This window comes from Ahaetulla prasina, chromosome 2 (assembly GCF_028640845.1).
Source record: "Ahaetulla prasina isolate Xishuangbanna chromosome 2, ASM2864084v1, whole genome shotgun sequence".
Lineage (NCBI taxonomy): Eukaryota > Metazoa > Chordata > Lepidosauria > Squamata > Colubridae > Ahaetulla > Ahaetulla prasina.
Window position 1 is genome coordinate 54,173,873 of NC_080540.1, and position 72,089 is coordinate 54,245,961.

At 39.6% G+C, this 72,089-nt stretch overlaps 1 protein-coding gene and 1 long non-coding RNA gene across 4 annotated transcripts; one reads left to right on the top strand and one right to left on the bottom strand.

Moving 5' to 3' along the window:
• Positions 1 to 18,894: 18,894 nt before the first annotated feature.
• Positions 18,895 to 30,812, bottom strand: LOC131189911 (uncharacterized). Its single transcript, XR_009153160.1, has 2 exons — positions 30,677 to 30,812; positions 18,895 to 19,767 (listed from the first exon to the last, which is right to left on the bottom strand). It is a non-coding gene; the product is annotated as an uncharacterized LOC131189911 (long non-coding RNA).
• LOC131189910 (uncharacterized) lies at positions 30,737 to 36,370 on the top strand. 3 transcript variants are annotated; one of them, XM_058166537.1, is made up of 2 exons: positions 30,737 to 31,156; positions 33,567 to 36,370. In XM_058166537.1, the coding sequence occupies exons 1-2, from the start codon at positions 30,737 to 30,739 to the stop codon at positions 33,960 to 33,962; spliced, it is 816 nt and encodes a 271-aa protein (XP_058022520.1). In that variant the 3' UTR covers positions 33,963 to 36,370. The 3 variants fall into 3 exon arrangements, 1 of the variants encoding a protein (XP_058022520.1); XR_009153159.1 differs by lacking the exon at positions 30,737 to 31,156 and adding an exon at positions 31,216 to 31,350; XR_009153158.1 differs by lacking the exon at positions 30,737 to 31,156 and adding an exon at positions 31,834 to 32,154.
• The last annotated feature ends 35,719 nt before the right edge of the window (positions 36,371 to 72,089 follow it).

Below are 72,089 nucleotides of genomic sequence, written 5' to 3' on the forward strand. Positions count from 1 at the left end.
CAGGTTCAAGCCCGGCCCAAGGTTGACTCAGCCTTCCATCCTTTATAAGGTAGGTAAAATGAGGACCCAGATTGTTGGGGGGGCAATAAGTTGACTTTGTAAAAATATACAAATAGAATGAGACTATTGCCTTATACACTGTAAGCCGCCCTGAGTCTTTGGAGAAGGGCGGGATATAAATGTAAACAAAAAAAAATAATGGTGTGAGAACCTTGTCTAACAACCACAGCCAACAGTATCAGAACTGCAGTCACTAACCAGTGCAGTCATGTGGTGTTTCATCTAATTTCAACTTCATTTAGCAATGGACATTCCAGTCCAATTAAGGTCATTAAGCAAGGATGATCTGAATGTGGAAAGGTAGCCCCACAGCGAGATATGTGACAAATTATTTTAACAAATAAACAAATACACACATACCACATAATACTATGACTGCTATAGAGTTGTTTTGATCTTATTATATTCATTTATTTATGGCATTTATTTGCCACTCATCTGGTATCTAACGATTCTGAGAGGCTACAGCATAAAGATGTTAAATCTTCTATGTGGCATTTCATTTGATTTTTTTTCTTTATAGGCTCTTTTGGTGGAAGGTCATTGGATTCTGAAATTTCCTTTCCCAATGAAATTCCCAAGACATTGTCATTGTCTCAAATCATTCAGCTACTCTGGAACTGAACTGGCTGCAGTTTTTCCCCTACAGCTTAATTACGATTCAACCTAATAACCAGAAATCAGCTTCTGGTTATTGTAGTGCTCTTCCTTCCCCCTTTCTCCTCCTTGATTTCTATCCTACCAGGTTACTCCAGGCGAGAAATAAAGGCACAAACTCCAGTGACAATCTAGGCAGAAGGAGAAAATTACAATACTGAAAGTTTATGCTAATAAAAAGACTGTACCAGCATAGGAAAAAGGGGAGGGAAGCAGCTCTGGAATGATGTCAAAGGCCCACATGGAAGAATCCAAGTCATAGTATTTAAGCTTCTCTGAAGCCAAACACCCCCAGATGATGCTCATCCATAATGGATCATTCTGGATATAAGATTTGTTTATTAATAGAATTTATTTGGCCATCCATCTCAACATCTTGACTCTAAGTGGCAAACAACAGTAAAAACACAAAATAATAGTAACTCCACAATAAATATGTAATCATGGCAGCCAAGGTAAAAACTATCACTACCATCATCTCACAACCTCAGCCACAGGTTCCAAGCCCATGTTCAGTTGCATAGCTTCTTCCATCTCATTTGAAGTTGAGAAGATTCATAGCCTGTAAACAGCTAATACGCAAATTCAGCTGTAAAACCCTACCTATCATCACTTACTAATATGAGGCATTTTTATCCTCTTATGTTAGGAATTAAGACTTATATAATTTGGAAATAAAGGGCTACTGCAATGACTATAAAGGTAGGAAGTTATTTTCTAAACAATTAATTCAATATAGCATGGTAAGACACATGTATATGCAAGTATGAATTTATTATCTCAATTTATATGGCTGCCTATCTCAAATTTATGAGTCTGAGTGACTAGCAAGAATTAAAGCAGATTAAAAAACCAAAGAAATAACAACACACATATGATCCCTATCCAGGGTAAAAACAACTTCACCAATAAACAAATGAACAAGAAGAATGTCCTCCTGTAGCTCACGGCACTATATTATTGTCAGGAAGTTAAGCTGGGATTCCTGACAGGAACAGAAATGCAACTGTGACTTCTATAAATATGTTCCATGAGGCTCAAGCGAACATTTTGCCTTCTCAGCAAAGAACAGAGTCATATCAAATTCGCTAGGGTGTGGGCCTGCATTCTTGAGAATCTCCTATGCCAACTGAAGAATTATATCAGATGCAAGTATATGCCATTCATTAGGAAATAATCTTTGAAGGGTGGGAAATATAATTGGAGCCAAAATTATACTGCTTCCGTTATGTGTGAGAATGTGACAAAGAGCTGTCATCTTCAACACCTTTTTTAAAAAATCAACCAAGCATTGAGCTGACATTCTCCACAAGTTTGATGGATACATTACTGGCCAATCCAAATTCTTATACTATCTTAGCAGATACATATTTGACAACAACTAGCACCAAAACAAGGTATTAGACCACAATTCATAGAAAGAATACTGGCCTGAAGCTGTGCATATACAATTTATACTATTTACCTTTCCCCATCATTTTTGTCACAGCCTTAAGCATACAAATCCCTTTGCTTTATGGCATGGCTAGCTCTAGGTAATAATATGAATCTATGAATATTGAATGAAGGAATAATATGAGTAGACCTACCATCTTTTGGAGTTTTTTTCAACCTTTGCAACTTTAAGGTATGCTGGCTAGGGAAATCTGGGAGTGGAGGTTCACATATATTTACTGTATATGGGATTTGAGATTTATATTAAATTAGTAGGGATTGGTTTATAAATGGGTTTAAACTCATATTTGCAAAGGAAGCAAGTTTCTATCTCATGTATAAATGTTAATATTGTCAAGTGCCTTGCTCTTAAGTAGGTGTCTAATGGATACAACAGTAATACTAAAAATAATTGAAATACTAACCACAGATGACAACCAATTCTTTTTGGTATGTACTGGGAGAGGGGGCGGGAATCTCATACTTCTAGTGCCCCAGAAGCCACTCAAAATATACTCCAAGTTACTTTCCTAAAATAAACTACTTCAGTTATTTAAATTACAATCACAGAATTCTAAAATTTATCATTACGAACTATTTAGCATAACATCTGGATGATCGAATGTTCTTCTTAAAAAAAATGTATCTCCCAATTATTAATTACTTCAAATGCTGTCAGGGCATATGTCTTTTTTAAAAAAAACTATAAAGTTCTCAATTACAATTAAATAATTATTATATAAATAGTTTGACAATCAATATCCTTAGACATCCTTTCCTCTGGATAACTTCATCAACTGATGCCCTGCAGATGTGCTGGAATACTATTCCCTTATGGACTAGAGAGGATGAGCACGATGGCCTTTAGTGATTTCCATTAATGCATGATGGGGCAGCACGTTAGCTACACTCAGATCTTGAAATATATTTGGTGAGTTTGGATACACTTTCAGTTTAACTGTCAGGGCTCATCTTGGTTATGATTGGCAGCATCCCAACATCTTGGAGAATCTTGAAAGCAAAACTTTTCTTCAGCAAACATTTGGGTCCAAGATGAAAAATCTGTATTTAAACATTGAGTTGCAGTATAAAACTATCAGTTTAAACTGTACCTTGTTAGTGCCATTAGTTGAATCATTTCTCCAGAGTCTTTTACTGGAAATAAATGTTTTTCCTAAGTATGTATTTATGTATGTAAATGCCCCACTTTTAATTTTCCAGTTTTTCAATCAACTCCTTAAGGAGTGGTTTACATGCCTGGGGATGCCTAAATCTCTGAATATTGCTATAAAATCATACTAGAAATCAGGCAGAAATGAGGTAGGCATGTATACATTACTATGTATGCTAGTGAAATAATATACTTTAAAATCCTTATACCCATCTCCAGATAAACATGGAAAGAGTGTTTCTTCACTCCCAAGGAGCAGATTCTATTATCAAATAATTTCTCTGTCTTCCAATAAGAGGAATCCATTGTTTCTTTCCCCAACTTCGGTGCCAAATGTGAACAGTGATTTTCCTTTTCTGTAAATAGCTCTCTTTTATCCTCAGCAGGTTGTCTTTTGTTAAACAAATCTGAAAGCAAGGAAGCCAGATAGAAGCTCTGGGAAATGTTTCTCTCTCTTACCCTCATTTCATAGGAAGCATCTACTGGCCTGTTTGAACAACACACTTAATTAGATCATGGGGTTTGAATGTTAGCAAATAGTACACCAGGAAAACTGGGTCGACTGACCAAGCCAATTAATCTTGAGGAACTTACACTGAGTCCCCAATTTGCTCCTCACCAGACATCTCATCTTTGAAGTTTTTCTTATTTTCACACTCACTTACGCCAGCATCCACACAGGAGGTGAAAAGGGGAAGAAAGGGAAATTAATATGCTTTTCCAGACCTGTCTTGATGCTTGCATCCTGATTTTTATTTGAGTATGCCTCCACCCATTTAGGGAAAAAATCAGTGCTGAAATCCAATTATTTTTTTTACTACCGGTTCTGTGGGCGTGGTCTGGCTTGGTAGGTGTGGCTTGGTGGGTGTGGCTTGGTGGGCGTAGCAGGGAAAGAATGCTGCAAAATCTCCATTCCCACCCCACCCCAGGGGAAGACTATTGCAAATTCTCCATTCCCACCCCACTCTGGGGCCAGCCAGAGGTGCTATTTGCCGGTTTTCTGAACTATTCAAAATTTCCGCTACCAGTTCTCCAAACTGTTCAAAATTTCCACTTCCGGTTCTCCAGAACCTGTCAGAACCTGCTGGATTTCACCCATGGAAAAAATGGAAGAGCAGGAAGTTGAAAGGAGTCTAGCCTGTTTCTCCTTCTTATAGCTGAAACTGGCTTGCCCAACGTTACATCACCCAGCTGGCTTTGTGCCTAAGGCAAGACCAGAACTCACAGTCTTCTATTATCTAGTCTGATGCCTTAACCACTACGCTAAATGGTTCTCAGTATTATAGTAAAAGACAAAAAGATTCTTATAAAATATTATTCAATCTTTGCCAAAGTGGTATATATTCTTTCATCCCTTGATTAGTACTGTGTATTACCTTTTCCAATACAGATAAGCTATGTATTAGTTATTTCTTAATATGTGAAATGTCACTTTTGCAATTTCTTAATGTATTTTTAGCCAACACTTATGCACAATACAGCTGTAATTCCTGATAAACGATCAGATTCCAAATTCTTGGACTATAATGCAGCATCGCATAAACATTTAAAGATTTTCCCATAAATCTACCAATATTTAGAATCACACTTTCCAAAATGAAAAATATTAACAGAAGCATGACTATGTAGCTCAGATATAACAAGTGAAAAATAAGAATAGATATTGCTTTGCAAGATTGATCCTTATTGTAAAAGTCTTCAAAATAAATAAAAGTTCATTAGGACATGGGCAGATTATGCCCATTCAAATCTATTCTTGAGTCAAAAGAGATTTCAAGCAACATTTCTACTTCATCTTTTTAAATTATTGAATTTATTTTGCTCTGTATTTGTTCCCACCCTGATTAGAACTGCATATATAGCCACAAATTAGAGATGTTAAGTATACAATAGTTTCCTTTCAGAATTTTAGTATCTAAGCATTATGGAAGAGAAAGGATTAAAATAGCCCAATGAATAAGACTGAGTAAAGCAAAATTGGGAGTAGTTTTGCCATCCCTGTCCCTCAAAAACTAGTAAAACCTGATGAAACGCAGCCAAGTAAAGGCACTCGAAATTAGTTCGGTTTCAATCGTTTTACAGGATTTAGTTCTTTCCAGGATAGCTATTTGGACTGCTTTGGTGAAAATGTTTCTGATCATGACATGCACCCCTTCCAGCCATAATTCACTCTGGACCAATGCACAGCCAGAAAGAGAAAGAAAAGCTTCCCAAAGGTATGAAACGATTCTGTGACCATAGCAACAGTCAGTGTCTTCCTTTTATGCAAACACTGCCAAGTCAACTGAATCATGCAGCAGAGATTGGGTATAATATTAAACGAAGCATGTTAAAAAGCATGGACTTAACAAAATCAGTATAATTTACTGAAAACACCTTCAGGGAGACTGTGTATCTTTCTGTTACGAGATGAGAAAGAAAAACTGTCTATATTCCTTTTGGTTTAATGTTTTTATCTATTTTTAATGTGGAGTGGGAGCGGGTGTCCTACATTCCCAATGGTAAATTCCCCAAATTCACATGGAACAAGCAGGCATACAAGGCTATGATTCAGCATCCTACATCTACAGCATGTTTTTCTGTTCTTTCTCCTCCCCAACAGTAGTGTCAAGCAACCATATTCATTGCCCCAGGTTTGCAACAAACTGATTGTGTCAATGGAGGCAATCATCATCAGACATAAGGAATCAAATGTGTAACTAATCCCACACAAAACTCTGGAAGGGAAATCTGAAATATTGGCCAACATCCGTCCATCTGACTATCATCTGCTACCTAATCCCGTGGACCTTTCCAACTGAGACACAGCGGTTGTTATACAATTACTTGCTTTCCCTTATAATGCACTAAGGCACAAATGAGTTATAAGTCAAATGGCTGCTTGACAGGAAGAGGAGTCGCCCATCTGTTACTGCAACTCCAGGACAAAACTGAATCAAATGCACTGCGGACATTTCTTGGCATCTGCATTGATGTCGCATTCACTCTTTACCAATATTATTTTACAAACTCTCCTTATCTCAAGTCAAGCTGTCCGGAGTTTTAGAGTGGTTTACAGATAAGATAGTGTAGCAGATTTTTCTAAGATGAAGACAAATGTTTTTAACTCTCTTGATAAAATAAGAGCAGGAAGCTCAGCAAGCAAAGGGAGACATTGCTCACTGAATGTCAGCTCTGATATCCGAAATTGAAGAATGATTAGGCAAATTGAAGCAAGAGGCTTAAAAAAAAAACCTTAAGAGCTGCTGCCTTTTAAGGTTAAGTCTAACCTGGTGTCATTGAATCAGTTGCATTGCAATTCAACTAGACAGTGCATAATTGGCAAGGCCACACACTTACAGAACATAGAACACCGTTTTAGGTTACATCAGCTGTTTCAAATAAGGCTGTCTTGTAAGTAAATAATCTGCTGTACACTATGGGGTATCTTATTGTGTGTACATTATATGTACATGGATCAATGCATGCACTGACTACCCCATCCGGAAACTTCAACAAGAACCCAATGAGAAAAATGAGACTTAAAACTGACAACAATGCATATAAATGGACAAGCACAAAATTGAAAAATGCCATTATCTTGCTTCTCATTTGCTCTGTTTGTGTCTCTCTCTTTCCCAGGGTATCATTTCGACAAACAACAATGAACAGTACAACCCTAGATGGGACAGCCTGTTCGGCATAGCAGTAAAGGCATCAGACTAGAAACAGAGAGGCTGTGTATTCTAGACCCACCTTGGGCACAAAACCAGCTCGGTGAATTTGGACCAGTCGCTTTCTCTCAACCCTAGAAAAGAGGCAAGGGCAAACCAGTTCTGGAAAATCCTGACTGGGAAAACTGCTGGGACTTGGCACCAGGAGTCAGCACTGACTCAAACGCATATAGGCACACACAAAAAGGACCAAATTTTACACTGTATGTATGTAGTGAAGTTCAGGGAGTTTTATAAGCAGATAAGTAGACATAACATTGTAGCTTCACTTAGGAAATTGTGATGAGACCCATTGCCAAATAAGGGTGCACAGAAGCAAAGCTTCATCTCTTCTCGTCTCCACCCATCCCCATTTCCTTTTATTGCCTACAAAAACACTGAAAGAAGCCATTTGATAAAAGGAATATCAGTTCGAAGTGTTCTTCAGCAACTGGGAAACTAACATGCATATTTTTTTCCTGCTGCAATTTTGAATGGCACAATGGACAAAAGGAGACCCTTCCGGCGTTACCAGTATCTGGGCCAGCAAAGAACAAATAATAAGGAATGATGGAATATGCGTATCAGATTAAGCCAAAACTAAAAAAATTCTATTGTGGCTGTACAAATTAGATCAGTGTGATAACCTTGGTTTCATTCCTAATGCACACAGCCATGGTGCCATAGAAAGAATAATTCTGAAAGACTGCAGAAGCCACCAGGCTGAATATTAATCATGGATGGAGGCAGGAAGGCTAATCAGATTCTTAACACTGATCAGTTGAGATAAAGAAGCTGAGATTAGATTGTGGGGGTCTTGGTGCTCTCTGAGCTTGGTTGTCTTCTAGCAAATATCTCTGCAAGGAAACAGCCAAGCTCAGAGAGCACCAAGGACCCCACAGTTCAACCCTTAGCTACAAACATTCTCTTCTATGAGATAGTTTAGAGGAAACAAACATGTGATTCTTTTGTGATTCTACTCACAGGAAGACCCTGTTCCAAGATAAACATCAGTAAGACAATTACTAATGAAGTTTAGCTTAGTATATGTGCATACACAAACACTGTGTTGTTCTCTTTCAGAATGAGCAACATTATGTGCAGAAAAGAGAAAGAACAAATATCTAATTAAATCTAGTTTGTCATCAAAATATGATGCCATCTTTCCATCCTTGCAAAATATCCTTGCTTCCCAATAATCCATATTTATTTGTTTATTTTTATTTTGTATTTTTCATCAGGCATGTATTTTATGACAGATACAAATGTAAACAAAATTATAAATACATGTACAGGATATGAATAAAAGAAAACATTAGGACAGGAATGGTAGGCATGCTGGTGCGCTTAATCATGCCCCTTAAAGATATCTTAGGAATGGGGTGAGGTCTACAGTAGACAGTCTAAAGTTAAAGTTTTTGGGGTTTGGGAAAGAAACCACAGAGTCAGATAGTGCATTCCAGGTGTTGACAACTCTATTACTGAAGTCGTATTTTCTGCAGTCTAGTTTGCACTGGTTTACCATGAGTTTGTATCTATTGTATGCTCGTATATTGTTTTGGTTGAAGCTGAAGTATTCATTGGCTGGAAGGACATTGTAGTGGATGATTTTATGTACTATGCTTAGGTCAGACTAAAGACAGCAATGTTCTAAGTTGTCTAAGCCCAAAATTTCAAGTCTGGTGACATAAGGTATTTTATTGTGAGCAGAGGAGTGGAGGACTCTTCTTGTGAAATATCTCTGGGCTTGTTCAATTGTATTAATGTCCGATATGCAGTGCGAGTTCCAGACAGATGAGCTGTATTCAAGAATTGGTCTGGCAAAAGTTTTGTATGCTCTGGTTAGTAGTGCAATATTACCGGAGAAGAAGCTACACAAGATTAGGTTAACAACTCTTAATGCTTTTTAGCAACGCTGTTACAGTGAGCTCTGGCACTTAGATCATTTGAGATGAGTACTCTAAGGTCTTTGACAGAGTGAGGGTTGTCTGTTAGGTCGTATCTGCCTAGCTTGTATTTTGTGTTCTGATTTTTTTTGCCATTGTGTAAGACAGAGCATTTGTTGGTTGAGATTTGGAGTTGCCAATTGTTTGACCATTCTGACACAAAATCAAGGTGATTTTTTGTAGAGTAGCAGCATTGTCAGTGGTGTTTTAGTTTTACATCATCAGCGAAGAGAACACAGTTGCTTATAATATAATCACAAAGGTCATTTATATAAAGTATAAAGAGATATATATTATCTCCTGTATTGCCTTTTGTTTTTTCAAAATATCTCTTCTCTCTTTTCATCATCTCCATCCAATCATGACTTCTACTTCCCCTTCCTCTCAACCCATTCACTCTTCTTTCATCTTCTGGTTTTTGCAATTCAATCGTCATTCATTGTCTTTATATGTCTATATCACCTTAGCCCATTTATTTCATTCATTCGCTTTTGTATTCAATCTACATTGATTTAGTACTACTTAGTGTTGGGGGTGTGGTTTTCTCTTTGGTAGTTTTTACGTTTCTCCAGACATGCCTAATCCTCCCTTCCATAAAATGAAGCGGGCAGAAGGCTGTCCATATACAGAGACATTTTTGCTCTTTTTCACAAGCATTCATTCCTTGCAACAGCCCACATATATGCAATAGACTTTACCTTTGTAACAATACTTATACATCTTAAAATTGCTTCAATTATCTTCTCATGTTTATTAATCACTACCAAATACACAAATTCATCCCCTTCCTCTAGTTTTTTGCAATTTATGCATAATTTACAATTATTCACTCTATTTTTCTTGTCCAGCACGACTGCCTTGACCTTTGATTTATTAATTTTCAAATCAATACTCCTTGTTCCATCATACAAAATATCTTACATGATGTAAATCATTTGGGCCCTCAGCTGACTATTAAAATTAGATTTCACGCTATCAAAAGTAAACAATTTGATTCTGCATCTGGTTATTACTAAAGAAACAGAAGAAACTGTATCTCCTGCTCAAGGGAGAAATATTTTTAGCTCTTTACATAGCATTCCTTTCAATGTCCCTGTTTGACATATCACTGTTATTCTCACACATTTCGCTAAATATTCCTTCCAACATTTCTCTTCAATTTCATCACCAATCACTTCATCACTTTTTAGCTCCATTTCTTCTTCTGCAGGTTTCTTGTGTAGACCTTTTAATATACTTCCACAATTTTTAGTTCCAAAAAGTGAATGAGGCCTTTTGCCTCATTTAATCATTCCTTGTCTGCAATATCTTGTTTCCTCTATAAATAAATAACTCATTTTCTGGAGCAATCATACTCTGTTATATATGGTTCCTCACCCACGGTCTCTTTCACATCATTGTTCCAGTAAGCATCCCTTTTCATACTTCCAAAAAGCATGGTTCTTTGATTTTTCTGTGGCACTCTTAATTCATAATTATTTCACTTATTTCAAGCAAATTTGATATCCTCTTTTCTTAAACCCATTTTCCACTGATTGTGTTAGAAAATTAATTTAAGCTTCTGTAGTTATTCTGCTCTCACTTTTGTTTTTCACTTTTATATATTTCTTCAACGTTTATTTAGTTCAAAAATCCATTCCACTAATGGATTCCACTAATCATGTATCCCAATTCAGAACCTCTCATTTATTTTTCATGTCCTATCTTTCAGTCAACGATCTAATCAATCATGCTTCTTTATTCATTCCTGTTCCATAATATGCATGAATAACTATTCACAGCTGTTGGTGAATGGCAACCTTAAACATTGGATAAATGAGTAAAATATTCTCAGTTTATATTTCATAAGCAACCTTTCTCTTCATAACTAAACCCATAACTTCATTTTCCTGCATGGATTAATTAACTGTAACAGATCAAATCTCTTTCATTCAGAACTACTCCCTCCTTCCCTGTTGTTTTTTGTTATCACTCATTGTATATGTTAACTCTTATATTGTCTACTGGTATACATTCCCTCATCACAACCTTCTTTAAACCATGATTTTCATTAAATGAGCTCATAGACTTGATCTCCACTGCCAAACATGAATTAATGCCTCATTGTCAAACAAAGCAGTTATTTAAAGCTTTTTACTAATAAAAAGTTTGTGTAGACTAATTATCACCTTAAAATGTACTTGTGCCCATATTCAATATTCCCTAATTGTGATGACAGTGCTAGTTAGTTTGGTACATTTTGTCCAGGAAGTTCAAGCACATCCTGGATCTAGTTTAACCGCATGCATACTTATGCTTTTCTATGCAAGCTAGAATGTTTCTCTAGAGGCCACCTGACAATCCCAAGCACTGTTCCTACCTCCTTCCAACTAGGAAGTACTTGAAATATACTGACATATACTCATGGCGAAAATTACATTAAAGTTGTATGCAAATATTCCTCTAACCCTTAATTTCAAGCATCCCTGACTGTCTTTCCCTAGAGACCATATATTCTACAAGGGTGCCATAGACAGTTCTCACTCACTCTTTCCAAGCAGTAACATAATAATAGTGCTATAGTATGTGCTCTTTAATAAAGAAGTACTTTATAGGGTTTAAGTTGGCATATTCAAGACCAGGATTGCATAATCAGAACCAACATATGTGGGTATAATGGTGGCTATTATTTTTATCGGCAACCCATTTTTTCATGAAATAGGACACAGATAAATAAAATATGAATTTTTATGGTTGCCTGTACGTTCCATACTAAAATACATAGGCACTGCCCAATCACAGTTTCATTCAGAAATGTGCATTATTGTTGAGCAGTGATTATAGATTTTTTAAAAAGCATAACATAATAACAGTATATTATTTTTACAATACTGAATAGCAACAGTTTTCTGATTGGATTGGAGTTGTTTGGAAGTGCAATAATAAAATGCATTACTAAAGAACAAAAAAACATAGCTTGAATCTTAAAACTGGACATCATTATTCCATTTAAATATAGAGACTTAAATATAATCCAGAAAATTGCTCAAAATGAACCAGAAACTCTCTTTGCCGAGAAACGACTGCCTTTCATGGATGTCTACGATTAAGATTGGTGCCAAAAATGTCAGCAGAGCTGAAATCTCATTAAATGGCTAAGCAAAGAGAAAAAATGCAACGGACTTTTTCTTCACAAAACAAGTAGCCAAAATAGTTTCTAATCTAAAACACTGTCCCTATTTAAACCTGTTATACCACTGTTATGAAATGGTAAGAGATTTGTTTTTAACAGGAAAACAGGAAAAATAATCTACTTGTTAACCTCACCAAGTTAGAAAATACAGCCCTCGTAGGCTACAGGAAGTCATCACAGGTACAGTACCTAGCTGAATACACTTGGTTGGTTCTTGAACAGGCACCAACAGTAAATTCCTGAGCTGTCTATCGCACAGAAGAGTTGAAAAGAAACAAAGCCACTTTTTGTACTTTTTCTTTTAAAAAATGTTCATGAAGTCAACAACAATCTAGACCAGGGGTGTCAAACTCGATTTCATTGAGGGCCACATCAAGATTATGTTTTGACCTCGGGGGCTGGGTAGGCGTGGCCAGGGTGGGCGTGGCCAGCTCAACGTCACTCATGTCGGAGGCGCCTGTGGCGGCCAGAGTGCTCTGCCAGTGAAAATAGGCTCCTGAGCTTCGTTTTCAGCTGCCACAGCCTCCTGCAACCCTCCGCCAGCATGCAGCCTTCCTGAGCTCTGTTTTCACTGGCAGATGGTTGCAGGAGGTTGTGGCAGCCAAAAACGGAGCTTGGGAGCCTGTTTTCACTGGCAGAAGCACTGCAGGCCAGTCCTTTGCTGTTTCCAGGGCAGCCCCGCAGGCCAGATCTAAGTCCCCATGGGCCAGATCCGGCCCCTGGGCCTTGAGTTTGACACCCCTGATCTAGACAATCCAGTATCACCCACCAGAATGTGAAAAAGGTCAGCTTCCATTTACAGTCAGCTGTTTGACAAACAAAATTTAAAACAAAAGAGTTTCCTAGTCTTTGAAGAGTTTAAGGATGTTTTTAATATTTCTGTCCTATACTGTATTCTGAGATGAAATATCTTATAAATTAAAGAATTGCTGAACATAGCTTTAACATCATTCCAAGAGGAATCATTTCTTGAAATCTCTTGAGGGGAGAGAAATGTTCCAAGTCAAGCAATATTTAGTTATTTCTTCAGCATACATGTCTTATAGTCAACTTATTTCCAGAGATTCTGAGTGGTCTATAAGAAAGAAAGTTAAAAATAACAAGAAACCAAATATTGTAACCTTAATAGTGACAACGTTGATGTGCCATTATTTGAGGTGAGCTATATCCCTGAATACCTTTCTAAAAACCTTCTTTTTACAAGTCAAAAACATAATAAGAGCGAAGAATGTGTTCGGGTTATTTGGAAGCAGATTGGGGGTGGAAGGCAGGATTTGGGGGGCTTCAGTGGTGGGTTTCAAAAAATTTTACTACTGGTTCTGCGGGTGTAGCTTGGTGGGCGTGGCATGGCATGGCTAGGTGTGGTTGGTGGGCATGGCATGGGAAGGATACTGTAAAATCTCCATTCCCTTCCCAATCCAGGGGAAGGTTACTGCAAAATCCCCATTTCCTCCCGATCAGCTGGGACTTGGGAGGCTGAGAATAGATGGGGGCGGGGCCAGTAAGAGGTGGTATTTATCAGTTCTCCAAACTACTCAAAATTCCTGCTACCGGTTCTCCAGAACTGGTCAGAAGCTGCTGAAACCCACCTCTGGGGGGCTTAACTGAGAGGTTGCAATCTGGTATTCTCTTTGATGAGAGAGCAAGCCTTCTCTACCAGATTTCACTGGGTGGATAAATTCAACTTGCAGAAAGCAATCTCAGATACCTCCAGGCTCTAGGCCAGCTAGAGCTTTAAAAGTGTTAACCAGTAGTCAGAATTGCACCTGGAGGCTAACTGATGATCAGCGTAGCTCCATCCAACTGAAGGGGAAAAACTAACTTGAAACAAGATGTCTAAAATGTTCTCAGCTCAGAAGAGCTCTTTCAAATATTCTGATCTTGAAGCAAAATGTTCCAGTAATTTGTTCTGAGGTCGGAAACAAACACGCTGTTTTGTTCCAGCCCTGGAACCAAGCATGGACATTTTTATAATCCCAGTCATATAAAGCAAATTTGAAACAAAGTTTCAATCTCAAAGCAGGCCATTTTTTTCTTTTTGGTGTTCTGACCTGGAAACAAAGTGAAACAGAGGTCTTCAAACACACAAAAAAGTCAGAATAAAACAAGTTTTGTTACCCCAGAACATACCAAATAAAAATGTTCTCACAGGTTATTTCAAACACAGTTGCTCTGTTCCAAGCTGAAAAATGAAGAATGATTCCCATTCCATGCATACCTCTAGAAAATCAGAGTTGAGCAGCTATAATAAAGTTAACTAATAAATAAGAGTTATTTTAGTTATCTGAGCTGTTCACCCTTATTATGCCATATGTTACCTATATGAACTAGATACAATATGCATCACACTTCTAATGATATAAGACCTGGGTTTTGTTTCTGACTGCAACACCCTTCATAAATGACTTCTCTACAAAAAAGTAGCTACCATTTTAAAAAAAACATTATGTATATTATTCCTATGAAGAATGTCAACATGATTTATTTTATTTCACTGACCAGCTAACCATCTCCCAAACTTACAAAGCCAATCTCACATCTATTTATTATGTGCACAACCATACCATAAGATAGAGGTTCTTCACTGCAATTCTATATTATATTTAAAGCAGCTGTTTTAAAGACAAGATCAAAGTTGTCAGTACTTAAACCTTCACAATTCAGATACTCTTCAAAGCAACAGACACTATTTCAACTTGACTTGCAAAGCTTTTTAATCATAGGAGCCAGCAAAATACTTTATATAGTGCAATAAGCTTCAATTTTCAAGTTCTGTTCATTAGTTTTTCCTGGATATAACAAAAGCAGTAGGATTTTAAAATTCCCTTTGATTAAAACTTTATTTACAAGGTTAAAAAAAACTATTTAGCACAGGGGTGAAATCCAGCAGGTTCTGACAGGTTCTGGAAACCGGTAGCGGAAATTTTGAGCAGTTCGGAGAACCGGTAGTGGAAATTTTGAGTAGTTCAGAGAACTGGCAAATACCACCTCTGGCTGGCCCCAGAGTGGGGTGGGAATGGAGAATTTGCAATATCCATCCCCCAGGAATGGGGAGGGAATGGGATTTTGAAGTATCCTTCCCCTGGAGTGGGGTGGAAATGGAGATTTTGCAGTATCCTTCCCCTGCCACGTCCACCAAGCCATACCCACCAAGCCACACCCACAGAACCGGTAGTAAAAAAAATTGGATTTCACCACTGATTTAGCACATAAGCAAAGCAAAATGGTAATTAAATACTCAATACATTTTGATAACAGGGAAATATCAAGTTCTTTGCCCTTATTGTGTGGTGCAATGATCCCTTAAAGCAGTCATTCTCAACCTTTTCTTTACCACAGACCCTCTTTAAATACCTTTTGTGGCCACGCACCCCCAAGACTTAATTCAAAATGTAAATCATAACATTTCTTCAAGGCTTTGCAGTTCCCATGTGACAACATCGCAGCTCTCTAGGGGTCCACAGACCACAAGTTGAGAACCACTGCCTTAAAAGCTTGTTGCAGTTTAATTATTACTAATTTTATACCTGAAAGATTTCTACTGTGATTTTCTCAAGCTCTATATCCTCCAAATATGCACATATATACAAGGCATTAACAGGATTTGTATCTTTCTCTGTAAATGCTTCTAATGCTAAGCTATCTAAAGACTAATCCTTCATTAGAGGAAGCTTTGACTTCCTCTAGGAAAAAATACTAGCGGTTTGAACTAACCTCCCTTTATTTTAGGTATCAAAATCAGAGATCCTTTTTTTTAACCTCATTCTTAAATAAATTTGCAAAGAACAAGTTCAGTTAAGAAAATGTTTAACAAGGCATGTGAATAATTGTTCCACTATTTTTAAGAATGCAAACATATTTTTTTTTAGAAGTAGGCCTCTTCTACAACAGAGGTGCCATATTTCACTACCAACATTTCTCTATCAAAAATTAATGTTATATTTCAGATTCAGGTAATCAAATTTACCATCCAGCTCGGAAGCCAATACGTACTATCTAACTATTCTTTCTTCCCAGTCTCCAAAGTCTCTAAAAACAGCCAATCATAGAACTCAATCAAATTTTCCGGACATATACATTGGCTTCATCCCATGTGTTTATCCCGTCATCCCTTTCTCATCTTCGCAGCGGAAAATTCTCTACCAGAGACCAGAGTTTCTACCCTTGTAATCAAAAGTTTATCCGTGTAGCATATGTAAATAAAAAATCACAACTAGCCACCTTCTCTTTGGCCTTTTGCTTCTCTTAAACCAGGAGCATCAAAGTCGCGGCCAGCGGAACAGATGTGTCACACACTGGCCACACCCACCCTCATTTTAGCAAAGGAGAAAAAAGTCACGATACATCACATGAGAACGAGCTTGACACCCCTGTCTTAAACCATGCACATGTAATGGGTAGAATCCACTCACCTAGATCACTAAAGTCCCATTCGCACAAAATTTTTCTTTAGCAGTTCAAATGATATTCAGTTCAGATCATATTTATGACACACAGACACCTCAAACCATAGAAAAGATAAAGATCTAAAGGTTGAAGAAGCTAAGAAACAAACCTAAAGTAACAATGTTATTGTTGTAACATTGTATTGTAATAACAATGTTATTAGTAACAAAGTTATTAATACTAGGCTGCAGGACAGACCTGGGCATTTTACAGCCTGTGGGTTGTATTTGGCAGGACAACAACAGCGGCCCTCCACAACAGTCCTAGATCTTCATATGGTCCCTTGGAAAAATTCATAGCCCAACCCTACTGTAGAACAAGAAATACAAGAGGCTGGGATCAAAAGGGAATCTAGTTCTGTTTGGATTATGAAATAAACAATACCCCAATGAAACAGGAGCAGGAAGAACAACCGGTTTTCTAGATGAAAGTAAACGAAATATTTTTGTTTTTGACCATTTTGCAGTATGTGACCACATCCTTCCACTAAGGAACAACAAAACTAGGAACAGAGTAAAATCCAGAATTGTTTTATTTTTTTAAAAGAAGTGATGCACGAAAGTTTAAATAGCATGCTGAAAAGCAGCAATTATATCTGTACTCAGGAAAGAAGGGAAGTGGTTTAGGAAAAAGTTGGCCTTACTCAAAACAGAGAACACATTTTCTCCCCTTACAATTAAAGCTACAGGAAAAGATATGGAAACATCTTTCATATTGAGAAGATACCAACGCTCCTCTTCCCAGAAGTCCACCTCCTTCTCAACAGAAAAAGCAAGGAGAAGTCTTAAAAAGAGACCAGGTTGAAAAATCTTCAGATTTTTTTTATCTTCAAGTGAATGCAACAAATCATAAAGACTGGTTTCCAAACCACAATAGCTGAGTTCATGCAACACGTTTATCTAAAACCAAATGAAGCACATCTGTTACCACACTGTAAGACTCCTTATTTAGACACTTTTGGCATCTAACCCAGGAAGGTATATGGAATGGCATGGCATGGCATGGCATGGCATGGCATGGCATGGCATGGCATGGCATGGAATGGAATAATATGGCCGTGATGGCAAACCTATGGCATGCGTGCCAAAGGTGGTACACAGAGCCACATCGGTAGGCACGCGAGCATTGCCTTAGTTCAACTCTGGCACACATGCACTCGCCGGCCAGCTGATTTTTAGGCCTTCCACGCCCACTGGAAGTCTGCAAATGGACTGTTTCCAGCCTCTGGAGGGCCTTTGGCGGGGTGGGAAAGAGCCTTTCTAGGAGCCTGGGGAGAGTGAAAAATGGGCCTACCGGGCCCACCATGCCATCACATGCCAAAAGCAGGGGGAGTGTGGAAGGGTCATGTGCACATGCACAGGGGAGTGGGGCACATTGAATTATGGGTATGGGCACGCGAGCACGTAACCCCCCCCCCCATGCTCCCCATGCTTTTGGCACGTGACAGCAAAAAAGTTCACCATCACTGATATATGGAATGGGTCTTTTGCAGAAATGAAAAATCTGAAACACTTTAACTTCATCCACTTAATATGGTTTGCCTCCAAAGTCTTCAATATGGTCTTCCACCAAAGCCTTCAGCCTCTTCAGAATGATGTGCAAGCCCTAGTTACAGAGTGTCCATCCCTGGTTTAATCCATAACATAATTCTTCCACCCTAATAATGTTCTTGAGCTTAGATAAATTACTTTATTGTTGAATTGTTAAATGAATAAACATGCACTAATGCCATAGAGTTTGCTCCTAGAGTTCAGTCTTGCATAGAAATAAACACATTTTCAGTTGGTTTTCTGCAGTGCCAGCTGTGATAGCCAATGTCTTCCAACTGCTGAATGGAAAAAAAAACACTTTCTAGACCATTTTAATTTCTATCTAGTCATCCACTAACCCAAAGATTAATACAAAGGGAGCATTTCCAAAAACCTGCTGACTTAGTTGAACTCCCCTGACTGACATGCAAAGGTTGTTGTGTATGTTAGTTTAAGAGGAAACACCTATGATAGATTTAATTTGTTTCCATTAGAGGAAGCAATTAATCTTTATTACAGATGGTAAAAAATTGCACCCTAGCTCACAGCCTCCTAGATGGTACTGCTTATTTGTTTTTAAAACCAAGCTTCCTTCATTTATTTGTCAAATGTTCTCATATAGGCTATATTGTGTTTAAATCAAACTCATGAAAACCTAGGTATGATGACACACATATCAACAGAGGGAAAATGGTCATTTAATAATAGTACTTTTAGCAAATGTACCTCAAGATTCAGGATTATAGCTTCTTGCTCATATGTAAATTATACAAAAGGACAAAGAGTGTGCTATTCAGCTTCAGTGCCAGCTGCTACTTTTATTATTTAAGCTATAGGTCTACATGTAAATAGAATATTAGCCAATCATGATGTCACAGATGTCTGGAAAGCTTCAGTATGATAAAAAGTCAATAATAAAAGAAAATCAAACCATAAACATAAAAAAAACCACACACAAACTGCAGTATCTTTTTTAAACTGTGTGTATTCTTTAAAGGCAATATAGTTAACCCTTCCTTGCGTATTTCAAATAATTTTGAATTCAAAATAATTTCATAAAGCAGCATAAGATTTTCTACAGGCGTGCAAGATACAAATCTAACAAGTAAAACAAAATATTCCATCAGAAAGTCACCCTTTAGAAGAAGATCCTACGCACTCCCATTAGAACACATCATGGCTACCTGTAATTTGCTTGTAGCTAAATGGATAGGCAGGACTACACCTTAAACAAAAGTTGAGTGGAATAATAGTCCATTCTTGTTTGTTGAAGAAAGAAGAAAAGAGGTAGGGAAAGGAGAAGGCAACTACAGTCTTGATCCAAGGAAGAATTAAATCTCTCAGGCAGACCAGCACTTTCACTCTTTCATGACTAGATAGATTAATCCTCCTCCAGCCCATTACCCATGTCACCTGCAAGACTCGCAGAGCAGGACACTCCACACACTGTAATGACTGATGAGTTGCATGTGAAGATTGATGTTCAAGGCTAATAGCTACATGCTATTGGAAAGAGCCTTATTGTTTCTTTGCTCAAAATGCATGGGGTTACTTAGACACAAACCAGTCCTCTTCTCCAACGGTCTGCCTTCCAAATTTCTTGGTTTATTATTTCAAAACATTCCAAATGCATATTCTGGTTGTTGTGCCCCTGATACATCTGAAAAACAGCAGATGGGAAAAATTGCACAAATCAGTGCTCCTGCCCTCCATTCAACAGCAGTTCCTGGACTACAATATCCTGATTACGACAAAAGCAGGAAAATCTGATTCTGAATTATTGTTCCGAATTATTATCGCCCTGAATTTATTCTCAGTGCATATTCTGGGAAAGACTCAACCCATCCAATCAATTTACTTTAAAGTTTCTTCATCATTGATACACTAACAGAGTTACCATACACAGTTTATAGATCAACTATCTGAAAAGAGATTCCAACTCTCAGTTTTATTGGCTCAGATTTTATTGGCTTTACACCAATATCCCACTTCTTTTTCAAATGTTTCATAACATGATTCTGTCTCAGTTACTCTCCTGCCATTTCAATTTGGTACATAAGAAGTACGTCTATACCTTTCAAACTCTTAAAATGAGCTGTCTATTTCTTCCCTATAGTTACCAGTTGTTCTAAAGCAGCTTTCTTTAGTCTAATGCCCTGCAGATGTGCTATGCTACATTATGGGGTGCTGATTCCTTATGTCTAAGGGGCCAGGTTAGGGAAAGGCCATGAAATTCAATGGCCTGATTTGGGGCTGGTCCCTCTCAGAGGAAGCTCAATTCACAGACCAGTTGTTCCAAAGCTAAAATGGGGAGTGAAACATTTCTGAACAAGCTATGTAGAAAAAAGAAAGAAAAAGAAAGGAATAAGTAAATACGTTTAGGCACATTTAACATTAACATTATTGGCTCATATAATATTATCATGCTTTCACTTGTACCCTTGCAACAGAATCAAATGCACTTCTTCACAGTCCAGCATTTATATTATTATTTACATCACACTTCATGGTATCAGTACAAAACTACTGAACAGCTTATTTTTAAAAAAATACAAATTCATGCCAACACACAATTGGTTGGACAGTAGATTATTAGGTTATATCCCGCTTATTATTTATATAATTTTTAAGGTTAAACAATCCTTTTGCTTATCAAAAACTCTTTAAATCCTCTTAAACGGATGGGTAAAAGAATATCCCTACACCATTCTAAAGGCGTTAAATTAACAATTTAAGGCTTATAAATCAGAGCAATGCAGTACAAAAAGATTAACTTGCTCCCAATCACATTGTTCCCAACCCATCTATTAATACTGAGCCAGCTTGTAGCAGCAACTCAGTTCTGCAACCCATGACAAGATTTGCTCATAAAAAAAAATACACTTGCAATTCATGCCCCAGACACTCAGAAAATCTCATGCTAGTATAATCCTCTGCCCAAGATCCTGGAAAGCCAGGACTCAGATATACAGTACAAGGGTGAGATAAGTGGATTACTGATGTGCTTAGGAGTACAGCATAGGCGGTTTGCCATAACCACAATTTCTAGTGATGATAAGCAAGCATGACTTATCTAAGAGCCAGACATGGCTTCTGCTTCATTCAACAATCATCTCAAAGATTTTGAAATGAAAGTCATTTGCAAATGCAGTTACAAATCACAAGCTATGTTCAAACAATAAGATATATGCCGTGTTGAGCCTTAGTTCAATGTTTAAGACAGCTGAGTGGGTTCACAGTGGCATATTAAAACCATAAACCTTAATTTACAAATTACAAAGCCTGGGTTAGATATTAAGCCAAAATCAAGCAAATCTCTCTATGTGTTAGCAACCATGGCAAATCAAACTTTCAAATGGATCAGAAGTATTTGATTTTTCTCTACTGAAAGCTGATTTTTATTTTTTCTAAACGAATGCAGTCAAAGTACAATACATGCTGATTTTGCTTTGTCGGTGTAACTGTCAACAGCCTTAATGATGCAAAGAGTATATTTTAATATCTTTTGCTTTATTTTCTATGTACATCATGTAACTACCTGGAAGTAGTAAATTAGAATTGCACATGGGAAGGAACATATAATTTTTGGAAATCAAGTTACACTTCTAAAGACCAGAGCCAACTAAGCGAATTACAATAATAATGGACTAGTTAGGTAGCAAATTCATTTCTCCAATCCACCTCCTGCTCCCTCACTCATTTTAATATGTACCTAGGCCTGTGATGGCGAACCTATGGCAGGCATGCCAGAGGTGGCACACACTCTTATTATATAAATATACAAAATTCACTGTTTATCAAAAACGGTAGCATCCTCTTAAATCAATACATAAAATCAAAATTATCCCTACAGTAAAGGGGTTAAATTAACAATTTCTCTAAGACTTACAAACCAGAGCAATGAATTATGCAGTACAAAAAGACTAATTTGCTCTCAATTACATTGTTCCCATCTCATCTATTAATATTGAGACAACTTGCAGCCACTCAGTTGCTCAACCCATGACTAAATCTCAAGTCAGTACAGGCCACATATAAATTAAAAATTAGCTTATCCAGTTCACATTCAGTACTATACTTTTGGTTTATCACTGTTTTATTTATGTTGAAAAAGACTTCCATAAAATCCCTCAGAAAGGATGTTCCATACCTGTTCTTTTTTGCATTTAGGATCTCATCTGGGTCTCTTTATGTATGGGATCTAATTCTGCATAGCAGTATTTTTTAGGACAGGCAGTCCTTGACTTACATCCATTCATTCAGTGACCATTCAAAGTTATGACAACGCTGAACAAAGAGATTTATGATCAATGCCAGAAGTTAAGGCCACTGCAGCATTCCTGTGGTCATGTGAACAAAATCCAGATGATGGGCAGTACTTATAATTGCAGGGGCCCTGAAGTTTCCCCCGCCACTCATCTCTACCCACATCTATGACCTTTTGCTCCCTGCCGGACAGCACTCAACCACATCAGCTCGCCTTTGCAATTTCTTGCTGTCCCCTGCTGATGAGGCATGCCCGGCCATAATAAGCTGGCTTCACACAGAAAAAAAAACTGGGGGGGAGCTCAAAACAGGACAGAGTATACCAAATCACCTCTTTCTGCCATGTTTCTGGACCTTATGGGGCTGGCCTTGCACTGCAAAAAAAATGGGAAGTAGCCTCTTTCTTAGACCACAAAACCAGCCCCAGCTCTACGCAGGAACTCTTTGTAAAGCAGTGTTTTGTTGCTTAGCAACCAAAATTCCAGTCCCAATTGTGGTTGTAAGTTGAGGATTATCTGTATAGCATCTAATGGTTATTATACACCATTATTTAGCTTCACGTATGTTCCCAACACAAACAGATCAAAAAGCTGATGATTATCATCATATTTGTCACAGCCTTGTTAAACGCCTCCAAGACCATAAACTAGACTGCTATGTTGGCTCTTATCCATTCTACAGGGCATATTCTAAAGCGCTCTGATTTTGACCCCAAGATCATAAAATGCCTCTGTTTCAAGGCAATAGAAACAATATGTGTAGTGGTGCTTAAAAGTTTGTGAACCCTTTTGAATTTTCAATATTTCTGCATAGATTTGACCTAAAACAAGTTAAACCAAAACAGTTAATGGGAACAAATGAGAACAAACCTACCACAAAGTCTGGACCAATTGTTATTTCCATTCAGCATATACAGGAATTTGAAACCGATTATTAGTTTTGATTTCAATTTCCATCCCACATGAACCAAGGTATAAGAAGGAATGTGTTGTGGCTCCAGCACACACACACACACGGGCCTGGCCCCCTGCCAGAAAGTGACTCAGAGAGTGAGGGGGAAGGGCCATCGGAGCTCCCCTCTGCAGGGCCGGCCTCTCTGGCTCAGCTCCAGGAGCCAGAGGCAGGTCAGGTGGAGGAGGTGACGAGGCCTATGTCACCTGTATCTCCCCCTGCCCAGACGACGCTTCCAGACCCAGCTGTGGACAATCAGTCCTGGTTAGATGCCAGTTTGTGTAGACAAGAGAGGCGGGACCAACAAAAGAAGAGGTGGGGCAAACCTAGAGAGTGTTGAGTCACGGAGCCACACCCCACAGGGTATAAAAGCAGGAGGGGCTGCTCTACTACTTCATGACGGACAAAACAAACTGACTGAAGAAAATTTGAGCTGAACTATTTGACTGAGCATTTGGCCTGGATTACTGTTTGTTCCTGACTTCCTGGTTGCTCCGGTAACGAGCTTCTGTGACTCCAGCATCAGGGAAGATAAAGAAAACCTTGGCAGACGTTTGCTGGTCTGCTGCCAGAGCTGATAGCTGCCATGGACTAAATTGCTGGCTAATTGAGTCAGTTCACATGTCTCCCAGACTGAGGTTGGGGGGGACAGAACAGAATGCCTGTTTGATGCATTTGTGATGTCTGGGTATCATCTGAAAGCCACAGAACATATGACTCTCACTTCTCCTTTGGGTTTATAATCTTCAGTTTTCCTTTGCTTTACAGACATGAAGAGGTCGTGAACGCAAGGATTGGTCATAAAATCACTTTTTCATCACTATTGTAACTGCAAATTGTTGCTAAACAAGGCAATCCCTAAACTATCATTATTTGTTATGTAATGTTATACATCATAATAAGACTTAATATCTTAGGTATCATATGAGTCATAATTTAACCCAAGATTAAAACAAATCACTTAGTAGCACAAATATGAACCCAGAGTAAGAGAAGAGCAGGCAGAGCTGAGTCAGGGTGGAGTTAAGCGCATCATCAGCTTAGTGTCACTATGTTGCCACAAGCAATCCAAGTCCAGCCCACCAGTAGTAGGTTTCATTTACCTTCGCTTCTGGTTTGCTATTGGGAGTGCACACATGCGCAGAGTGTCCATGATAACATCCAGGTGAGTGGGTGGAGCCTCCTGCCACCCGCTGCCATCGCTACCGGATCAAGTGATCCGGTCTAAACCGGGAGCATTTCATCCCTGCTTACCTCCCATTTGAACTAAACAAACTGCCTTCTGAAAAGAACTGTACTTGATTGTACAAATTGATTTGTATTAGATTATCACTTGTTTATAAGTTTGGGTGAATCCACACTAAAACATCTGATTATGTGTATGCCAGGAAATAAATGAATAAGAGCAAAATGTGCCCTTTCAAGAAAACAATTAAAGCTTCCCTGCACAAGTGTTCCTCTATTTTACACTGGAATTATCAGCTACACTGTAATTTGGGGGCAAAGGTTTGCAACTCCACAGGCTAGAAACATTATGTAACTATTACTTTAATTGTTCCCACTCCTGATATTTAGTTTCACCTTTTAAAGAAAAAAAAATAGCATGAGCTTGTGAGCACTGAAAACTAATTAACTTTTTTACTATCTCAAAGTCACAGGAAAGCATTTGATCATCTCATTTAATCTATTGCTAGCAAGGAGGGACTCCTCCTATAACCTCCAAGAGTGGGTCCTTCCTAAAAAATTTTCTCTGACAATCAAGCTGGAGAGCGGGGGTGGGGGGATCTAGCCTATCTTGGCTGGTTGTTTCCAGCATCTCTTTCCCTTGTCCCCCAAGGTCATCCACACATCCCATCACAAATATTTGTTTTGATATTAAGCATGAACTAAGCCTTGTCTTAATTACAGAGTTCTCTCTGCCATTATTATTATTATAATTGATATTATTATAGAGCCACTTGATTGTAAGACGGGTGGATGTATAAATAAGTATGAATGAGTAATTATTATCTTTCACAACAATGCAAAGTCCCAGCTGCCCATTCTTTAGCTCAGAATTCCCAAAGGTTTCTGGCTTTGTGGACCAGTGGAGTGGGGGAAGGAGAAGAGGGGATGGTTTTGCATGAGTGGCTGGCAAGCACAGGTTGGGGTCCCCTGCTTTAGCTGGTGTTGAAACAATGTGGCCTTTTGCAACTGACGTGGAAATTTTCTCAATGCGCAGATTAATAATGGTGTCCAAGTTTTTTTTTTATATGGGACCCAGTGTCCCAATAATTACTGAGACCATCATAGCCAGTTTGTTTATTTAATTTCTATAGCCACCTGTTGTGACCCAGGCCCAAGTGGGTAGTATTAAATGCAATCAGTTCAAAAACAAACAGACTTTATTAGAATAGTCCACACTAAACCAAAACAAATTCTTCATAACACAATTCTTCAGTCTTATCACCAACCTTGGTCTAATTAGGCAAACTGCCAAATGCTTTTCTTGGCAAAAGTTCAAAAGCAGAAAGCGCTGACAAGAAATAAATGCAGCAAGACAAGGAGCAAGTCTATCAATGTTGTTTTCCGACAAAGCGCCCAAGACCCGTTGCTGGTCTTTTAAGCCTTATGGGAGGGGCCAATTATCTCCTGGCCTTACTTCCAAGTCGTCTTTTTTGCTTTAGCTGCTCTTGCCTTCTGGCAGCTGTTCTCATGGGTGCATTAGGAACAGGCTCCTCCTGTTCCTCTGCCTTACTACTGTCAGCCTCTGGAGGCTACGGAATCTGCACATCACTCCCAGAGGGCCTTGGCCCATCTCTGCCTCTGACACAGAGCCCTCATCCAGGCCTTCCCCAGCCTCCAGGACTGGCCCATGTTCTTCTTCAGCCTCATCACTGTCCGACTCGGCTGCCAGCTCGGCAGGTTGCTGGCAGACCACAACACCACCTAACTAAACCTGGCCATTTTTACAATCCAGTGGATCTAGATCTCTTACCCCTTATCAGAGGGAATGATTGTATTACATCATTCTAAAAACTTACTATCCAAATTGCTATTTTCCGTGGCATAAAGAAAGTTTCTAAGATCTTCCTTCTTAAATCTGTAAGTAAAGCTGGTGGGGAGAAGGCAAAAGTATTCACAGATTCCCTGCTAATCAGATGAAGTCACTTTTTTGGAGTCTCAACATCCTAAATCTTGATAATCTAGTGTATTATTGGATTAAGGGCTTTTATATGCTTTTATAGTTCTCTTCCCTGTTGTAAATAGCAATAGCACTTAGACTTATATACCACTTCACAGTGCTTTACGGTCCTCTCTAAGTGGTTTACAGAGTCAGCAATATTGCCCCCAACAATCTGGGTCCTCATCTTACCAACCTCAGAAGGATGGAAAGCTAAGTCAACCTTGAACTAATGAACTTTGTTTTTACAGTTTTAATAAAACTGTATAATCTACCACAGAACTGAAATTATTACACTGGTCAAAAATAAATAACCAGGTGTAATTCGAAAAACTATGGGCAGGTCAAGCAGTTGGAAGTCCTGACTAGGATTTAGTCTTTATTCTTTACACATACAACATTTCTTAGACATAAAACTGGTTTCTTTGCAATGATATGGTGAACAGAAACTCACAGACTAGGGTTCACACATCTCTCTAATGCTGTTTGTTTAGCTTGGCTTCGAACTACATAAGAGCCAAGCTATTGTGTGAAAACACTGTTGCAGTTCTGAAATGATAAGTGCATAATGCAAATTAAGGCCCTTATCTGGAGACAGCCAAGGATAGCTACAAGCCAATTTGTTTCTCGTTCTTTCTTGTCAACTGAGAAAGCAACACAAATACAATGAACCAACAGCTGCTGTCTATCCATTTGTCTGGAGAACAAATGGAGAGAAGTTACATGTTGAGTGGTCAATACGAATGAAGGATATTTATACAGCAGTCTAGATATTATATTGAAGATGTAAATCATGTATCTTAGCTGCCCACAATTTGTTGCATAATTTAAGGTCTTCACATTTTTAATGAGTTTTCACATTGGGCTAACCCATAATTTACTTATATTGTATACTTTAATTGTATACTTTAATCTACCAGTTCTAGACTGATTCAATTCTAGATACCAAGATTGAGAGCAAAAGAAGAAGGGGATGACAGAGAACGAGTGGCTGGATGGAGTCACTGAAGTAGTTGGTGTGAGCTTAAATGGACTCTGGGGGATGGTAGAGGACAGGGAAGCCTGGAGGAACCTTGTCCATGGGGTCATGATGGATTGCACACGACTTCACAACTAACTACCAACTCTATAATGCATCAATAAACAGTAAAAAAAACAATCCACAACAAACATAACTAATAACTTTTAAAATAAGTTCTTGATATATATTCAACATCTATTAGAATAATCCTCTTTGGTTACTCCTCTAAAATCATGTAATTTGTTTGACTTTGATTAAATGTAGACTGTGAAGCCAACTAGTATGGCTTATAAATCATGATTTACAACCACTGTATAAATCCCATCTTGCTTTTATCTGCTCTTCCTACAAGATATCACTACTATAGATCACAGACAAGAAGAGGCTGGATCAATTTTTGAAAGAAGCATAATTATCTTTCATAATAAGATTGTGGCTCAATTGTCTCAATAACTCCAATTTGAATACTTTTCTTTTTAAATTCAGCTCACATTTCACACATCATGGAAAACTATCAGCTTCAGTAACAACAATAAAGGAAAATGAAGTCTGCTAAAATTGCTCAGAAATAAGGGTACATTCATACCCACATTGTCCTGCTAAAAAAAAAAACATTTTAGTATTATTATTTACTGCAAGAAAAAAAGTACTTTTTGGAATTCTTTCCTCTCTGACAAATATTAATAAGGAAAAAGGCTACATTAGGCTACTGAATCGTAAAGCACTGTGATATAAACATTGCCCAAATTATGCACAATCAGATGATATGTGATGCAGAACAATCTGTTATGGCATCCAGTCACCAAAATGCAGAACACAAAAACAGAGGCCAGCAGTTCTTTCCCTCAATCTGGCACTTACTTTACTATTCCAAGTTGCAACCTGATTCACTGAAAGCACCTAAAATATGCTCAGGAATACTTAATACTGATAAACTGATCCTAAATTCTACAGTTTTATTCAATGGTTGAATAATGTCAGGTGGAATTTCCGATTGTGTTCTGCTAATACACTATAAATTGGATATGTCTCTCTTCTCAGAATTAAACATACAACAAGTAAAATAGACCACAGAGGAGAGGAATATATAAACACATTTGTGGAAAGTACATTGCAGGCCACTGAGTAACTTGTCTATAAAGCAACCACTAAGACCTGTTTTGGCCAGAGCAGATTAAGAATTTTCCTGAAGGAACTACTACAGGATATCTAGGAACAATTATGAATGATAGTATGAGGTTATTAGCTTTTGAAAATATAATACCGCCCCTCTGCTTAAATCAAGAGGCACAACAGTAAATCCAGAATTATCTTCTGGTGTCTCAGGGAATTAATATAGAACTACATTCAGCAGAGAGTCAGAAATCTATATCAAAAACCTAGTTTGTAACCAGAAGAATTTGGATTCTAATTCCAATAATTCCCTATCCGTGTGGCTGAATATTTCAGTAATTAATTACTATCCAGAGCATCCCAGCTTGGAGAAAGACACTCTAGTACAAAGATAAGCATTGCTTCAAAACAGCTGAAATTCAGAAGTGACTTAGACCTTGAGAATTAGTGTCAAATCTTCCAGGTGGCATGTATAAGGTTCATATACCATCCTGAGTTTGCCGAGTAAATTATAACCAGGTAGCTTGCCCAGTAGATTCTATCAGGACCTTACATGCATATCAAGGCCTTAAATTCTGAATTTTTGTGAAAATATTCTGAATTATTCAGATGAAAGCATGCACCCAGTTTTGCAAGTTATAGTTTACCACACTAAGTAATATTCCTACATTAAGCATCAACCACCGGACTCTGAAACAGTGTTGTGAGATCACTTTGCAAACCGACTCACTCCCATCTCCATCTGGAAATCTCTTTTGCATAAGCACTGCCCATTCCATAATTTTTGCATGCAAAACTAAACCTTCTCTATTCTTTCAAAATTACTCCAGCAAAAAAAAAAAATATCTGTGAATTAGGAAAGCAGCACTTGTACTGCACTAGTTCTACAGCAAACACTCAAGGGCAAGGAGCAGATTCAGCACCATGCTTACATTTAAGCTACTAATGGGTCTCACCTATGGATGGGGAGTGAATACTGAAAAAGTATTTCTTTTTTTAAATGTTACCTTAAAACAAAAACAAAACCGGCAAAGCCAAACCAAGAAAGGAGCCTATCTTGTGGGTTTTCTACTGTGTCAAGAGTGTTGCATAACAGGGAAAAGGAAAAAGGTGACTGATAGTAGGTTACAGCCAACCTATTTAAGTCAAGCTTTAGTCCAAGAAGGTATTTGGGGTACTGAAACCAGAATGCAGCCAGATAGACTAGTTTCCCCAACATACACCCTCTCTTTATGCCCTGTAGCAGAGAACACTCCCTTCAAAATCTCACACGGGAGCAGCACTTCCATTCCCAGTGTTGTATGACTTTCAGAGCCCGTAGCAAAGATCACAAATCGGGGAGGGAAAAGGCCACAGATTCTGAAGACTGCAACCTTAAAATGCGGACAGTTCCCAGTCTCTCCTCGGCACACGGGCTTTCATCGGCGTTTAATGTGGCATCACCAGCCGCCGCTTTTTTCTGCAAGCAGCCTCCATAGGGGGAAGATGCAAGCCCTACACGCCTACGTCTCCGGCAAAGGCTCGATGCAAAACGAGCCTCCAGGCGTAATCTATGGTGTACGCACCACAGATGGCTGCCCCCCCACACCAGCACCACCACTACCACGCCTGCCCTGAAACGGGGCTTCCATCAAAAAGACGGCACCAGCCCTTTTTTTTTTTTTTTTTTGCTTTTTTTCCCCCCAAGCCAGGAAAAAGGCGGCGAGAGAGAGCGAGGCTTGGCCGTCGAGAAGAGCTCATGACCCGAGAGCCCCCCCTCCCCTCCCCGAGCCACCATTCACACAACTGCAATGCAGCTTTTACTACCCTGCCTTTCCTCCCCCCCCCCCCACTTTCCCGCGACACAGCGCCCGACCTCTGGGCATCGGCAAGTCCCGTTTCGCTGACACCCCCCAGTCCCCCCCTCTTTCCTCCTCCGTGCCCGGTGCCTTCCCACAGCGAGAACAGAGGTAGAATAAGATACAGGACAATGAAGGGACCGGAGGAGGAGGAGGAGGAGGAAGAAGAAAAGGGGAGAAAGCTTGAGAGGAGGGGGAGGGGGAAAGCCAGACTCACCTTTCACTTGAGTTTCATATTCCGCGATAATCTCTTTGTCTTTCTTGAACTTTGCTTGAGATGACATCTTTGGGGGACAGCGCTGCTCTGCTCAGTTGCTCAGTCCGCGCGGGCGAGCCGGAATTTTCGTTTCCTCCTCCTTCGCCCGCTGCTCTCGCCTCCGATTCCCCCCGAAGCGCACTCCCGCCGCTCGTCCTCCTTTTTTTTTTTTCCTCCTCCCCCCTCCCTGAGCCCGATCTACTCCGTAGGAGCGAAAGAGAGAGAGAGAGAGAGAGGAAAAAGAGAGTAGCTCAGCAAAGAGAAGAAGGGCAGTTTCTCCCCTCTCCTTCGGCCAGCCGATTCCCCAGCATTTGCCTTCGGGCCAGCTTGGAGGCAAGGCTGGGAGAACCTGCTGGGAATGCTCGGGAGCCGCTGCCGCCGGCGCTGAGAAGCGGGGTGAATGGAAGGGAGGAGCGAGGAGGGTGTGTCACCTGCACCCAAGTAGGCTTCGACGAGGAAGGGGGAGCGTGAGGGGGGGGGAAGAGATTTGTCTAGAGAAGAAGAAAAAGACGCCGATAAATAAATCGATAAATAAAAGCCGAGCGCCGGAAGCTCCTCCGCGGAAAAAAGGCTTGCAAAGGAGAAGCGGAGGAAGCGAAGGGAAAACTCAGGCTCCTCCTCCGTTTAGCATATAGGTAGTATAACGCCGCGGCTGAGGAGGAGAAGCTCGGGGTGGGGGGAGCCGCAAAGAGCTCGCGTTGCGCCGTCTTCCTCTTCCCGGCCAACTTAAGGCGGGCTGCCGAGAAGGCAGCGGCTGAGGGTGTTTAAGCGTCTCTCGCGCGGGAGAGCTGCCGCCTTCTGACGGGCAGGCTTGAATGAAGTTGGCCCCCGCGTCACGCACCGAGCCAAAAGGCCCGCCTTCCCCTTATTTTGCAACAACTGACACATTGTGGGCTTACGGGGGCGTTTGAAGTCGCTTGCGAGGGGAGGGCCGGGGCAATAGTGTTCGGGCCGAGGCGGCGTGCGCGCAAGGGCGAGACGGGGCGGAAGGGAAAGCTCTGCGGAAGCTTTGGGGTGCGCCGGGAGCCGGTTCTCCTCTTTTTTGCAAGTCGAGTGACACCCGTGACTCGGGACACAGCGCCGTCCGAGGGAAAAAGGCCAGAAGGGAGCGGGGGGTGGGGTGTCTCTTTCTCCTTCAAATCGCCATTCCAAGATTGTTCACTCTCGGAACGGTCTTGTAACCTGGCGACCTCGAGTGAAGTTTTGAGAGGAAAAGGGAGGCTTAATCAAACTCTACGCGCTCCACGGAGACTTCCCATCTGAATGCCTTTCATCCCCCTGTTGTAACCAACTTTTGAGGCTGCTTGCTCCGTATGCGGAGCCGCGCTTTACTGCAAAATCAGGTTCCGCGATCTTTTGGGACCGATGATCGTTCCCTGTAAGGCCTCAAAGGGCACGGCTACTCAGCACTGTTGAAACACAGGGCGATTTACTTCTAGGTAATTATGAACCGAATCGCAGTCTTGGCCTTACTACATCCATCTTGTGGCTGTCTTTGCAGACTTAAATGAATCGTGCTTTGCTCCAGTTTGATGGATTTCCTTAGATACAGTGCTAACCAATAAACCGATCAAGCAGATCAGGCTTCCAAATCCGACAATGTCTTTGGTTTCAGGATCAGCATGCAAACATCCTATTTACCAGAAGCTGAAGTTGAGACGTAACTTAGTACTGAAGCAGGGTGTGCTTTGCCCTGCAGGTCTATTGAAGAAACAGTAGGTTTCTCAGATAAGAAAGCATAATATATAATCCATCACTAGCTGGGTTCGTCAATTGTGCTAAGCCAAAATCCATAAAAGAACATAATGCAGTGCTTGAAATTGGTCAGTGAAGGCTGTGGAGTGGATCCAAGGAAAAAGTGGAATTTGAATCATCTAATAGGGATGAGTTGGAATATAAGATATTGTTAAATCAATCAATCAATCAATCAATCAATCAATCTAAACCAAGAGTGTCAAACTCAAGGTCCGCAGGCCAGAGCCGGCCCACGATGTGATTACATCTGGCCCGCAGAGCTGCACTGGAGACAGTGAAGGACCGGCCCAGGCCTGCCAGGCAGTCATCTATAACTTGATGGCGACCATCTGGGCCAGAATGCGGTGAGCCTTAGATCCATGGGGAAGCTCTGGAGCCAGCAGGGAGTCACCTCAGCCCCGCCCCCTGGTCACTTGACACCTCCTGTGTGCAAGCCCAGCGGGTTCACTGTGTTTCAGGCCAGTCGGCCGCCATCAACTTATAAATCAGCGCCATGCCCACCACCAGTACCTCCATGGCCTGCTCGCCAGCCTGGTCTTGGAGCCCATGCAGCTTCCCTTTCACTGGGGACCATCCCTATCCCATCCCAGGTGGGAAAGCCACAACTGTGGTGCCAATCTCTTCCCCCTCCCCTCATCCTTTCCTGAGTGCGGAGGAAGGAAGTAGATAGGAATGAGAAGAAGGAAGGGAGGAAGAAAAGGAAGGAAGGAAGGAGATGGGAATGAGAAGGACATTTTGTCATTTTAAGAGTTCTTTCATGTAAATTTCATAACCTCGGGTACCATGAAAGGAAGCAAGAATTGCATGTGGCTCTCACAACCCCTTCACAAGTTGCCCTCAACCTGGAATTTTTAATGTGACAGAAAAGGGATTATATAGGAGGGAACAGTTAGATTGTAGTTGCATTCAGTGAATGGAGTTTAACTTTTATGAAATGAAATGTAGTTTCATTGTGCTTGGCCCATTTCTTAAAGATGCAGCTCTGGCATAGAGAGAAACTACAGGTAGCCCTCAATTTACAATAATTTGTTTAGTGAACAAAGTTACAATGCCATAGAAATGACATGACCATTTTTCTAACTTATGACCATTGCAGGATCCCCATGGTCACATGATCAAAATTCAGAACTTGGCAACTGGCATGTATGACTGCTGCAGTGTCCTGGAGTCATGTGATCACCTTTTGCAACCACACCTGGAATACTGCATCCAGTTTTGGTCACCACATTACAAGAAAGATGTTGAGACTTTGGGAAAAGTGCGAAGAAGAGTAACTAAGATGATTAAAAGCCTGAAAACTAAAACATATGAAGAATGGTTGGAGGAATTGTGCATGGCCAATCTAGAGAAAAGAAGAACGGGGTGTCATGATAGTAGTATTCCAATATTTGAGGGGCTGCCTCAAGGAAGAGAAGGGTCAACTTATTTTCCAAAGCACCAGAAGGCAAGACAAGAAATGGTGGATGGAGTGGAGAAGGAGGAGAGGAAGTAGTAAAGTGAAGCAGATGAAGGAGGGAAAGTAGTAGAGGGTAGAGAGGGAGGTTGTGAAGAAAGGAAGCGGCAATCGGGCAGGCCTGAATCAGTAATAAATAAAAATTAATGATTAATGATGGATAATAGTTTGTACATAAATATGATGTTGGAAAATGGAAATAAAAAAAATATTTATAAAAAAAAAAGAAATGGTGGATGGAAACTAATCAAGCAGAGAAGCAACCTGGAATTAAGAAGAAACTTCCTAACGGTGAGGTCAATTAACCAGTGGAACAGCTTGCCTTCAGAAGTTTTAGGGGCTTCATCACTGGAAGCTTTTAAGAAAAGACTGGACAACAACCTATATGAAATGGTATAGGATCTCCTGCTTGAGTAGGAGGTTGGATTAGAATACCTCCAAAATTCCTTCCAGCTCTATTCTGATTGATTGACCTTCTGACAAGCAAAGTCAATGGGGAAGCCAGATTCACTTAACAACTGTGTTACTAACTTAATAACTGCAGTGATTCACTTAACAACTATGGTGAGAAAGGTAATAAAATGGAGCCAAACTCACTGAACAACTGTCTTGCTTAGCAACAGAAATGTTGGCCTCAATTGGACTTATAAGTCAAGGACTACCTCTATAGCCTTTGCCTTAAAATGATATGCACCTCTTTGAATTGGGTGAGAACTCTACATGTTATGGCTTTGTTTCATCCACTCTTCATCTGAGCATATGGCCTACTAACCAACCGTAGGCCACATGGCTTTGTATGAGCTACATAAGATGTGGAAGGAGAAGAAGAAAGGAAAGATGGTCTGTAAGAAATGCCAAGAACAACAAATAGAAGCGACCAAAAAAAGGAGAGTAAGATCCATCCATGCCAGTTAAGTATTAAGACTGAAAAATGGCATGATTTGTTTGCAAAGACCTAAACAGTAATGCAGTTCAGCCGTATGCTTACACCAAAATAAAACACTAGAGTTGGTTTAATCCATAGTAAATACATGTAGAACTTACATTTGACTTAACATTACTTAGGTAAGACTTAAGTTCTTCCAGATATTGCAGAGTAACTTCATTCAGTATTTTAGAAAGTTAATACGTTTTTATTGTGTGAGTATGAGGCCAAAATGAGTGCATATTCTCAATACTACCAATAATAATGAAAGATGCATTAATATACAATATTTGATTATATAGTGAAGTGTGCATGAGCATTTGATGTTTATGGAAACCATGGGCACATTTGAATTTTTTGGATTGTGTCCAATATATGAAACATATTCCAGGAAAGCAGATCTGTGTTATATCCATTTCTAAGACATGCATAGTATACTGGTTTGCTTCGACAGCCATTTTGAGTTATGATACCATCACTGTCTTAGCATTTCCATCCTTGCTGTAATGTTTGCTGAATATTTAATTACAACAAAGAGCAGGAATATTACATTGCCTTATAAACAGCAAGTCATACATGGAAGATCATTGCCTCTTATTAAAATAGCCATATGCTTGCAAACTAAAAATATTTTGCAGTCTAGAGCAACTTATTTAGTATCTGGCTCTACATATATTGTGTTTGGTTTGTGAAATCAAACATAATACTGGTTTTATTTTTATTTTACTTTTGATGGTGCTGACCTGTAAGAGCTTTTTTGTGTAGTGGTGTCATCCCCCCCCCCCGCCATTATCCACTAGAAATAAAACATTTTATTACTTTAGTTGGCGTTTAGGCAGGTGGTGAGTGTTCGTTTTTTAACTATTTTTGTGTTTCATAACTTATGCTGATGATTTTTTTTAGCCTTCAACTAAGTAGTATGTGATATAGAGGGGTATGTTTTTATCAATAATGTATATTATGTAGCTTTTATTACCGTCACCACTGAATATGCAGTACTTGATATGTAATACAAAATATTTTAAGATAAGTAAATAATTCATGGCATTTTTTCTCTGAGCAGTTCAGATTTTTTCCCCTCTCTACCCATGCTATCTTCTCTCTCCCTGGCAATTCAACCAAGGTCACCCCTGAGTTTCAAATAATTTATTCTTGAATTAAAGAAGGTGTTAAGAGAACTGACCCAAATAAAGAACTATTCCTTAAACAAAAGACTCTTAAGTTGAAGGCTATTAAAGAAATTTGGATTTCTACAAAGGAACTGGTTTTGTAGGTCAAGTAAAGCAGTGTTTAACATTAAATATTCCCCATTTCAGTGCTCCAGTTAAAACTTATGAAGATCACTGATACTATATTAGTTCCATGCTCTCAATCACATGTTCACTGCAATTGCCTAAAGGGGAGAAAAAAACATCATATGCCTATAGCTGTATGGGCATGAATCCAGAACTCAAAAATATAAATGCAAAACCATGGACTTGGGGGATTTGGTCTTATGGATGAGGTTGAGTTTAAGGTTGCAGGGAAGTAACGTTATTATGGTTGTGACATATGGTGGGGGACAAGTACAGGTCACTTTCAGGGAAGACAAAATTGTTGTCTTATACCAGAACCAGTGGGGTGAGAAGCATGCCCAAGGCCTGTGGGTACTTTATGGGTCAGAATGGGGGGACATGGATGAGGAGGGGCCATTGCCATCCCTGCAATCGGTCATAAGGGGGAATCCCCCAAAATTTTGTACACATGAGCGCAGGGGTCCTGCAGTAGCTGCAACTTCAAAACCAGGTTGTAAGTAACATGGAGGGAGTGGTCCTTCATAACCATTGTAAATAAGTCTAGGACTACCTGTATAGCCATCTCAGTAATCTAGTCTCCATGTGGAGTTCATGTTCTGGTACAGTCTACTTACTGGGGCTGACACCAGCTGATATTTTACATATATTTCGTAGCCAGCTTCTGACAAATAGAGTCAATGGAGAAGCTGGCAATAAAGTCTTAAATCACGATCACATGAAGTCTTGTTTAATAACTCTGGGTGATTTGACCATAGCACAAGTGATGCCGTAACTCCATTGTGGTTACTTGATGTCCCGCTTACTGACTGCATTGTTTAGCTACCAAGTTGCCAGTCCCAATTGTGATTGTTAACCGAGTATTACCTGTAACCCAATGTCTCCTCCTAAACATGCTACGTTGTTAAAGTTTTTCCTTCTTCATCAGCCTAGAATTATCCACTATTCTTATTTCATGAATAAGAGTCGCTCGGGAAAAACTATAGGGAAGAACGTTACTGATCAAATTTGTGGCTATGTTACAATAATAAATTATGGTTTGTTTTAGAAATTGGCTAAAAGAATTGTTATATATCACTGAGAGCAGAAATCTACACCAGATGTGCTGCAGTTGATTATGGATATATGTTTTCTGTCAACATTTATTATTTTTTTCAACAAAGGTAGAAAACTTTCAAACCATCTGAACAACATTTCTAGAGTTCTGCCTATAAAATAATTTTCCAAGCCTTTGCTCTTCCCTTTTTTAATATAATGATGATATTAATTTTGAAGTTACAATGTACTTCTGATATATTTATGGTTTCTCTCATTTCTTTTAATTAGTTTAATAAATAATTTAAAAGATAGTGCCTTTCTCCCATTCTGTCAGCATTTAGTACATCAGTATGATGTTCTGTTTTGCTATTCTTTTCATTATTAAATCAAGCTGGTGCCTATTTTAGGGCTGATACTTAAATGCATGCTTTAATTTAAAGATACTATCTTTCTTAAGTACTTTCTAGATTACAAAGAGGGGAGAGGAATCAAATAAGATGTGGTTGGATATTGGTTATTCAGTATTCCGTGCCAATGGAACCTATATGGTTATTTGTTGTTTGTCTATGCAGTATATATAGTACTGTGCCTGTAACTCAGTCATGAAGTTAATGATATGTACAACCTTATGGTTTAGTGTGTAGTTTACGCATTAAACCATAAGGTTTAGTGTGTAAACTACTAAACTATTTGAGTTTAAACAGCTGTGTTAATTCAGTAAACCTTGGCTAAATAGTTAGTAGAATATTGTGTGTTCGAGTATTATAAGCAGGGTAAGATCTAAGCACCAGATATTTGTTTTTAATTTGGGATAAAAGTAAGCATGGTTTTTGTTAACTATAACAGACTGATTCAATCCTTTTCTAATTCTGCACCCAGGCAACTTATTCAGTGGTATTATTCCTTGATTTATATTTTTGCACTCTTAAGAGGTAAGGCAAGAAGATGATTGTTACTGCAAAACATATCGATGATAGCAGGAAGGAAAAAAATACATCCGAAGATGAAACTTTGCCAGACTATTTTGCCAAATATGCAACCAAGTCAGAAGATGAAATTTTGCCAATCTATTTTGCCAAATATGCAACCGAGTCAGATCTGAAAAATGAGGATATAGCTCAGCTATGCTTTGCAGTCAGAGGTTTAATTGTCTACGTTTTAGTGAAATGGGTCTTAAATTAGACTAACAGCACATTTTTAAAAAAACAAAAATCTGCAGAGCAGTTGCCAATCCAGATAGATCCAGCTGGATTAAATAACTCATTCCTGAGATTCAATCCAAGGGAGTTTCTGATATCTTCTCCACCTACTCAAATGATGCTATTTGAAGAGTCATTTAAGGGTCAAGGTTTCCTGAGAGCTTAGGGAGGCCACTGTAACACTGGCTAAAGCAAATAATAAAAAAATACGGAAAAGTGCTGCATCAGATACTCACAAAAGGCTTATACCTTTTAATAACATTTCTGTGCCCATGGTCCCCGACACTGCATAGACTACAGTAGTGCTGAGAGAACTTAAAGACCTAAGATGCATAGGACTCCACTAACGAAAAATGAGAAATGAAAACAACCATGCATGAACTGTAGGTACTATTAGAGCCTACCTCATGGTATACTTAATCATTTCTCTGCTCTTATTGTGTCCATGGATAGCCATTCAGGGGCCCTGTTCTGGGTGACTCAGTCCTTCCTCGGAGGCAGTAATATTGAGGTTTATCTACAACACAGGTGTCAAACACAGCATCACATTGCCATCATGTGATGTTTCATGGCGTTTTATCCCTTTGCAGAGCTGGGGTGGGCGTGGCCTGCGTGTGACGCATCCGGCCCATGGGCCACCAGTTTGACACCCCTGCTCTACAAGGTCACTGTGAGGAATCTGATGCATATCTAGCAGATAAAATTGCTTGTATTGGCTCTACATTGGACTCCAGTCTTAGGGCAGAATCTGTGGAAGTTACAGGAGCTAAGTCTTGTATGATTATGTGGGAAGGAGTTTGAACCTGTTCAACCTGAGGAAGTGGCAGGGCTAGTTCAACCACTTGTGTCTTACATCCTTGCCCCTCCCTCTTCCTAAGGCTTCACAGGAGGGGAAATGTGATTAGATCTGGACAGGGATTAATCTTCCTCTTTGAGAGAGGAAGAAGTTCCACCAGCATTTAAGGAGGCAGTTGGTACCACCTCAAGCGGCTGTCACTTAATCCAACTAATCAGGACAGCTTGCACCCAATTTCCAACCTTCCTTTTTTGGGATTGTCTGAAGCCCTTTCAGGCCAGGGTTTGAGACTGAGACAACATTGATAATGCTCATGGTTGACCTCTGGTGGGAGCAGGATTGAGATAGTGCATCCATCTTGGCTTTTCTTGGCCTCTCAATGGCATCTGATACCATCGATCATGGTATTCTTCTGGGCTTCAGGAGTTGGGGATGGGCAGCTCTATGTTGCACTGATTCACCTCCTTCCTCTGGGGTCAGTTCCAGTCCTGTCAGTGTTGATGGGGAAGGGGGGGAATATTCGGTCCATGACCTCTATTTTGTGGGGTCTCTCAAGAGTTTGGTTCTTGCCTCCTATTTAACATGAGACTGCTGGATGAGTTGATCTGTCAGTTTAAAGTGAGGTGTCATCAATATGCTTTATATCTCGACCCAAAGCCCTCTGAGTGATGTAAGTGTGCTGCCCCAGTATCTGGAGACTATTGGAATATGGACAGGACAGAATGGGCTTCAACTTAACCTGGGGGGCTGTGGGTATTTGGACCTCTGGAGATAAAGCTTTTCCATCTTTGGTTCCAGATGGGATATCACTATTCCAGCAGACCAAGTTTTAATTCTTTTAGAAATGAACTACCATATGTGGTGGACATGTGCGGAAGCGAAAAGATATTGGACTAAAATCCACACATGGTTGGAAAAAATGATTTAAAAACATATAGATTTTAAGCCAGAAGTTTTTCTATTGGGGATTATACCCCTGAAACATATAATAGAGAAATGAGATATTTAATTGTGAATGTTTTAACAGCAGCTAGGATTGTGTTTGCTAAGAATTGGAAAATGAGAAATTACCACTGCAAGATGAAATTATTAGGAAAATAATAGAATGTGCAGAAATGAGTAAATTGACATTTGAAATTAGAGAGCAGGAAGATAAACAATATTATAAGACATGGGATTTATTTTATCAATGGCTATAAGGGGAAATATGTTAAAAAGGATTTGAGAAAGGTTTTTATAAGGAAAGATGCTTAATTATACAATTGATTCAAGATGATGGAATGAACGATGTAATAAGATAAAATATTAATTTAGAAAAATTTACATGAAATGAGAGAATGAAATGTCACATTTAACTGTGACATTTAATGTCACAGTTAACTAAGGGATTAATTGATTAAAATATTTGGATATATATTAGATTGACAAAACATAAGATTAGACAAATTAATGATATGTATAGGTTGAAATTGCACAAAAGATTTGTAACCCACTCACCGACACACTGTTTCTGGATTGAAGATGTTTTTATTTTTGTATGACTTTAAAAAATAAAAAAAAATAAAAAAAGAAATGTTTCACCACCCAGTCGCTGGATTGAGATGGGCAGCTACAGAAATTAAATAAATGAACATTTGTTATCGGAAAAGGTACCTTCAGACTCTTCCTGATTTTTTTACCACTGACTAACACAGCTCTCTTCCTGCAATGTCTACAATGGGATTAGGAGTGCACTTGAGAATCACTACTACTTACCCCAAACCCTTTTACAATTGTTTTGGGTGACAATAGCCCAAGACAGTTATAATTTTATATTAAATTTTATAAGATAATAATTCTGATTAAAGTGGGGAGGGGATATGTGTAGCAAGAATAGAAGAGCCCTACTACAGACAAACATCCCAACTAATCCAAAAGCTGTTTTTTGCATAGTAGCAAATGAGTTGCCTAGAACAATAGTACCATAGCTGTCCCTTTTTTTTAAACTTGATATTCAACACTGGTTATGCTCAGTGGTCTAAACATTGCCATATATAATATATGGCATATAAACCAATGTTGTTTATGTTGTATGTTCTATGGTATTTACTTGTTCCTACACTAGACATTTGCATTGGCTTAACAGCACCCTGGATTTTGTGCAGCACATCAACATCATCACACCAAAGTGGATAGGGACATTTTTATTTGTTTTAACTTTATTATTATATGTGTCTGAATTTGTTTTTATCTTAATCTTCAATTTTTTTTATTTTTAAGGAGTTACAATATCATTGTCTTTAACATGCTGAAATTTTATTTCATATCAACAGAGGATGCTAGGACGCTAAATAAAGCTTTCTCCGCCAATGAAAAATGCTATTTTTGACCTTGGTAGAGAAAGGATGCAGTGCTCAGTGGCTAAGAAACTGACCTTGTCGATCAGAAGATCAGTAGTTCAGCGATTTGAATCCCTAGTGTCGCATAACGGAGTGAGCTCCCGTTAACTTGTCCCAGTTTCTGCCAACCTAACAGTTCGAAAGCATGTAAAAAATGCAAGTAGAAAAATAGGGACCATCTTTGGTGGAAAGGTAACAGCTTTCCATGTGCCTTTGCTGTTTAATCATGCCGGCCACATGACCACGGAGATGTCTTTGGACAGCACTGGCTCTTCGGCTTTGAAACGGAGATGAGCACCGCTCCCTAGAGTTGGGAATGACTAGCACATATGTGCGAGGGGAACCTTTACCTTTACCTTTAGAGAAGATGATGAAGAACCTCATTTCATTAGTCCTATACTAATGTGGGGGGGGCCATCTGCAACTTCTTTTCATTCCTTATGGAATGGATGGAGATGCTGCAGTCTGTCAACAGAAAAGAAGAATGGCATATAGGTTGGAGAGGTCAGTACTAGAGGACAGCAGATGCAAAGAATTATGAAAAAGCAGCCTTTGGTCAAAAATATGGTTAAAAATAGATGGGACAAGCAGCAAGCTGGTAGGAAATATAGTCATTGAGAGATGCCATCACTGAAAAATTCAGTCCTGCATGGATCCACTAAGAAGAAAAGATTTCTTTGTTAGATCTTTGACTTTTTAAGGCTAGAAACATTCAAACCAGAGGTGGTATTCATCAGGTTCTGACCAGTTCTGGAGAACCAGTAGCGGAAATTTTGAGTAGTTCATAGAACCAGTAAATACCAGTAAATACCACCTCTGACTGGCCCCACCTCCATCTATTCTTTGCCTCCCGAGTCCCAGCTTATCAGGAGGAAATTCTGCAGTATCCTTCTGAAGTGGGATGGGAATGGATTTTACAATATCCTTCCCCTGCCATGCCCACCAAGCCACGCCCACAGAACCGGTAGTAAAAAGTTTGGAATCCCACTACTGATTCATACCATAAGATGGCAAGAAAGACTTAGGGAATCTATATTTTTCTGCCATCTAACGGTTATCTAGATGTCTGCAGCCCAAATGTAGTAGACTGCCCCTCCAAGTCACATCCTAGGACAGGGGCCTCCAACCTTGACAACTTTAAGCTGACTGGCTGGGGAATTCTGGGATCTGAAGTCCATCAGGCTTAAAGTTGCCAAAGTTGGAGACCCCTGTCCTAGTAGAGTGAACTACAGCAATTAAAAGGCAAATCTACGAAAGGATAAAGAACGAAGGCGAAGATGATCAAGGCCTCCTTCTTGGAAGGACATCCCTTCATGAAATTGGACTTTTTATATTTGTTGTTTCCACAAAGCTACACTCTTGGTGGACATGTATGCATTATAAAATGAAAAAAGACACCTTTTAATTTAATTTAAATCAATTTTTTTGAAAGACAGAACAGTCATTAAAATTTGCGTTTGAAGATGTTGGTTCTGTTTTAATGTTAATAATTAATGTTTACAGAGCAGCCTCATATCCAGTTTCCATTTGATGTAGCAACAGCACATTTCTCTTATTACTCCTGGCATTGTGTTTCAGTTTAAAATTTGCTAAGATGCAAACATGAGCCAATAAACAATCTCCTTCACAGTCTGGCTTTGATTTTCTTTAGCAGATCAGTTTAAAAACAGCACATTGTGCATTCTCCATCTAAAGTGGAATAGCCAAAGACTGTTGTCCACTTCAACTTTCATGATGATCTTACCAGGAAAATAAAATCAATATGAGGGCAATGAGACTGCTGCTATGTAATCTAGGCAGGATTGGCTGCAATTCAAACAGCACTGAAAATAAAGCAGAGCATCACTTACCAGACAATTTTTAATGAGAGGGGACTGGAAAAACAGAAGAGCTTTTAGCTGAAGGAGTAAAAACTTTATATCCTTAAGGTATGTGAAAGACAACTATAACTATAGCAGCTGGGTCTCTTCATTAAGGTTAATGCAGATTACTTCCAGGGCAGTATCCTTGCTTATGGTCAAGAAGCAGTAATAATGTCTTAAATGAAGATTTTCATGCTAGTCCCAAATTAATGAGCAATCCCTCAAGCATTGGATGGCTTGCACTGCTTGTATCTGATTTCCAACTCAAAAGTAATATTGCATGATATATAGGCTTAACTATTTGAGGAAGACACAAATGCTGATGGCTACATGGCGCTTATACCTGGAAGATAGACAGTTCTTTTCTGTGTTTAATTCACCCTAAAAACATGGATGAGTGCCACATCACAGGCATCTAAATATTCAAATCTGAGAAATCTTAGTGCAAGTTTTGTCAGAATACAACAGGCAGAGTGCAGTGGTGGAATTCAAGTGATTTAACGACCAGTTCTCTGCCCTAATGATTTCTTCCAACAACCAGTTTGCCAAACTGCTCAGAAAGTTAACAACTGGTTCTCCTGAAGTGGTGTGAACTGGCTGAGTCCCACCACTGGTTACGTGCCTGTTTTCTGACTATGAGCAAAACCTGCAGTAATTGTGTCTCATGCGGGCTTCCAGTGATGGAGCATCAATGCCGATTTGTCAATATAGTGGGAACGCACATGTCCAAAATACTGCAGAAAAAGAACTTGCTAATTGCTTATTTAAATCAAGACTCATAAGGGAAAAGATCAGAGGCAATAGTGAGGCCCCATTTCACCATTCTCGGTGATAAATGAGGGCCAAGATATATATCCTAACCCCTTGCTCTTTGTAATAAACCTGCTGAATCAAAAATCTATGGGATTCTTGTTTTCTAGACTGTAAGTTGCCATAAAGAATTGGCAGGCTATTTTTTGAGGTCATTCCCAAATATGTGTATTACTTGATTGCACAAAGCCATTAATTTTGGACTCCCTCTGCTGGTAAGGCATTGTCTGTTGTGGCAATGTGAATGTTTTCCTTTTGACATTGTATCTATGCACAACCTCTCTCCAAGTTCATTAACATGTAGTGTATGTAGCCACTTGCATGATAAGCTTTGCAACAATTATTGTCTCCAAGTGTTCTGGTGAAAAGAGGCACTAAATTGTCCTCCCCCTCACTCACTTACTCACAATTATCCTGGCTTCTAACCACAGGTCCTAAAATCACTGCACAGTAAACTACAAATAAGAAACCACTTAATGAAATAATACTCTGTTTTGTAGAATGCTTCTGTGATTAAAATGCTTTCCTGCTGAATTGCATCTGCTTAAAATGCTACCCCCTTTGGAGAAGAGACCACAATTTTGACTATTTTCCCATCATGTTTTCCTTCTGCTTCATGCTTAGCATTTCCTCAACCACTCCATCATGCAATTCGTCACTTTACAATCATCCCTCCCTCTCAGAAGAGGCTGTTAATGTTTTGAAATCAGAAGTTATGAGTAGTTGCCAAAGCAAAAGCAATATCTAGGGCAACCTTCTCTAGTGTCTAGTGTCCACTAGTCTACTAGTGTCTATTGACACTATCTAGCCATACAGAGGCAGCATTTCCAAGCATTCCCCACAGTGAACAATAACTAGCTGGAAACTCTAAACATTTCAGCCCAAATATCTTGCAGGGAAACAGGCTGGAGCATATTGGCATGTTGGCATTTATATTTCTTCAGGTAAAAGTCAAAAGTTAAGCACTGCATGCATCACGCAGCACTCCAAAATTCAGACCAGACCAAGATAAAAACACAAAAGAATTTGAATAGAATAGAATAGAATTTTATTGGCCAAGTGTGATTGGACACACAAGGAATTTGTCTTGGTGCATATTCTCTCAGTGTACATAAAAGAAAAGATACGTTCATCAAGGTACAACATTTACAACACAATTGATGATCAATATATCTGGGATTAAAAAACCTTGTTCTGCTATACTGACATTAATAAAGGCAGCTGATAGGATTATTGCCTGCTTATTTAATAACTTTCCATCTGTTCCCTTAAAATTATAATTCCGTTGCAACTTCTGCTAGGTGTCTAAACTGTCAGATTTCTCTGGAAGCAATTTGGATTTGAAATGGCTAGTTCAAAGAATTCATGCCTCCCTCTGACTAGCAAGATTTAGTAGGAAGATAGTTAAAGTAACAACTGGAGAAATGCTTACTTTCAAACAAGATCATATAGGAATATTAAGGTGACAAATTTTTTTCTTTTTTTTTTGCCAAAAAGTTTTTTTATTTTTTATAAACATAATAATAAAAAAAAATCATTGTGAACAAATTATTGGTCAGGTACATCTTTAAACATATCAAATTTCACCCAAATTTATAATCTAATACAATATATTCCCTTCCTTCTTAAATTTAATTATTTATTTGTGCAAATCTAATTTAAAAATGTTCCAAATTCAACACATTCTGAAAATTATTTAAATGAAGTTTAGTCCTCGTGCTTACTTCCCCAAAACATCAATAATAAATCTTCTGTTTACATTTTTAAATTTCATCAGTCACAATTTTGCATCTACATTATTAATCAAAGGTCAGACTACCTAAAATCTCTTCCTTAAAAACTGCCCAGAGATCACATAGACAATTTTTTTCTTCCTTTCTCATCATCCTCTGCCTTTAAATCAAATAACATATATTCAAAGTTCCCATCTAATCCTTTATACCAAACAAAAAAAATTAATATTTAAAAGGGGTACACTAATTATAAAAATATTCCAAATTCAACACATTCTGAGAGTTATTTAAATAAAATTTAGTCCCCATGTTTGCTTCCCCAAAACATCAATAATAAGTCTTCCGTTTACATTTTTAAGTTTCATCAATCTCAATTTTGCATTTACATTATTGATCAAAGGTCAGACCACCTAAAATCTCTTCCTTGAAAACTGCCCAGAGATCACATAGACAATTTCTTTCTTCCCTTCTCTTCATCCTCTGCCTCTAAATCAAATAACATATATTCAAAATTCCCATCTAATCATATATAATACCAAACAGAAAATTTAACATTTTAAAAGGGTTCACTAATTATTTCCACCAATTGTTTCTACAATATATTTAATTATTCCCTTAGAAGTTTTTATCAAATCATTTCATTAACTCACCCATATATAAAAATAAGAAAAGCAAAAAAGAGACAAGAAAAAACAACTTTTGCCCAAACATAAAAACCCTCATTTCCCTCTTATCCCAATTATATCTTTCCCTCCATTTCCCAAAACATCAATTTACTTTTATTACATTTGTCACTTATATTTTAAGATAGATATTAACATTTTCTATTTTAAATTCTTTAGATGATTCTAAAAGCGATGATATGTACCCACGTCAACAGAACCTTCTCTGGGGGAATAGTCTGCTATTCCATTCTTATAGTCTTTCTCTGCCTTTGGGTCCTTGCTTAAATAACAAATTCTCCAAATCTGTAATCCAAGAGCACACCATCTAAAATTCTCTTCCAAAACTGTTGCGCAGTCCCAAAAACGCCAATCATTCGTGGGAATAGTCATAATTCCCATAATAGGGGGGCAGAGATCGACTCCAAGGTGCCTCATGTGTGGGGTGCCGCAGGGGTCGATTCTCTCACCCCTCCTGTTCAACATCTATATGAAGCCGCTGGGTGAGATCATCAGTGGCTTTGGGGTGAGATACCATCTGTACGCTGATGACACTCAGCTGTACTTTTCCACCCCGGGCCACCCCAGTGAAGCTGTCGAAGTGTTGTCCCGGTGTCTGGAAGCCGTACGGGTCTGGATGGGGAGGAACAGGCTCAAACTTAATCCCTCCAAGACGGAGTGGCTGTGGATGCCGGCACCTCGGTACAGTCAGCTGCAGATGCGGCTGTCTGTCGGGGTGAATCATTGGCCCGATGGAGAAGGTACGCAACTTGGGCGTGCTCCTGGATGGCGGTTGTCCTTTGAAGACCATTTGGCGACCGTCTCCAGGAGAGCATTTTATCAGGTTCGCCTGATCCGCCAGTTCGCCCTTCCTGGACGGGATGCCTTATGCACAGTCACTCATGCCCTTGTTACCTCTCGCCTGGACTACTGCAATGCTCTCTACATGGGGCTCCCTTGAAGAGCACCGGAGACTTCAGCTAGTTCAGAACGGCTGCGGGTTATTGAGGGAGCGTCTCGGAGCTCCCACATAACACCTATCCTGCGCAGACTGCACTGGCTACCTGTTGTTTTCCGGGTGCGCTTCAAGGTATTGGTGACCACCTTTAAAGCGCTCCATGGCTTAGGACCGGGCTATCTACGGGACCGCCTACTGCCGGCTTCTATCTCCCATCGTCGATGCGCTCCCACAGAGAGGGACTCCTCAGGGTGCCGTCAGCCAAACAATGTCGACTGGCGGCCCCAGGGGAGGGCCTTCTCTGTGGGAGCTCGACCCTGTGGAACGAACTTCCCCTCGGACTTGACAATTACCTGACCTTAGGACCTTTCACGAACTTAAAACTTATTTATTTCATATGGCTGGACTAGCCTGATTTTTATTTTTATTGGATGGGTTTTTAAAATTGTGTTATTTTATAGGGGAGTATGTTTTTTAACGTTTTGGGCATTTAAATTAGTTTTTTAAGGGTTGTTTTTAAATTATTGTGTGTATTTATATTTTATCTGCCTGTTCACCGCCCTGAGTCCTTCGGGAGAAGGGCGGTATACAAATTAAAATATTATTATTATTATTATTATTATAAGAAAGCTATTCGACTCTTACTATCTTCCTCTGCCTCTAGGTGTCATCTTGAAACAGTTGCAGCTCACAAATAATAAGTAGCCATTTTGGTGACGAAGCTTCTTTGTTCTCAAATGCTTCAGTACATGGAGCTTAATTTTCCCAAGCTTTTTTTTTAACTATATTGAAAGTTGATTAAGTCTTTTAAGTCCAAAACAACAATTTTTTTCCTCATTTTTCTTCCATCTTTACTGTATCTTCTCTTAAATTGCATTCTCAATTTAAAATATTCATTTTCATTTTGTGTCCAACTTATTTATCTTCCAGTATTTTTCTCTTGTAGGTTGCTTTAATATTCCATAGATTTAGGGTAGAGGGATTTGAGACATTTATTTAATAACAGTTCAAATATTTCTTTTATACTTTTCTCATTATATCTTTAATTTCCATTTATAGTCCATTAATATTTCCAGGGTTTTCCAAACCATTACTTAGGAAAAACTTATTTTTCCTTTCCTTATTTAAATAGGGCTCTACTTCCATTCCAAGCCCCCAGAGCTAATTCAATTCCAGAGTGTGTATTCATTAAATTGGTTCTTTCCACTTTCACTTCCTCTTCAATTAGCTGCCCGGCTGAAGGTTTCTCCCAGTGCTTGCACTTATTTTAAAATATTTTTTCTTCATGAGCTCACAACTGACCTGACTTCAACAATTTGTCTCCTGATGTTTCTTCCTCCTGCTCATTCTTGTGGCTGCCATGGGTTTGGTGCCGCCGCCACGATGGACGATGGTGGCTGCATTCCTCCCCGTTGGGTCTGGGGGAAAGAGTCCAGAGCTGCAGGGGGTTTGCAGCCCCCCTGTTCACTCCTGCAACTCCCCCACTCTTCACTGCCCCTACAGGGCAGCTGCGGTCCGATCCTAAATTAGGACGGACCCCCAGATCGGGGAGGTATCGGTGCAAACCCCAGAGCCATTGGGGTTTGCGACCGTCTTGCCCGCGACGCTGGCCATGCCTCCAAGGTGACAAATTTCTTATTCTTTTTCTTTCTTTTATGTAAGGGACAGGAGGCTTGTCTCTTTTGTGAAGGAGGGGCAATTTGTATCTGTTAATGGTTTGAAAATGGCAATGTGAGACACAGTTGTACCCTATCATTTACAACATCACTGGTGTTGTAAATGTTGTACCTTGATGAAGGTATCTTTTCTTTTATGTACACTGAGAACATATGCACCAAGACAAATTCTTTATGTGTCCAATCACACTTGGCCAATAAAAATTCTATTCTGTTCTATTCTATTCAGTTCCCCTGCAAACAGGAAATTTATGGCTTTCAGGAGTATGTCCAGCCGTGGGATCATATTCATAGGTTAAGGAATAAATGGCCCTTGTCCAGTGAATCCTAATAAATCACTGACTGTTGGGGGGTGAGTCGTTGGCCCCCACGGAGAGGGCTCGCAATCTGGGCATCCTCCTGGATGTATGGCTGTCTTTAGAAGAACATATGACGGCCGTCGCCAGGGGAGCTTTTTATCAGGTTCGCCTGATACGCCAGTTGCGCCCCTTTCTGGACCGGGCTTCCTTATGCATGGTCACTCATGCCCTTGTTACATCCCGCCTGGACTACTGCAATGCTCACTACATGGGGCTCCCCTTGAAGGGTACCCGGAGGCTTCAACTGGTCCAGAATGCGGCTGCGCGGGTGATAGAGGGAGCACCTCATGGCTCCCATGTGATACCTCTCCTGCGCAGTCTACACTAGCTCCCGGTGGTCTTCCGGGTCCAATTCAAGGTGCTTGTTATCACCTTTAAAGCACTCCATGGCTTAGGACCTATGGGACCGCCTACTGCCACCAGTAGCCTCACACCGACCAGTGAGTTCTCACAGAGAGGGCCTCCTTCAGATACCATCAGCCAAACAATGTCAGCTGGTGACCTCCAGGGGGAGGGCCTTCTCTGTGGGGGCTCCTGCCTCCGGGGCTTCGTCAACTCCCCGACCTCCGGACCTTCCGCCGCGAGCTGAAGACGTTGTTGTTTCGACGTGCAGGACTAGCTTGAACATAGTTTTAAATTGGGGTTTTAAATTGGGGTTTTAAATGGGGTTTTTAATCGTATTTAAAATTTTTAGGCCATTTATCGAATTAGTTTTTTATACTGTTTTTATTTTTTTATTTTTTTTATTTTTTAAATATACTTTATTGAACTTTTTTACATTAAAAGCATAAAAAAAGGAAAAAGAAAATCTTATATCATTTAACAGCTATTTGTGGTGTTTTTCATCTGACAATAATCAGTGCAATAATGACAAACATTAAATTCTACATATTTGTATTCTTATTTTATCTATTGATTATGCTTAGTAACTAAATATTCCTATCTCCTTTCCATCCATCCATACCACCGTTCCCATATACCATAAAATACTGATGTCTCTTTACCCTTCAGACTCAGAGTTAGTTTGTCCATTTCAGCGCAATTCATAATCTTTTGTATAATAAGTCTCTCTGAGGGCACACATGGCTGTTTCCAACATTGAGCAAAGGCCATCCTAGCAGCAGTTAATATATATAGTATTAAATATTTTATACTCTTCAAGTATTTTTTTTAAAAAAATCCCCAATAAAAAAAGTTCGGGTTCTAGATCCAATTCTTCATTCGTAATTTCTTGTAGCCACTTTTTAATTTTTAACCAATATTTACGTGATTCGGGGCAGGACCACCACATATGGTAATATGTTCCATCTTTATTTTTACATTTCCAGCATATGGGAGACATTTTGGGATACATTTTCGCTAGTCTCGAAGGGGGCAGGAGCCACTTGTAGAACATTTTATATGCATTTTCTTTGTATGCTGCTGATTTTGTTAATTTATAATTTCTGTTCCATATTTTCTCCCAATCTGATAAATTTATGTTATGTCCAATATTTTGGCCCCATGCAATCATACATCCTTTCACTACTTCTTCTTCCAATTCTACTTCTAGCAAGTATTTATACATTTGGGTAATATTTTTTTTGTCTGGCCCTAGTAAAATTTTATCTAATTACTGTAGTTTAAGATATATTCCATATTCTTTTATATCTTGTTTGTATCGATTTTGTAACTGAAGATTGGCTGGTTTCTCTTCAGATTGTATAAATCTTTCACCTTTTTTTATACTGTTTTTAATCTGCATTATATGTATTTTGGTTTTTATTGGCTATGAACCGCCCTGAGTCCTTCGGGAGAAGGGCGGTATACAAATAAAATAAATAAATAAATAGCCCCTGTCCAATGGATCTTTTGCTATAAATTGGTAAGAATCCTATCTTTATACCTGCAATCCATAGACTGACAACTAAAAGACCAAAAAAGTTTTTAAAAAGTCTTAAAATGGAACAAAATTCCATTTTAGGGGGCATCCAGAAGACAGTTATTAAGTACTGTAATTCCCAGCCTCATATATGGAATATTATTGAGTGAGGGTGTTGAGATGGTATTTCTATGCTGTTTTATCATTTTCTTTACCATAAAATGAAGAACGGTTGCAGGAACTGGGTATGTCTAGTTTAATAAAAAGAAGGACTAGGGGAGACATGATAGCAGTGTTCCAATATCTCAGGGGTTGCCACAAAGAAGTGGGAGTTGGGCTGTTCTCCAAAGCACCTGAGGGTAGAACAAGAAGCAATGGGTGGAAACTGATCAAGGAAAGAAGCAACTTAGAACTAAGGAGAAATTTCCTGACAGTTAGAACAATTAATAAGTGGAATGACTTGCCTGCAGAAGTTGTGAATGCTCCAACACTGGAAATTTTTAAGAAAATGTTGGATAACCATCTGACTGAGATGGTGTAGGGTTTCCTGCCTGGGCAGGGGGTTGGACTAGAAGGCCTCCAACGTCCCTTCCAACTCTGTTGTTATATTATATTATATTAAATATTAAAAAGAGAAATCTGAGTTGCTCTGCATCTTTTGTCACTAGTAAACAAAGAATCTTCCATCTGGCCCAGCCCTAATACCTCTATAGCTAATCTCCAGCTGTTTATTTGCTTGTATGAACATTTGAGGTAAGCAATAAACAAATTGGCTCTCTCCAATTGTGACAGTTAAAAAATACTCACATAGTACCTGAAGATCCACTAAAAATAAGTGTGTGTGTGTGTGTATTTTCTCCCAATTCTTTCACTCTTGACTCAGTCTTCAGCTACTTCTGTGTGTGCAAGTTTTCACAGTCCTTAAAAGTTTAAATAAAATGTTGGGAATGTAAAGTCTTTTTGCAAATAACAATAAAATATTGGAAGATCCCATTTTGTTGTTATCGTTGCTAGCTTTAAACTGCCTACCTATTATAGATAGTCTCCAGGTTAAGAACTTGTTATGTTCTCTAATTCTGTCTTTCACTCAAATTTGCATTTAAGTCACACTTACAAACAGATTGCTTATTACTAAAAATGATGGATGACATTGTCCTTTCTTGAACCCACCAAGCACTGAAGCAACACATTGCTTTCAGGAACTACTGAAAATGATTGAAAACAGGCTGTTCATTAAAAACAGGGTCCAAATATTCCTGAAAACACTGCATACGTTCAGTGGTTCAACAACTCAAGGAAGGAGAATGATGTCTGCCATTTTTAGTAATAGGTAGCTTATTCATATCTAGAGGTTATCCTTAAAGTGGACATTCTTAACATGGGGACAGCAAATATTTGGATTACTGCAACACACTCCATGCAGGGCTACCCTTGAAAAGTATTCAGATGCTTCAGCTGGTACAGAACGCAGGAGCATAAGTTGTAAATTGTGTTAAACTGTTTGGCATGTGTAACATCATTGCTTGGGGGTGCTGCATTGGTTGCCAGTGTGTTTCCAGATCAGTGGTGGGTTGCTACCGGTTCTCCCTATTCGGGAGAGCCGGTAGCGGAGATATTGAAGTGACAGTGAACCGGTTCACTCTGCCCATCATCTGAGCCGTCCCGCCTACCCCTGCGCTATACCTACCTTTATTCCTCCGTTTTAGCCCAGCTGAATGGCACAGCAGAGCGGATTGCAATGCCTCAGCTATTAAGCCTCTGAATACACTAGGGTGAAGCGAGCACACCCTCGCCAATCGCGCATAAAGCACATGCACAAAGCGAACCGCGGTAACACCAGTTAGAACCCACCACTGTTCCAGGTGCAATTCAAGGTGCTCATTGTCACCTTTAAAGCCCTTCATGACTTGGGACCAGGTTACCTGCTGTATCATCTTCTCCCTGTTTCTATTTGTCCAATCTGGTCTGGCAGTATGGGCATGCTTTGGGTCCCATCAGCCAAGGAATATCAGCTGGTGGAGAGCAGGAGATGTTCCTTTTCTGCCGTTATGCCCTTGGGGACATCTTACCTCCTGAGATTAGGATGGTCCTGACCCTGCTGGTCTTTTGAAGGCCTTGAAAACCTGGCTATGTTCCCAGCCTGCAGTCCAAGCTGCATGAGGGGCCACATTTCATGGTGATGTCGATACCTACATATTATAATAGCCTTGGCTACTATTTGTATTTTATTTTTGTTTTTAATTTATTAATATTGTATTGTAACGGGTTATCTTTTTTATTATTGTTCACCATCCAGAATCACTGGTTTGAGATAGATAGCTATTCAGAATGACTGATTGATTGATTGAATGAATGAATGAATGAACGAACATGAAACAAGGGTAATATTCGATCTGGACTATGATTCCAGAGGACAGATCCTTTTTTTCATCCATGCTGTTATTTTAATTTTTTAAAAAAAGACAATTCCCATTAAAACTATTACTCCCTATAAGGCAGCGGTTCTCAACCTGTTGGTCGGGACCCCGTTGGGGGTCGAATGACGATTTTCCAGGGGTCGCCTAAGACCATCAGAAATATGGGAAGTATACTTGCGAGTCGAAGAATCGCGCTCCAATGGTTGACTCCACAAGCCAGCTGCAGGCTCTTCAAATTGCTAGCCGAATTCGGCTTCAGATGCGATGAATTAAAAAAGAGAGAAATCTTTGCTCTGATGTCTCCCTCTCAAGCCAACTGCAATCACTCCCAATTGCTAGCCTAATCTGGCTTCAGGTGCCATAAACTTAATAGGGGAGGGGTCTCCACTTTAATGCCTCCGTCCTCAAGGCAATCGCAAGCAGTTCAGATCGCTAGCCAATACGGCTTCAGGCGCGATAAATTCAAAACGAAAATAATTTTATGGTTGGGATCGCCACATCATGGGGAATTGTATTAAAGCGGTCGCAGCACTATAAAGGTTGAGAACCACTGCTTTAAGGGATAATGCTTGCAGGCGTTACGTTAGCCAGAGGAAGACACGATAAACATTTAAAGTTAGTCTCTTAACAATTTCTTGCTAAACTTTAATGGGCAGAAATTTGAGCCCAACATTAGATTTCATAAGAAAACTTGTACTGGCAGATTTGCAAATGAATCACCATGATTATGAGTGAACCAACCTGGAAGTCGGAGACTGAATGATGCCACTAATAATAGAAGACACTAATAAAAGAAAATAATAATTACTGAAAAGATGTGTCATTTTTTTCCTCACTTTGATTCTGGGTTTCTACTTTAATCTTCTAAGAGATATGCTAAACTTCATATTCCAGCTGAAAATTGTATATTAGGTCTCCAGGCATACCATTTCATTGCTATCAGATCTTAGGAAGAACAGAAGCTGACAGCAGATATAGTCGGTCCTTCATATCTTTGTTGATTTTGTAGGAAGGAGATATTCAACTGTCTATAACTCTGCTCCTTTTGAGAAATAAATAATGTACTACAGTGGTGAAATCCAATTTTTTTTTTACTATCGGTTCTGTGGGTGTGGCTTGGTGGGCATGGCAGTGGACGGATATTGCAAAATCCCCGTTCCCATCCCACTCTGGGGCCAGCCAGAGGTGGTATGTGCCAGTCCTCTGATCTACTCAAAATTTCCACTACTGGTTCTCCAGAACCTGCTGGATTTCACCCCTGATCAGTGGTGGGTTGCCCCCGGTTCGGACCGGTTCTTTAGAACTGGTAGTAAAACCAGCGGGAGGCTCCGCCCACTGACTCAAACATCATCAAAAGTGATCTGCACATGCGAACCGGTAGTAAAAGTCAGTAGAACCCACTTTTGCCCCTGATGTACTACTTCTAAGCAGCATATTTTCTTTAACCAATCCAATTATTTTAATATGGAAAAAGTATATTGAAAGTATATTAAGTATATTAATATTGAAAAAGTGTGTGTCCATATTGAGCACAGAAAAGCATACATCTATATCCTGAAATAGTATACATTATGTTAACCATTAACATACTAGAGTTATTAAAATAGGATAACTTAGGTTTTAATAACCGAGATTCACTATTAAGAAGCAGTTTCTGGTTTAACCTCGGTTGTACTTGCCTTTGTCTTTAGTGGATGTTATAATTTACTGATATAATTTACTAATTTATATAAACATATATATGACAATTAGTACATTAGGCAGAGGACTAATCCTGAATGTATGTTGGTATACTACATATATGTCTGAACTGATGGAATGTAGCTTTCTACAGTCCTAGCTTTCACAGTATTTCACATATGAATATGTTTGAAATAAAACTGGTCCACAAATTTGTCATAAGTGCATCGTATACTCCAGTGACTGTTTATATAGAAATGACTATGCCTCACCCTGCCTGTTTCTTAGATCTATATATTTGAGAATATGTATATTGTGTATATTCAGTGGGACACGGTGGCTCAGGGGCTAGGACGTTGAGCTTGTCGATCGAAAGGTCGGCAGATCAGCGGTTCGAATCCCTAGTGCTGCCGTGTAATGGGGTGAGCTCCTGTTACTTGTACCAGCTTCTGCCAACCTAGCAGTTTCGAAAGCACGTAAAAATGCAAGTAGAAAAAATAGGGACCACCTTTGGTGGGAAGGTAACAGCGTTCCGTGCGCCTTTGGTGTTGAGTCATGCCGGCCACATGACCACGGAGACGTCTTCGGACAGTGCTGGCTCTTCAGCTTTGAAATGGAGATGGGCACCGCCCCCTAGAGTCGGCAATGACTAGCACATATGTGCGAGGGAAACCTTTACCTTTACCTTTATATTGTGTATATTATTCTATTCATTATGGAAAACTCTTCCAAACAATGGATCCAAACTGAAGCTACATTAGAGCCAAATAATTTTACAAATCAATATCTTTTCCACCCAAAACATTTTTTCTAGAATCAACAAGATTGAAAAAGTTCTCACTAAAATTATGCTTCGAATTTGGAAGACTAAATGGGAATCCCAGAACATCTCTTTGTCCTCATGGGAAACTTAACCCACAGTTTAGGAAACCATAGGATCAACACAGCATGGCAAAAGAGATTGGCTCCAGATTATGGTTCTAAAACTGAAAGAATATTAATAATCTGAGCTTCCCTAATGACAGTACTTTAATAGCTGATCGTGCAAAGGATCTGCAAAGTCTAGTAATAAGTCACCAACCATGTTGAAAAAATGGGACTAAAATTAAATATATATAAAAAGATCAAGGTAATGAAAACAGGGACAACAATCAGCCTTAGAATTTACAATGAAATTGAAGTGGTAGATAGCTTCTGCCTTTTAGGATTAACCATCAGCAGTAAGAGACACCATGATCAAACACCATTGATGTGTCTGTATTGTACCTACAAAGATCAGAATAATGAAGGCAATGGTATAGCCTATGAAACTGAATGGAAGCAAAAGTGGACACTGAAAAAGCAGGTTATTGAAGAAGCGGGAGCACTGATGCTTTTGTAATGTTGGAGAAGATTCCTGAGAGTACCATTGAAAACAAATAAAGGTATAGTCAGAAAAATTAAGCTAGAGTTCTCATTCAAGGCACAAATGACCAAGGCTCAAGTTAGCACGTTTTTTTTGGTGAAGCTCAGCTCCTTGAGAAGTCATAATGTTGAGAATATTTGAAAGAAAGAGAAAAGAATAATCAGCAGCAAAGTGGATAGAGGTGATTATCGTAGTGGTGGGTACACAACTGAAAGGCCTGAAGGATCAGATTGAGATACCGTCATTGTGATGTATGTGGTATCTTCGAATCAACATCAGTTGTCAACTAAAGTTAAATCTGGTATGTTATGAGCCAAGATTTTTTTCCATTTGTATTAAGAAACGCCTCAATATTTTAACCTGCTCATTTTCAATTACTTTTCAACTATATGTTCTATTGGAAGAAATATCCATCTGGTTCAGTTCCAAGATGGGAGAAAGACACAGGAAACATGAAGGCTGATTGGAAAGATGGTTTGATAATGAAGCAGAACCATCAAGCACATGGTCCTGGTGCAGCTGACCACATGGAGTTGAGAGTGGGGGGTATTTATACCTTCCCTTGGGCTTTGCACTTGAATTTCCTGTTCCTGTGCAAGAACATGTATTCCAGTAGTGGGTTCCACTTACCTTGGCTACTGTTGTGTCTTGTCTGCTCTCACCGCAGCCGGGGTCTGCTTATCTGCTCCCGAACACAGAGGAATGTATGCCTCCCGGCCCCAGTCCTGGCTCCATGCCCAGACAAGCTGCAGAGGAGGGGGCACCTCCCGGTCCCAGCCCTGGCTCCATGCCCAAGCAGGCTGCAGAGGAGGGAGCATCCCCCGGCCCCAGCCCTGGCTCCATGCCCAGGCAAACGGAGCAGCTAGACCCCTCCCCCTCCTCCACAGCATGTGAGCCTGAGGAAAGTTTACTTCCAACAGCTGATTGGAGTGACCCTCGCATCAGAAGATTGGATAGGCGGAGGCAACAGAAGGAAGGGAGGGGCAGGCCTTAATGAGTGCTGAGTCATGGAGCCACACCCCATGGCCTATATAAAGGATCTGCTTTCTGGCAGTCTCTGAGTCAGGCAAAGTCGAACTTATCTTGCTGAAGTCACTTACTGGTCTCCTGCCTGCTCTGAGGACTTTGCTAGGACTTTGGGCAGAGCTGCAGAGGCAAGCCTGATTCGGATTTCCCTGACCCGGCCGTCAGCGGAGGAGTGGGACACGACAGCTACTGATTCAGAACTTGGAGCGCATGCATGCGTGTATTCACTTCGCTCACGCATGGCTGCACATGTGCAGAGCATCCGTGATGACGTCCAGGTGGGTGGGCAGAGCCTCCCAATGCCGCCACTACCGGTTCACCTGAACCAGGATGAACCAGTAGAAACCCACCACTGATGTATTCTATTGGCTGTTGTCAGACTCCCATGGTGCCATGTACAAATCCTAGGAGTTTGTCTGAGGTAAGCTTGGTTGAAGTTTGGCTGATGCAATGAAGGGGCTTGTTCAGCAATTCCTATTGTGGCTGAATGGTTTTGCCCTAAAGAATAATCCCATCATCTTGGAATTGAAGGTCTTTTGTTTTGTAGATAGGCTAGCCCAGTCTTTCCTAATGGGCACAAAATATCTGCTGGGGATATTAAGAAAGTGGGAGTTGCTTTAAAAAACATGTTTCTCAATTTCTCATCCAGGGAAATATAATATTCTGCCTTTTTACTATTTCTCAAAATATTTCATTCTTCTAGGAGAGAGGTAGGTGCTAACTTTCTATAGTTCCCACCGATTTTTGGTTATTGGTACATGGTGACTTTTTCAGATGTTCCAGTGAATCATCAGTTCATAATGAACTTTCTTATCAACAATTGTTAAATCTGGAGTAGTATTACACTTATTAAATATTTATTGAATTATTTTCTTATAATAAATGTTTGGTAGTTGCTGAACAATCTGAAATTTATGAAAGGGTCAAGGAGCTGAAAAATTTTCAATCTGTCCTCCCAGATTGGAAAAAGGACAGCTTGCAGCCACAAAAATAATAACCCATCCTTGTGTTATAAACCTGATTATTTCTTTTGCAAGCCTCCATTCTCCACAATTAATATTACTGTAAGAACCTCTGGAATATTCACTTCTCTTTTGTAAAGTATCCAATTCCTTACATACACATAAACATGTTTCTTGTATTCTGGGATTCCCCTTCCACTTTAACTATCAATGGGGGATTAGGGAAGGGGGGAATAATTTGTTACAATACTATGAATTGAACAGGTCAGTCAAGCTCCAGATGGGTTAAATTTAATCCCAAACAGATCCAGGCATTGGCAGGGTTAAAGGAACTTCACTTCATTCCATCTTTTGTGAGAACACCTATACAGAGACATCAATTCATTTTGCCTCTTTAATCTTCCCAAAAATAGCTGGGGGTGGGTTGGGGGAATTGCCCAAAAAGGCAGGCCTCTGCAATACATTTCTCATTGTTGCTAAGGCCAGACAGCACAGAAACACTTCTGAGTCACCGATTGGCTGCACTGTCAAAACCTGACCACTTTTATCTGCCTGGCCAATGGGAAAGAGTCGAATGAGGAAGCTTTGCCAGGACTTCGGTGATACATGGATTCATTTGATGCTAGGCATCTCCAGGATGAAGTTTTATTCTATATTCCCAAAACGATTGCTTTTGATTTCCTTATGGTGCTTGTATGGTTCTATTCTCAGTATGGTTCTATTCTCATTATGGTGCTTGTATGGTTCTATTCTCTTTTGCTATCTCCAAGGTACTGTGACATTCATTGTCCAGATTATTTTTTTTTGTCTTTCTTATCAACAGTTGTTAAATCTGGGGTATTATTACAGAGGTTCCTAACCTTTCCAGCTTTGTGGCCAGCCCTGGTGTGTGAGTGCCACCAAGTGCCACATTTGTGTGAGTGGTGCATGCCTTCCACTCGCACGAATGGATCTTTCTGCATGAGCGGAGGGTAATTGTGCTTGCACAGGAAACTCCCCTCATGCAAGTGGCAGACACTTGTGCCTGCACACAAAGCTCCCCTCGCATGAGCAGTGGATGCTTGTGCTCGCATGCGAAGCTCCAATCATGGAGGAGCTTCACTCGCATGCTTGCCCATTTCTCCCGCAGCCCAGTTTTAAACAGGTTGTGGCCCAATAACGGCCCACAGTCCAGAAATACATAATCATAGCTGCCAGTTCTTTAGCTGGTATTGGGCTTCGTATGCATTGAGTTTATGGGCATAGTATAGCAATAGCAATAGCACTTAGACTTATATACCACTTTACAGAGTTTTACAGCCCTCTCTAAGTGGTTTACAGAGTCAGCATTTTGCCCCCAACAATCTGGGTCCTCATTTTACCCACTTGGGAAGGATGGAAGGCTGAGTCAACCTTGAGCTGGTGAGATTTGAACTGCCAAATTGCAGTCAGCGGCAGTCAGCAGAAATAGCCTGCAGTACTGCACTCTAACCACTGTGCCACCATGGCTCAATATGCAGATCCAAACAGTGTAAACGTTTGTAATCAACACATAGAAATTTTGTCGATGTCTATATTTTCTAAGTATCATGCAATTTTTTTTGGTATGGCATCATGTGTGCTGATAACAACTGGGATCACCATGGCCAATTTATGTCATAATCTTTCCATTTTGATTTTCAGATACTTTGTGACTGAATTATGCTTACGGGGGCAGGGGAACAGGGCCACAAAGTTTAAAAATGAAAGAAAGAATAGCATAGCATAGCATAGCATAGCATAGCATAGCATAGCATAGCATAGCATAGCATAGCATAGCATAGCATAGCATAGCATAGCATAGAATAGAATAGAATAGAATAGAATAGAATTCTTTATTGGCCAAGTATGATTGGACACACAAGGAATTTGTCTTGGTGCATATGCTCTTGGAGTACATAAAAGAAAAGATACATTCGTCAAGAAGCATAAGGTACAACACAATGATACTCATAGGGAAACAGTCAATATAAATCTTAAGGATACCAGCAAGAAGGTTACAGTCATACAGTCATAAGTGAAAGGAGATGGGTGACAGGAACGATTAGAAGATTAATAGTAGTGCAGATTTGGTAAATAGTTTGACAGTGTTGAGGGAATTATTTGTTTAGCAGAGTGATGGCGTTTGGGGAAAAACTGTTCTTGTGTCTAATTGTTCTGGTGTGCAGTGCTCTATAGCGTCGTTTTGAGGGTAGGAGTTGAAACATGTCTTTTATGTCCAGGATGTGAGGAGTCTGTAAATATTTTCACAGCCCTTTTTGACTTGTGCAGTATACAGATCCTCAATGGAAGACAGGTTGGTAGCGATCGTTTTTTCTGCAGTTCTAATTATCCTCTGAAGTCTGTCTCTGTCTTGCTGGGTTGCAGAACCAAACCAGACAGTTATAGAGGTGCAGATGACAGACTCAATAATTCCTCTGTAGAAATAAAATGCAAAGCTTTTAAGGAGCAAAATTAGAATTTTGAAATTTTAGTTCAGCCTAAAAAGCAATCTTAAAGAAAGATGCGCACAGAAGAATGCCAAACACCGTTGTGCAAGTTTACAATGTTCGTGTTCAGGCGAAAGCATCCTGAAGGGGAAGAAGCAGAAAGCAAAAAGAAAATGAAAGCAGAATCACGGCCGCTGCTCCAGCTTCTGCTGAAATTACTTATAATATCTAAGGAAGCAGCAGATGGTGTCCCTTCCAAAAATTTGCATTTCTGTATATGGATTATTTGATTGATAGCCTTTCTTCCTTTTGTGCATGTGCATTTAGCTTATAGCATTTTTTTATTCAGTTTGAAAAAGAAACACACAAAAGGAAAGATAACTACAAAAGGAAGGATAACTACGGAAGACAGAAATGTCTAGATGTCCGTTAAGATTGTGATATCTTCCTATGCACATTACACATTATAACCAGGATGGGCAACTTCTGACCAGGTGGAACCATTCACTCAGCTTTCTGGTTCCCTGAAGGATTGCTGAAAATTATTTGGTGATACAGTGATACCAACAAAAATGGCAGAGTTCAAATTATCACTTCATTTCTGGTCTTCTTATAAGGATGAGAATCCAAATAAAAAAGAACAGTCCAAATTAGTCTGTTTTAGGCTTACCTATTTTATATAACTCTATAGTTATCTTATTTAAAGTTGGGAAAAGCTATACTTCAATTTTACAGGACTTTCAAATCAGAACAGAGTTTTAGTCATTTGGGTATAACATATATTTTATGATCTCACTCAGTGATTTGATTTGATAGCAGCGTTCCAATATCTAAGGGGCTGCCCCAAAGAAGAAAGGAGGGTCAACCTATTCTCCAAAGCACTTTGGAGAGGCAGAAGCAATGGATGGAAAATAATCAAGGAGAGAAGCAATCTAGAACTAAGGAGAAAATTCCTAATAGAACAATTAATCAGTGGAATAACTTGTGGAAGTTGTGGGTGCTCCAACACTGGAGGATTTTAAGAAGAGATTGGACAATGATTTGTCTGAAATGGTATCAGGTCCCCTGCTTGAGCAGGGGGGTGGACTGGAAGATCTACAAGGTCTCTTCCAGCTCTATTATACTGTTATTTATTCTGTTTTAGTCATGGTTACTAATATTATTAATGTTTAATACATCTGGTTACAGCTTAAGAGTGATTTTAATCTGTTTAAATGATATAACATTCAGATACTCATAATTAATTAAATATTTATATTACAAAATTTAAACCTCCAGGATTTGTAAATCTCTTGCTTAATCATTTCTAATTTATTCTTTTAACCCTTTTTTCTTGCTTCTTTATCTTCTTTATAGATTTTCTTATACTACATCACTAGTGTATTTTTTAAATTGTTACAGCTATTTGCCATATCACAGTAATATTTAAATAATAATAAAGGGAAAGGAGCAGGAGACTTTTAGGAGGCAAATCTTTACTAATCTTACCCTTAAATACATAGAGGAGTGATAGGGACAAGTAAATCCTGCCTGCACTCCTCAAAATGTCCAATATTGGTGGGGAAAGTTTCTTTGTAGGGAAAAGGGAAATCAGGGATGAAGGATTTTGGAACAGAGCATACGATCACTTCCTTCCATGCATTCTGCTTCAGAAAAACATTTCATTTCTTATTAAATATGTTTAGTTTTGGATTATTTATTGAGATAGGTAAGATCCACTGGTTGGGGGAATGTATTATCATAAGCTTTGGTCTGTTTAATCATGGTTTATTGAATGAACCGCAAGTGGCTGCGGTTATCCAACATACTTTACTATGAATGTTGATAAAACACAATTGGGTCATAGATGATATGCCAAAGCAAATTATAGCACCTGTGAATGAATCTTGACTCGTTGGATCTCCTGTTTTAGATCCCAAAGTTCTCTCACTAAAGAAGGTTATACTTTTATAAGTTTTCAAGAATGACTGCATTCCCAGCCATCCTACAAATGCTCAGTCAAGGTAAAATCAAACTCTTTGTCCATCTGCTTGTGGGGGGGAAATCTTTGAGTTTGTGAATAAATGCAAAAGTCATTTTTTTGTATTAAATGCACTGACTGAACATGTCAGAATCTTGGAAGCTGTCATTGCTAAGTAGTGCCAGCTTTATTGCAGTACTCGATTGTATGATTTTTAAAAAATCATTTAAATTCTAAACATGCTATTAGGAAAATGGAAAATTTCATAGCCCTATTTTGTATGCTGTATCTCCCAAATGTAAAACTCTTTTATGAAACTTTTCTTTTCAGGATATTCTTGGTTCAGAGCAGCATCCTTCTTAACATCTGCAGGCTGCAGGTGATCAATTGTCCATAAAGAGCCATTCAGAAATGATTAAAATAGCTTGATGTGAAGAGCCTACTTCTATTCTATTCTAGGATGATATTTTTTCCCTTCCTTTTTTATATATTGTTGCTACAGCAACTGTGCACCAAGAACAAGGATACCAGAAAGTTATTAAATTTTGTAGGAATTTCATTTACTCTGGAAGGGTTTATTTTGCCTGCCAGAGGTGACTCCTACTCAAATAATAACATTGCAGATTTCATCAGGAAAATATAAGATATGACTTCTCCATGTTGTGCTTCCTTTCCTTAGAAATAAGCAGGATCAAACATATCAAAAGCATTTCTGAATTTTTTCTCATACCTTGTTTCAAATATCTGGAGAATTCTAACCCTGATCGCATGTTACTGGTACCAAAGCTAAAGCACTCCTACTAGTGGAGAAGCCCCGTGCCCTGCCAACATTGTTCCAGTCATGGCTACCAGAAAAAAGCCTGCATTATGAAGTAATGGCTCACAAGAAAGCTGATGCTTTACTTGTAAAGCTTTTCTCGTTCTGACATTTGCAGTGAATGCATTCATATCTGCAGGAAAAAGACATATTTTTTTAGTAACGTCATCAAGTTTATCACAACACTTGCACAATGAATGCTCCAATTTTGAGAAAGCCTGAATGGGGCTTGTTATAAATACTTATGCCTCTACAATCTAATTTTTAGTCAAGATTTGTATTTAGCGCAAGGAAACAAACTTAGAACAAGTTACATTTCCGTACAGTTTAGCTTGTTCTAATGGAACCATAATGCAACCGAATGACTGCTGTAAAAGACAAATGCATGGACTTATACTATAGGGAAAAGCAAACCACTTCTTGGCATAGTGGGATGTGCAAACCTTGTTCAAAAAATAAATTTGGTTTATGGAACAACTAACAGATGCTGCCTGAATGCTACCTAAATGATCAAGCATCTTTTTCCTTTTGAATTTGAAGAGCTAATCAAAAATACAAATTATAAACTTAGTTATAAATTCTGCTTCTTGTCTGCAAAATGGGACCAATGACTTATTTGCATTTCAAACTTCTTGAGAAGAAAATTATAAAGTGCATGGAAAATTAAAGGTGTGGTATCCTTATAATCAACACTATTGAATATTTGCATTTTAGGAGGAAGTTTAAAGTATTGTAGAGAGAAAGGCAAAGTGATACTATTTTCAGCTGTAGAAGTTTTAGAAATACTCACAACTTTTGGGACACATATGGCAAAATGGCAGAAATGTCACAAAATGGAAAACCAGATTAAGTAAGTAAACACAGTACACAAATTTGAATTCATAGCATAAGATGTGATTCAGACTTTGCTTGAGTCTGTATAGTTTAAGACGGGGGTCTCCAACCTTGGCAACTTTAAGATTCGTGGACTTCAACTCCCAGAATACCTCAGCCAGCAAAGTCTTAAAACTGCCAAGGTTGGAGACCCCTGGTTTAAGATATTCTTGACAAGTGTCACATGCACACCACAGCATATTCCAAATCACATTTTCCCTTCAAATCCAGATATATGCACTTCTCTGATAAAGGACAAATCTATCTTTATTGGGTGTTGGAAAAAAATGAAAGTTATGAATAACCAGATAATAATCAGCAGAAGTGGATAATCAGTTCTAATTAATGGAACAGCTTGCTTCCTTAATCAGTGGAACAACTTGCCTCCAGAAGTTGTGAATGCTCCAACACTGATGTTGTGACCCAGGCCCAAGTAGGTAGTAAGAAACTCAGTCCGTGAAAAAAACAAACTAACTTTATTCCAACAGGTGAGAATTACTTCATTCCCAGCATCGTTCAACTCAAATTAAAACAAATGCCTCCTAACACATATTCCTCAGTTCTCTCGCAAACCTTGGTCCAATTAGGCAAATTTCCAAAGGCCTTTCTTGGCAAACTTTCACAAGTCACAAAAATAAAGGCAAGACATAGACGAAGCAGAAGACGAAGCTACCAATGTTGTTTTCCAGCAAAGCTCAAACACTGGTCTGTTTTAAGCCTTATGAGAGGGACCAATCATCTCTTGGCCCTGCTCCTGAGTTGTCCTTTTTGCTTGAGCTGCTCTTGCCTTCTGGCAGCTCTTCTCATGCGTGCATTCGGAACAGGCTCCTCCTGTTCCTCTGCCTCACTATGATCAGTCTCTGGAGTCTGCACCTCACTCCTCGATGGCCCTGGCCCCATCTCAGCCTCATCGCTGTCTGACTCCATTGCCAGCTCCATAGGCTGCTGATGGACCACAACAACTGGAAGTCTTTTAGAAGAGATTGGACAACCATCTGTCTGAAGTGGTTTAGGGCAGGGGTCCCCATCTCCTGGTCCATGGACTGGCAGTGAGCCATGGCATGCCAGAAATTGGGCCACGCAAACAAGCAAAGCTCCATCCGCGGGACGCAGGCAGCACACGAAACCATGGCCCCTCAGGTCCGCGGAAAACCTTCTCACCAAGGAACCGGTCCCTGGGGCCCAAAAGGTTGGGGGCCACTGGTATAGGGCTTCCAACCTGAGGAGGGAGTTGTACTAGAAGACTCCAAGATCCCTTCCAACTCTTTTTTCTGTTATCTTTATAATCATGTTTCCCCATGGGCTTAGGAACAGGGAAGTAAAATAAGATAGGTAAGAAAAATTTGGAATAACAAAAGTCTAAGATTCAAGATTATTTTAAAAGATCATTAGCATTTAACAACTTCGCTACACCATAAAAATGTGAAAGTCTAAGGCTGTGAAGCTTTAGCAAGCTACATATTACTCTTTCCTCTAATACAACAACATTATTTGTTAGACTTTTCAGGTGCCAATAGACCTTTTTTCTTCCTTGCTAATGCTAGCAAATCAGGGGTCCTTGATGCTCTCCAAAGTTCTTGCTTTCTTGCAGACATTTCATTACCAAACTAGGTAACAACATCACTGATGCTCTGCACACTGCACTGATGTTACCTACTGTAGTTTGGTAAGGAAACTTCTGCAAAGAAACAACCAAGCTCAGAGGGCACCAAAGACAGCTCATTTCAAATCTGAGCTACAAATATTCTCCTCTATTGGCTAACAATTCAGTTCTTGTCTGGGAACGAGTATACATAAATATAAGTAAAAATGTTTATTTAATGATGGTTTACTTAATGGTCTGTAAAGGTAAAGATTCCCCTCACACATATGTGCTAGTCATTCCCGACTCTAGGGGGCAGTGCTCATCTCCATTTCAAAGCCAAAGAGCCAGCACTGTCTGAAGATGTCTCCATGGTCATGTGGCTGGCATTACTAAATCCAAAGGCGCACGGAACACTGTTACTTTCCCACCAAAGGTGGTCCCTATTTTTCTACTTGCATTTTTTACGTGCTTTGGAACTGCTAGGTTGGCAGAAGCTGGGACAAGTAACGGGAGCTCACCCTGTTATGCAGCATTAGGGATTCAAACCGCTGAACTGCCGACCTTTCGATCGACAAGCTCAGCCTCTTAGCTGCTGAGCCACCATGTCCCTTCTTAACTGTCTACACAGTTACTTAAACTGTTTTTAAGCTTTCCCTACATTTGGGTTTTTTTTAATTTATTAAACAATAGCTTTAAATTACCCTTCGCAAGTCAGAAAGATAACTTTATGGGTATTTACATAAGTTAATTTCTGCCACACCTCAATTTATTACTATCTTTAATGAAATCAGCGTTGGATATTTTTTTAGGTAAGAGCTCAAAAGATCTGTGCTTAATGCTTATAGTTCCAAAATCTTGGCACTGCAACTACAGATTCCAATAGCCACTTAAATAGCCTCTATTTCCCAAACTAATTACTTAGAAAGTCTGAACACTTCAAGCAATTTTATACCAATTTACCAGGGAATTCACTTGAACCTTTTTTTTAAAAAAAACGTATCTGTAGAACTGGAATGTCTGCGTGGATTTAAAGCTCCTCGCTTTGTAATTGCCCAGAAATTATTCCTCCAGATGTGCACATGCTAAAAATGGCCACATGTGTGACTGCAAACTCCACCAAGGGAAGCCTGGCTTTGTTTTCGTGATCAAATGATGTTTGATTAATGGTGAACTATGCCTTCCAAAGACCTGCAACAAAAGCCAGCCGCTTTGGAGAGAGAGTTACATCTGAGAGGCTAGGAGGACCTCTCTCTTTTGTCCAGCAGTGAGTCCCTCCCGTCCACTCCCTCATTGCCTTCATTATTAGGCATGGGTGAGGGGGGGGGCAAAAGAGAGAGTGGGAAGGCAGCGGCCTGGGAAACTGTGACTTCACTGTTTTTCTTGTACAAAGCTCCATTGTTAGGGGCTTCTGTCATTTATTTTAGTAGGCCACGGTGTACCCTTTGCTCATTGCTGCCAATTGGCTGCATACAAATCAAAAGGAAGCCGTAGGCAGGGGTCTTCTGTTACAGTGACAGCAATTGAAAGTGGAAAAGGGGGCCGAACGGGGGACACGCTTTTCAAAGGGAATTGAGCCCTCTCGTTAGGTCTGAATCAAACTGGCGAACCGTCGCCTTCCTTTAACAAAACTTTTCATGCTGCTACCAGGTCCTTCCCAACTTCATTGTAAACCCAGGCATGGCGTGTCATTTCCTGAAGCGCAAACAGGCAAATTTTGATCGTCCCTCGGCAAAACAGACTTGTTTAGGAACAAGGAAGAGGAATAGGTATGGTTTTGACACTTTTTTTTTTTTTTGCAGTATAGCTAGAACATCTATATTTTGCTTCAACTGGAAGGAAGAAGTGAAGCTTCTGCCAAAAAAAAAAAAAAACAACCTCAAGGACATCTGCTTAGAAATCTTTGAGAAATCCAAGTCATTTTATTCCTCGCCACTTTGACGATTATAATTTGTCAGCCCAAAGTAGTTTGCCTGCCTGCCAATCTCTCTTCTTATGCTCTCAAATCCCGAAATATAACTTAGTCAATCATTTTAGGCTAAAAACTTAGTAGTAGTTGGGGGACGGGGGGACATAGCTTTACTTATATACTAGTCCTCCATGAGAAGGGGGATTTATTAGCTCCTATGTGGATTTTTACACATGTAAACACACCCAGCCATTGTCACTGAGGCAACACACAAGAATGCTGGGAAGAGTGGTTGGGCAATATGGCAGCATGCCAATGATTAGCAACTGGCACAAATCCATTCAGTGTTTGAAGATTACTTACTGAATACTCCTACCTAGCAAGTAGGAGAGAAGCAAAAGCAGTCACCAGAACGGTTGATAGAGTGTGGTCAAAAAAAGTCAAGATGGTGGCCACAATGGTACAATTGAAGCATCACTTGTTTTTATGTGCATCACATTGGGGAAAAAAACAGGGAGAGCTTGGATCGTACTATTGACTTGGAAGGAGTTTCTCCATGCCAATTTTGGTTATCATTACCAAAAACATGGAAACCCACAATTATTTCACAAGAGGTCATATGAATTGATGTATGTTTTTAGTTTGAAAATCCAGTTTGAAAACCCTGGGATTAAAACTAAATATTGCTTGAACTCAGCCAGTTCTAAATTATTCAGTAATGTAGATTATCATGAATAAACTAATGGAGGCTTGGTTTAGTAGCTCTTTTTGAAAGAGCCCTCCACCAGTATCAACTTTCATCTTCCAGCAGAGGAAAAAGGAGATTTTGTGGGAAGCACCTTTACTCTCCTACCCCAAAAGTGCTTCCGGGGTCCAGCGTCCTTTTATGTACTTCCTCTGATATTATAAATAAAAAATACATTCGGAGAAGAGGGAAGAAAGAAATACACGAGGAACATTCCACATGATCAATAGCTACTTTTGATAAGGGGGGAGGGGGTGGAATCCTCTAGAACAGGGTGTCAAACTCATGGCGTCACAGCGTAGTTTTTTCCCCCTTTCACTAAGCCAGGCATGGGTGTGGCCAGTGTGTGACGCATCCAGCCTGAGGGCCACGAGTTTGACAGCCTTGCCCTAGAAAGTCTTATTTTTCTTGTACATGTTCATTTACAGATAGTCCTCGACTTACAACCACAACTAGGACTAGAATGTATTGCTAAACAAGATGGTTGTTTTGTGCCTTCATTTGCCATAATTGGTAAACAAATCGCTGCAAGTGTTAGGTGAATCATGCAATTTTTAAGCAAATCCGGCTTTCCCCCACTGACTTTGTTGTCAGAAGCAACCTGCCAAAGTCACAAATGGTGGTCGCATGACTTTGGGATGTTGCAACCATTGTAAATACATGCCGATTGCCATGTCCTTGAATTTTGATCATGTGACTGTTGGGAATACTACAACAGTTGTATGTGTGAGGATCCATTGGAAGTCATTTTTTCATTGCCATCATAATTTTGAACAGTCACTAAACAAATGGTTGTAAATCTGGGACTACATATTTCAAAAAGAGCATATCTTATTAAGAGTCAGATGCTGACCCACCTGTTGGACTGAAAGTGGTCGTGGTTTTAGGCCCAGAGAGGAATTAGTCAGAGGAGAAGAGAAGAAAAGAAATGCTAAATGGGGAAGAAGGAAGAAAAGAATGTGCTGCAGATGAGGAGGGGCAAGGGAGAGGCAGGCCTTGACCTTGGTAAGATGCCTATTGTCAGTTTTGGAAGCCATATTAGGACGGAAGCTTCCGTACTGCCACTTTCTCATGTGTGGGAAAGTAGGAGGGGGGATTTAGTAGAGGGGTTGTCTTTAGACATAATAGCATTCTTCCTGCCGGTCAAGGTCAGGCCGATCCTGCAGCTGGAGAAGGAGTGGTCAGAGTGATGTATCGAGATGGGACGGTTGGTGATAGGATCATGTGATCGGCAGAGGAATCAGGGGGTGGTTTTGGGATTTTGATTTACTGAGGGAAAACCCAGATCTCTCAGATTCAGATTTTCCCAGATGTGCCAGTTTACCTATCCTAGTAAAAGAACTTTGAAAGATGTGTGCTTCCGAGTTTTTACTTGGGGAGGGATTTTTCTGGAACGCTGACATTAATCTGAATCTCTTTTAAAACGTAGCGGCACCCCAAAAGGGGGCCGTCAGGGGTGCTGGGCCCCGGCACCTATACCCTGTATGAAATTTGCTTTGCTGAACCATCAAAGGTACAGTGCAAGTGTTGCTAACCAGTTCCCGCAAAGATTTGCATTTAATAAAAAGCTCACACTGTCACGGAAAGAACAGGAAGTTGCTTTAATCTTAGTTAGATCATGGCGTCTGTGACTCCCTCCCCATCATTTTCCTTAATGAAGAAAAGCCGTTTTAGTTTTGGAAACTTACTACATTACTAGCGTTGTTATTCCATTAGGAGCTTCTGCTGCCTTTCTGCAGCTCATGGAGGTGGTCTGTTTTCCATCCAAGAGATTTCTCACCATGCCTAACTCCTAGATTCAGTTCAGCCATGTAATTTCTGCCTGTAACCAGGATAGATGCAACAGCTGCAAATCATCTCTTCCCCTCCCCCTTTCCGACTAAAAATTTACTGTACTGTTCATGAGGCTACCATATCCTGATGATCCTATGCAGTTCTAGAGCTGATCTTCCTTTATTTTCTCTTGCATGGATGTGTCAGTATGTCCTTGTTTAAAAAAAAATTATGGAAGTGCAGCCATGCAATTTAGTAGCAAATCTATAAGCTTCTCAACCTCAGCAACTTTTAAGAGGGCATAGACTTCAATTCCCAGAATTTTTATTTTATTTTTATTTTTTATTTATTTTGTCACAACATCATACAAAAAGATTATATAGTATATACACATATAAACATATATAGGAAGAAGAAAAGAAAAACAATAGTACAGGAACGGTAGGCACGTTTGTGCGCTTATGCACGCCCCTTATGGTCCTCTTAGGAATGGGGTGAGGTCAATAGTAGAAAGTTTTTGGTTAAAGCTGTTAGGATTATGGGAAGAGACCACAGAGTCAGGTAAAGTATTCCAAGCACTGATGATTCTGTTGCAGAAGTCGTATTTTCTGCAATCTAGATTAAAGCGGTTTACATTAAGTTTAAATCTATTGGTTGCCCTTGTATTATTGCAATTAAAGCTGAAGTAGTCTTTGACAGGAAGGACATTACAATAGATGATTCTGTGAGTTAAACTTAGGTCTTGTCGAAGGCGACGGAGTTCCAAGTTTTCTAAGCCTAGGATTTCAAGTCTGGTGGGATAAGGTATTTTGTTGTTTTCAGAGGAATGGAGAACTCTTCTTGTAAAATATTTCTGGACACGTTCAATTGTATTGATGTCAGAGATGTGGTGAGGGTTCCAAACAGGTGAGCTGTATTCTAGAATTGGTCTAGCAAATGTTTTATATGCTCTGGTTAGTAGTGTGGTGTTTTTGGAAAAGAAGCTGCGCAAAATTAGGTTTACAACTCTTAGAGCTTTTTT

Excerpts from the sequence above, each read along its gene's own strand:
- LOC131189910 (XM_058166537.1), top strand. The coding sequence starts at position 30,737 with ATGACATCTTTGGGGGACAGCGCTGCTCTGCTCAGTTGCTCAGTCCGC. Across the intron at positions 31,157-33,566 it reads GGTGTGTCACCTGCACCCAA|GATCCCCATGGTCACATGAT; the intron begins GTAGGCTTCGAC and ends TGACCATTGCAG.